Consider the following 72,089-nt stretch of genomic DNA (forward strand, 5'->3'; position numbering starts at 1 on the left):
TTTAATCAGTAATTCGAACGCCACTAAGTCTGGCACACCTGCTATCGAAAATTACCTGGAGTGATGACCAAAATCTCGCATGTCGATTAATACCCGCAGAAAAACAAGAGTTTAAATGCATTAACGTTCTTTTGGGATGTTACAGACTGGAAACTGTAACATGTCAACTAAAATGGTGTGCAGACTTACACTACTGCTCTTCTTCCTTTTCCCTTATCTCGGCATTTCTAACTAGGGCTCAGGATTAACCCATTGCAGCTTATACGTGTTATGGGTATTTTATGCTGTACTACATTGTTGTCAGTTAATTTTTCTCCAAATTTCCCTGGAAAGAACTACTCTCCTAACTCATACATATTTTTAAAGCATAATATCTAGGAACCCATAATGGAGAGAAATAATCGTAGATGCAAGTGTGCAGAAAAATGCTCTACAAATTTTATTGACGATGCGTTTACCGAAATTTCCTCTGGAAAGTAGACATAAAGGAAAAAGATTTTGTCGTGATTTCGGGTGGTTTTTCGAATGTGCACATCTTCACGTCCACTCTAATGTCGAGACCTTAGACTTTACAGCTCAACATACTAAAAATCTGGAACTATCGGAACGAATGCGATCGTGGATTAGCAATTGCATTGAGCTACAGGGTGTTCTGAAATTCCTGTTCCAAACTTCTAATACATGTAGATGGGAGTGGGTACATAATATTTTGGACAAAAACCCACGGCCGAAAACTTACGGTTTGTGTCCAGCTTTTGAATTCACTCACTTTTACTTGAGGAATTGAATTATACTTTGTTGTTGTGGTCTTCAGTCCAGAGACTTCTTTGATGCAGCTATCCATGCTACTCTATTTTCTGTGCAAGCTTCTTCATCTCCCAGTACCTACTGCAACCCAAATAGCAAAACTCATTTACTACTTTAAGTGTCCATTTCCTAACCTAACTCCCTCAGCATCACCCGATTTAATTCGACTATATTCCATTATCCTCGTTTTGCTTTTGTTGATGTTTATCTTATATCCTCTTCTCAAGACACCGTCCGTACCGCTCAGCTGCCCTTCCAGTTAACTTTGAAACGTCCCCTTAGAACAATTTCTAAATTACTGTGCTTTTCAAACAGCTGAGCAAAACTGGACGTACTCAAAGATTCACTAAAGTGACACACAATATTTTTTTTAGCGCAACGCAATCTGACTTTCAAAAATCCCTACAAAAGGATGGCCCTGACTAACATTAACCTATACCTTTCACAAATCACTTACCTCACAAAAATCTTCGTTACTCAAGCTACAGCAATACAGCGAGAGTGACTACTGCCAGCTAAATAAAAGATTCAAACTAAGGAAGGCACTAACTACTGATAGGCATAGTTAGCAAATGAAAGATTTTAATAGAGAACAAACAATGTATTTACCTTAATAGTCATCAAAAGTCATAATATATGTAGCAGTTCATGACATCCAGTCTTACAAATTTCAAAACTCCGCCATTTCTCTCCCCACATCCACCACTGCTGGCGGCTCACCTCCAACTGCGCAACGCTATGCGCTGTTAACAGCCAACAGCCCAACACTACGATGGCCGACAACAATGCAAACTAGCCACAGACTGCACACAGCACAGCCAGTGATTTTCATACAGAGCGCTACGTGGCGTTACCAATATAAAAACCTAAACAGCCTACTTACAACTTGCTGACTCTGACAGAATTACTATGTGATCGAAAAACCTCAAAGTTTTTATTTCTTCTTCATGGATTTTAATTCCTGCTCCGAATGTTTCTTTTGTTTCCTTTACTGCTTGCTCAATATACAGATTGAATAACATCGGGGAGAGGCTACAACCCTGTCTCACTCCCTTTCCACCCACTGCTTCCCTTTCATACCCCTTAACTCTTATAACTGCCATCTGCTTTCTGTACAAATTGTAAATAGCCTTTCGCTCCCTGTATTTTACCCCGGCCACCTTCAGAATTTGAAAGAGAGTGTTCCAGTCAACACTGTCAAAAGCTTTCTCCAAGTCTACAAATGCTAGAAACGTAGGTTTACCTTTCCTTAATCTGTCTTTTAAGATAAGTCATCGGGTCAATATTGCTTCACGTACTTCAACATTTCTATGGAATCCAAACTGATCTTCCCTGAGGTCAGCTTCTACCAGTTTTTCCATTCGTCTGTAAAGAATTCACGTTAGTATTTTGCAGACGTGGCTTATTAAATTAAAAGTTCGGTATTTTTCACATATGTCAACCCCTGCTTTCTTTGGGATTGGAATTATTATATTATTCTTGAAGTCTGACGGTATTTCGCCTGTTCATACATCTGGCTCACCAGTTGGAGAGTTTTGTGAGGGCTGGCTCTCCCAAGGCTGTCAATAGTTCTAGTGGAATGCTTAGAACTGGGTTCCCATCTGAGCTCTTGATATTCATACAAGTGGTTCTCTTTTCTCCAAAAGTCTCTTAATTTTCCTGTAGGCAGTATCTATCTTACCCCTAGTGAGATAAGCCTCTACATCCTTACATTTGTCCTCTAGCCATCTCTGCTTAGCCATTTTGCAGTTGCTGTTGGTCTCAGATTTGATATGTTTGTATTCCTTTTTGCCTGTTTCATTTACTGCATTTTTATATTTTCATCAATTAAATTCAATATTGCTTCTGTTATCCAAAAATTTCTACTAGCCCTTGTCTTTTTACCTACTTGATCCTCTGCTGCCTTCACTATTTCATCTCTCAAAGCTACCCATTCCTCTTCTACTGTGTTTCTTTCCCCCTGTTCTTGTCAATCGTTACCTAATGCTCTCTCTGAAACTCTCTAAAACCTCTGGTTCTTTCGGTTTATCCAGGTCCCATCTCCTTAAAGGACCACCTTTTTGCTGTTTCTTTAGTTTTAATCTACAGTTCATAACCAATAGATTGTGGTCAGAGTTTTCATCTGCCCCTGGAAATGTCTTACAATTTAAAACCTGGTTCCTAAATCTCTGTCTTGCCATTATATAATCTATCTGAAACCTTGCTGTATCTCCAGGCCTCTTCCATGTATGCAACCTACTTTCATGATTCTTGAACCAAGTGATAGCTATGATTCAGATGCAAAATTCTGCCAGGCGGCTTCCTCTTTCATTCCTTACCCCCATTCCATATTCACCTACTACTTATCCTTCTCTTCCTTTTCCTACTATCGAATTCCAGTCACCGATGACTATTAAATTTTCGTCTCCCTTCACTATCTGAATAATTTCTTTTATCTCATCTTACATTTCATCAATATCTTCGTCGTCTGCGGAGCGTATTGGCATATAAACTTGTAGTACTGTGGTAGGCATGGGCTTCGTGTCTAACTTTGCCACAATAATGCGCTCACTATGCTGTTTGTAGTAGCTTACCCGCACTCCTATTATTTTATTCATTATTAAACCTGGTCCTGCAGTACCCCTATTTGATTTTGTATTTATAACCGTGTATTCACCTGACCAGAAATCTTGTTCCTCCTGCCACCGAACTTCACTAATTCCCACTATATCTAACTTTAACCTATCCACTTCCCTGTTAAAATTTTCTAAACTACCTGCCCGACTGAGGCGTAACACAATACAATTATTGGGTAACAGAAAGAAAACATAACAAAACATTCACTGATGACTATAACACATTAGTTTCTATCATCACACTACACCCTTGATTACACGTCGGTGATTTTATACAAGCATCGGAATCATGCTGGCTTTCATATACATTGCAGCAATACCCTCATACTGAAACTTTTTGATCTCTATTTACATCTCCTCTCAAAATATGGAAAGCAAAGAGCTGGCAGTAGAAGCGATTTGCTTCACAGTATCGAAGATGAAGAGGAGGTCACAGCTCTTAAGGTATGTGCTTTAGAGTATACGTTTGCTAAGGCGTTTATTGCTTCGAATGATTGTCGCTGGAATATCCCTGAATATCGAACGTTCCTCCTGAGTCACCCTGTGCATTTGCGTCTGTCAGGTATGTCGTAGCTCAAAGATACAACCGAAACAGCAAACTGGCGGAGGCATTTCAGACTCTAGGATGCAGTTGGTACATTAAGCGGGTTTTACACGGGCACGTATCGGTCGCGCCTGTTGACTTACACATGTAAAGATGCGCATTTGGAAGCCCAAAATGGCATGTCGTAGCAACTGAAAACTGAAACCGTGTGTAGCTAGTACCTTGCCTCGATTTGACTTTATCCATTCACCTACCTTCGTACAAAATTTGAACCCATTTATGCAAGTTAAAAGTACAGAAGCTGCACGTTTCAAAAAATTCCCAGATAAACGTGTTTTCTGCATGTTATTGCACACAAAATGCTATCGGTGCAACTACAAATGGCGCCATTAGCAGTGCATTAGTTTCATTCCAATTAAAATCTTTTGCAAAACTAATTAATCGCATTGCACAACTTGCCTGGGCGCCAGCTCTGGGTCGTCGTTCGAACCTCGCTTAATACAGTATACTGTAACGTAGCTGCAGTAAGACAGATGTCGAATGGCTACACAAATGGCCGCCGGTTCGAAGTAAACCAAAGGCAGTTAACCCTATGCAGCCAGCTCAGACAGGAACCGAGCACCAAAACTTTCCTCCCTCCCTCCCTCCCCCCACCCAGACACACACTGTTACAGTGCTCCTGCGTTGTAACGATAAGTAGCCCGGGATGGGAGAAACAGTCTCGTAGCGAACATTCAGTGTTTACTGTCAGTCATAATAAAAAAGTTAAGTGAACTGTCGATTTGAAAACAACTACGGCGATGGTACTAGTCCCATGTTACCCAGTATACGTATTGGGAAAAATGTTACACCAATTCTATCCAGTTAATGAATTTTTCGCCCCTGTATTTTGGACGGTGCGTCTTTTTCAGTAAGCCAAAATTAAACTTCCTGGGAGATTAAAACTGTGTGCCGAGATTCGATCTCGGTCCGGCACACAGTTTCAGTCTGCCAGGAAGTTCCATATCAGCGCTGACTCCGCGGCAGAGTGAAAATCTCATTCTGGAAGCCAAAATTAGACGCACCTGTGCAACTGTGTTTTGTTAGTTTGCTGAGGATGACATACAGATTCGCAGTGTGTCTCAAACTAACCGGTGCTCTTTCACCCTGCACTCAACACAGAGCATTTTCTTAGAGTAGGGTTGCCCAATCTGTGTCCTGTGGAACATTGGTGCTCCGCGAGGACAGAATATGTGCTCCATGAAAAAATGTTTATAACATGGAGTTTTTTTCGTCAACATCTTGACGATATTAATTTTTATTTCATTTTATTATGGTTCCTGTGTTATTAATCATGAGCTACATTGAAGTAATCACCGAATAAAACAAATCCTTCTCTTTTTTTAAAGTTTCATTAACGTTCAAAACAAACCAGGCGTTCCGTAAAATTACCAAGATTCTCGAAGTGTTCCGTCAGGGGAAACGTTTGGAAAGCTGTGTGTTAGATGCGTACTCGATATTACGTTGCAATTTCTGTTCCACGCAGTGTGCGTCTTTATACTGTATTCAGAGTAGATACCACTGAGACAAAGTACCTCACGTTTCCGTACACTTGCTGAGAGCTTACTGCCAGGGCTTCAGACAGCAAGTAAACCATTTTATACACATGACTGAGTGAAACACTCCTTTAAATAAAAATGACTTGGACGGAGCATGTGCACAATGCTCTTAGGTGAAATATGCCTTTAACGACATTTTTTAAGAATTATCTGATATATTATTACTTGTATCTACATCTACATCTATACTCCGCGAGCCACCTTACGGTGTGTGGCGGAGGGTACTTATTGTACCACTATCTGATCCCCCCTTCCCTGTTCCATTCACGAATTGTGCGTGGGAAGAACGACTGCTTGTAAGTCTCCGTATTTGCTCTAATTTCTCGGATCTTTTCGTTGTGATCATTACGCGAGATATATGTGGGCGGTAGTAATATGTTGCCCATCTCTTCCCGGAATGTGCTCTCTCGTAATTTCGATAATAAACCTCTCCGTATTGCGTAACGCCTTTCTTGAAGTGTCCGCCACTGGAGCTTGTTCAGCATCTCCGTAACGCTCTCGCGCTGACTAAATGTCCCCATGACGAATCGCGCTGCTTTTCGCTGGATCATGTCTATCTCTTCTATTAATCCAACCTGGTAAGGGTCCCATACTGATGAGCAATACTCAAGAATCGGACGAACAAGCGTTTTGTAAGCTACTTCTTTCGTCGATGAGTCACATTTTCTTAGAATTCTTCCTATGAATCTCAACCTGGCGCCTGCTTTTCCCACTATTTGTTTTATGTGATCATTCCACTTCATATCGCTCCGGATAGTAACTCCTAAGTATTTTACGGTCGTTACCGCTTCCAATGATTTACCACCTATGGCATAATCGTACTGGAATGGATTTCTGCCCCTATGTATGCGCATTATATTACATTTATCTACGTTTAGGGAAAGCTGCCAGCTGTCGCACCATGCATTAATCCTCTGCAGGTCTTCCTGGAGTACGTACGAGTCTTCTGATGTTGCTACTTTCTTGTAGACAACCGTGTCATCTGCAAATAGCCTCACGGAGCTACCGATGTTGTCAACTAAGTCATTTATGTATATTGTAAACAATAAAGGTCCTATCACGCTTCCTTGCGGTACTCCCGAAATTACCTCTACATCTGCAGATTTTGAACCGTTAAGAATGACATGTTGTGTTCTTTCTTCTAGGAAATCCTGAATCCAATCACAAACCTGGTCCGATATTCCGTAAGCTCGTATTTTTTTCACTAAACGTAAGTGCGGAACCGTATCAAATGCCTTCCTGAAGTCCAGGAATACGGCATCAATCTGCTCGCCAGTGTCTACGGCACTGTGAATTTCTTGGGCAAATAGGGCGAGCTGAGTTTCACATGATCTCTGTTTACGGAATCCATGTTGGTTATGATGAAGGAGATTTGTATTATCTAAGAAGGTCATAATACGAGAACACAAAACATGTTCCATTATTCTACAACAGATTGACGTAAGCGAAATAGGCCTATAATTATTCGCATCTGATTTATGACCCTTCTTGAAAATGGGAACGACCTGCGCTTTCTTCCAGTCGCTAGGTACTTTACGTTCTTCCAGCGATCTACGATAAATTGCTGATAGAAAGGGGGCAAGTTCTTTAGCATAATCACTGTAGAATCTTAAGGGTATCTCGTCTGGTCCGGATGCTTTTCCGCTACTAAGTGATAGCAGTTGTTTTTCAATTCCGATATCGTTTATTTCAATATTTTCCATTTTGGCGTCCGTGCGACGGCTGAAGTCAGGGACCGTGTTACGATTTTCCGCAGTGAAACAGTTTCGGAACACTGAATTCAGTATTTCTGCCTTTCTTCGGTCGTCCTCTGTTTCGGTGCCATCGTGGTCAACGAGTGACTGAATAGGGGATTTAGATCCGCTTACCGATTTTACATATGACCAAAACTTTTTAGGGTTCTTGTTTAGATTGTTTGCCAATGTTTTATGTTCGAATTCGTTGAATGCTTCTCTCATTGCTCTCTTTACGCTCTTTTTCGCTTCGTTCAGCTTTTCCTTATCAGCTATGATTCGACTACTCTTAAACCTATGATGAAGCTTTCTTTGTTTCCGTAGTACCTTTCGTACATGATTGTTATACCACGGTGGATCTTTCCCCTCGCTTTGGACCTTAGTCGGTACGAACTTATCTAAGGCGTACTGGACGATGTTTCTGAATTTTTTCCATTTTTGTTCCACATCCTCTTCCTCAGAAATGAACGTTTGATGGTGGTCACTCAGATATTCTGCGATTTGTGCCCTATCACTCTTGTTAAGCAAATATATTTTCCTTCCTTTCTTGGCATTTCTTATTACACTTGTAGTCATTGATGCAACCACTGACTTATGATCACTGATACCCTCTTCTACATTCACGGAGTCGAAAAGTTCCGGTCTATTTGTTGCTATGAGGTCTAAAACGTTAGCTTCACGAGTTGGTTCTCTAACTATCTGCTCGAAGTAATTCTCGGACAAGGCAGTCAGGATAATGTCACAAGAGTCTCTGTCCCTGGCTCCAGTTCTGATTGTGTGACTATCCCATTCTATACCTGGTAGATTGAAGTCTCCCCCTATTACAATAGTATGATCACGAAACTTCTTCACGACGTTCTGCAGGTTCTCTCTGAGGCGCTCAACTGCTACGGTTGCTGATGCAGGTGGTCTATAGAAGCATCCGACTATCATATCTGACCCACCTTTGATACTTAGCTTAACCCAGATTATTTCACATTAGCATTCGCTAATAACTTCACTGGATATTATTGAATTCTTTACTGCTATAAATACTCCTCCACCATTGGCGTTTATCCTATCCTTGCGGTATATATTCCATTCTGTGTCTAGGATTTCGTTACTGTTCACTTCCGGTTTTAACCAACTTTCCGTTCCTAATACTATATGCGCACTATTTCCTTCAATAAGAGATACTAATTCAGGAACCTTGCCCTGGATACTCCTGCAGTTTACCAATATTACGTTAACTTTTCCTGTTTTTGGTCTCTGAGGGCGGACGTTCTTTATCAACGATGATAATGTCCTCTCTGGTAAGCCGTCAGGTATTTTATCGTTTCGCCCAAGGGGGGGGGGGTCCCTCTAACCTAAAAAACCCCCGTGTGCACGCCACACGTACTCTGCTACCCTAGTAGCTGCTTCCGGTGTGTAGTGCACGCCTGACCTGTCTAGGGGGGCCCTACAGTTCTCCACCCAATAACGGAGGTCGATGAATTTGCAACCATTATAGTCGCAGAGTCGTCTGAGCCTCTGGTTTAGACCCTCCACACGGCTCCAAACCAGAGTTCATATTACAACATTTATTAACAGTGACAATGGACGACACCGATAACAAACTCTTACTCTCACGAACGTTAGATAAATAATTAATAAACATCAAAAACAGCTCACAGTAAAAATTACACAATCTCTCATGAAAAATCTAAAGTTCCCTGATGTGGATGTCTCATTCAACAGTGAATCTAGCTTGTCAGTAGGCTGTTTAGGTTCTTATATTGGTAACGCCGCCGTCACGTAGCACTCTGTATGAAAATCACTGGCTGTGCTGTGTGCAGTCTGTGGCTGGTTGGCATTGTTGTAATATTCGCTATTGTAGTGTTGGGCAGCTGGATGTGAACAGCGCGTAGCGTTGCGCAGTTGGAGGTGAGCCGCCAGCAGTGGTGGATGTGATGAAGTGAGAGAAACAGTACATTTGTAAGAATGGAGGTCATGAACTGCTATATATATTATGACTATTAAGGTAAATACATGTTTGTTCCTTATCAAAATCTTTCATTTGCTAACTATGCCTATTAGTAGTTAGTGCCTTCAGTAGTTTGAATCTTTCATTTAGCTGGCAGTAGTGGCGCTCGCTGTATTGCAGTAGTTCGAGTAACGAAGATTTTGTGAGGTAAGTGATTTGTGAAAGGTATAGGTTAATGTAAGTCAGGGCCATTCTTTATAGGGATTATTGAAAGTCAGATTGCGTTGCGCTAAAAAAATATTGTGTGTCAGTTTAAGCACAGTCATGTATAATTTTTCTATGGGGATGTTTCATATGTCGACCCTTAGCCGAGGATACCTCACTGGAATCTTCTGATTTTTTCTTGTAGTTTGTGCAATTAGTGCAGCCTTTGTTTATTGCTAGCGCGTAATTGTAGAGAGAATTTCCTTTGTAATTGTAGTTTTTCATTCTTGTACAGTAAAACAGTTGTGGCATGCATGTAGATTTGCACCAAGTATTTCGCAGCTGCACTTGCAATTAACGAAATATTATTTTCAATGCTATGTCAATGTGTTTTCTTATTTTGCTCTTCAAATTGTGCTTTTCTGTGTTGTCGTGTGAAATATTGTGACAATAATGGCGTGTGAAAAACGTTACACTAGGCTCCAAAGTAAACTGAGAAATGACAGTGAAGACGAAAGCAGTGTGTTAGCGCCACCGAGTAATGAATTAACTAACATTCAAAGTAGTAATTTGGTAACTGTGCATAGGGAAATGGAGCGGGCTGGAAATAATGGTGTAGGCAGTGAAACAATTAGTGAACAGGGAAGCATTATCGATCGATCGGTCGGCAACAGCTCGCGTCAGGAATCCGAAATGACAGGACACAATCTTGCAAATACTGTAGATTCAGGTTTTGCGTCCTCACCGTTTTCTCAAATAAGTCAAGACACATTTTCTGCTTGTCAAAATGTGAATGTTGCTGGTGCAAATGCACTGCCGAAAAGCGTAGAGGAACAGATTCCAGGCACTAATGCATTGTTATTACAGTTAATGCAACAAATGGAACAAAATCAGAGACAAACATAGCAAAAGCTTCAAAAGTTACGCACAATGGAACAAAATCTTCAAACAATGGAACAACACCAGAGATAAACACAGCAACAGTTAGACACAATGGAACAAAAGCTTCAAAAGTTAGACTCAGTGGAACATGCGCTCGCCATCCAGAGTAGCTTAACTTGGGTCGGCGGACGAGAATCGGTGTATTCAAGAGGTACGGCCGTGTGGGCGTCTCTCCAGACATACAGAATTCACAGCTGTCTGCCGAAACCGTGCAATATTTTATGCAAGGATGGCCGCCCTGCACTGTGCAGGATGCGGCAGTGAAGTAACGTGTGTAAGTGGTGGTGAAGTGTTGGTCTGTCTCTACTGTACTCCACTCCGTTCCACCCTCGATTGGATTCAGGAGTTGATACTGACGCTAAACTGGAGGCACACACTTTTTGGAAAATGCCCATAATGCAGAAATATCTCGTGTTGGCACTTAAATGAGAAATGGAAACTGGGTGTCCTATTTTCTGTGTCAATTTTCTAGAAGTCTGCGCCACAAATCTGAATGAAGTTGTGAATTTGACAATTGCACTCAACTTCTGTAGTATCGGTACAACCATATTCGTTGTAGGTCTGTTGCCGAGAACACAGGTGTTGCTTCCTTTCACGGCAGCAGCAGGCAGTGTGTGTGTCGGGCGGTCTGGCTGTGTACTCGGCCTGCCGTGTGCTGGACACAGCGTTAGCTCAGGGGGACTTTGTACCGACATACTTCGAGTAATGGAAACATGTCCGTATTTCACATACTTGTAACTGTGTAGTTTGTTATTGTTATGACACTGCGTATGGCTGAAGTTTGCAGCAGAAATTTTATAATGCGACGTAACGTTTTGTCTCATAAGTGACACAACTGTTATCGAAATGGTGTTTAGTGTTAGTTCACCGTATACGGCCATTACGTAGATGTAACCTGCTGAGATACGACGGCGAAATTACTGGTAGATCGGGAGAAAATATCTTTGTAATATCGTGACATTAACTGCCAGCCGGACGCTGGTGTCTGCAATCACGGCTCAATTTTAAACTGTTGAGTAGAACTGGAGCTCGAATCGCCAAACAGTGTTGCAGATTTTATATGCTAAGTGATAATCCCGATTTAGTTTCGGCCTCCCTGTCGGTGTGGTCGGTCTTCTCTCTCTCTCTCTCTCTCTCTCTGCTCGCATCGCCCCTACCGCCAGTTCCCGCCCTGCCCGCTGCTTCTGCGCATGCGCGGCCCTCGGCCGCATTCGCTACCCACATTCCGCGTCGCGCCCCCACCTACGACTTTCCCCGCGGCGTAAATGGCGCCCCCTGAAGCTACTTGTACGTGGATAAAAGTGCCGTAAGCATTTTTGCCTAAACCACCAGACCGAATGTTTACCCAGGTTTTCGTCACGTAGAGAGTAACGCAGCATGTTACAGGTGTGGATCGCTTCCCACAAAGAACTCTTTCTTTGCCTCGAGTTCCATTGTTGACATTCGGATCTCTGTCATTTCTGTACTGTTCTCTCGTTTTCCGGCGTGCGCCGAGGCGCACTTGTATGGAAATCAGTGCCTTAAACTCATCGCTGTGATCCTACAGCGTACTGTACGATACTCTTCAACTTCTTCCATTGATACCCACGCTATTAGTACTGCAGAGGAAATTTTGGTGCTGACTGCTCAGGTAGTCTGAAGCCTGTTTCTTGTCGCTCTTGCTAGGCAGAACGACCTTCCCACCTTTCTTTGTATTCCTATTTACAGTCGTCTTCAGTGATGCTGTAACGGCCTTGTCATTGCCGATTCCCAATTCTACCCCAAGAGATTCGAAAAGTTCGAGTCTCTTTGTTACCGACAGGTCTGAGATGTTATGTTCACCAGTGGGTTCTCAGATTAATGGCTTGGGGTAGTTTTTGCGTAAAGTACTTGGATCAGTTTATTACAATTTTCTGGCCCTACCACCAGTTTTAGCCACCTGTCTCCCTGTATAGATGGCAGCATAAAGTTTCCACCTAAAATGGCCAGCAATTTCACGCTAAACATTCTCCAGGTTTCCCTCAAACTTTTCTACCATTGTTGCTGCTGGGATCTCCACTGATCTCTCTAATGCAATCCTACTTCTCACTGCTTTAAACACCAGCGGTCGACCTCTCTTTACGACCTACGTTGCGACCGGAATTTAGATTCTAGTTGCTACTGACTTCGCGTTTCAGTCAGCTTTCTGTCCCTGCTACTGTGTGGACGTTGTTACTGCTTATAAGCGAGATTAGTTCTAAGAACTTTCCGTAGACGCTCCTGCAGTTAACTAATACCATGTTGAGACAGTGAGAACAATTCAAGGCCAAGTTCTCCAGATTACAGCGTGCTGCATGCGTGACGGCGCTGGATCGGTTGTAATAAACACGTGACGAGTTGAGCGGATTCTGGGAGCAATGTCCGCCCAACGTCGGTCTGTCGCCAAAGGACGAAAAACCAGACAGAGCTCGTAACAGGCGAGTAGTCCAAAGATATTTCTCGCACCGTCCCTGAGGACTAACCTGGCACAGCATTTCACTTACCAAATATTCTAGAGTCCTCCGTTCCGAATCATTGATACATGGGAAGCATGTCAACAGAAACGGCGGAATTTCAGCTCCGTTCTCGATTGGTTCCTCAGTTACAGTAAGCCTAGCGTGAGAATGAACCTTGTCCACTACAGTTGTGAAGGAGCTTTTTGGAAGGAGGAGGACAATGCAGTTTCATAATCTCAATACAGTTCAACAGAACTGTATAAAAATTAAATTTTGAATGGAAGTACGTGAAGGATGCGCTCAGTACTTCTGCTAATCGTAAGTGGAACTGATACTTTGAGATGAAACTTATGAAAGCTGTTTACTCTTGTGGGCGTAAAGTTTTTCAGTCGATTTCAAACTTTTTGATGAGACTACAACACATTCGCGACTGCAACAGGAAAAGGCTGAAACACCTGTGGTACTCAGAGTATCCTCCGCCACACACCAGAATGCATCTGTGAAGATATCATATCATTTCAGACGTTTCTGATCGGTAAATTGTTTCAGAAAGGTGTTATTTGTCAATTTTTAAGCAGTTTGACACAAACTCAGATGCGTTAAATTCTATGGTTATTTGCACTACAAATACAAAAGCAGTTCTGGTACAGTCATTGTTTCCATGTCTAAAGATAAGGATTAACAGTATCCAGGGCCAACATTTTAATCTGAGTCATTAGTTTTGTAGACAAGTTGCGTATATAAATTACATTCAAAACGGCCTGCTCTCTCGTAGGCAAATTGTTTGATGAACTGGCTACAGGGGATTTCGCATCGTGTAGCGTGTAAAAAATGGTTAAAATGGCTCTGAGACTTACGGGACTTAACAGCTATGGTCATCAGTCCCCTAGAACTTAGAACTACTTAAACCTAACTAACCTAAGGACAGCACACAACACCCAGCCATCACGAGGCAGAGAAAATCCCTGACCCCGCCGGGGATCGAACCCGGGAACCCAGGCGTGGGAAGCGAGAACGCTACCGCACGACCACGAGATGCGGGCTGTAGCGTGTCCTTCACATACATTTTTATACAGTTCTGCTGCACTGTATTGAGATTTACGTATTTCGGTATCAAACTTCAACAATTACTCAGATACCAGACACACTTTAAAAGACGAGTTTAAATAAATACGAACACGTTTCAAAAGATATCACTTTACTTTTATCACAACATATATGCTGTGAATGCCGTTGTGTTTGGTGATGGGAAGAACGCAGACGGAGTTCTGGGCTGTTTCCCCTCTGCTGAAGCGTGCCGTACCGTTGCAGTGTGCCGGAATAGCAGAGAACAACAGACGAAGCCCGTTGAAGGAGCGTTCCCAATTTTCGGCAGTCGCCGTTCTTCAGCGCGCTCTAGCGCCGTCACCGCTCGCTGTCAGAAAATCAGACCTGATTGGTGCGTTTTTTTAGAAGAGCTATGGCTACTGTAATTTTGTGCTGGGTTTTCAACTCCGAGAAACGCATAGTCTTCGTGAAACGAACGAAAATCTGAGAAGAGAGTGAAAATTTTGAGGCTGGATCTCTCGTTGTGAAGCCAGTGTGCTACAAGGCAGCAACAACGAAATTATTATTTAGTAGGCCAAATTAAAAGATCTTCCGCAGTTTCGTTATGGGACAACAACCAGTTGACTGGGCTACGTTCAGTTGCAGAGGTGAAAACAGACATACATACAACGCTGTATTATAAGAATCTGCCAAAGGAAAGAGGTCTAAAACTAAACTCTGGAATATTTGTAGTTATTTAGCTCCATTACTTTGTAGATTTTTTCATTTTCTTGTATGGCAGTTCGCTCAACACCGATTATGTTAATAATTTTTCCACTTCACCTCTAAGACATTTTTTGTACAATTAGATATCCGTTGCGTCATTTGAATTACATTTTCGAAATTACGGTTGAACCTTTCTTCACCTGATTGTTCTGTAGTCTTTTAGAGATTGTCGCCACCTGTAAGAACTGTTCTATAACTGGAGATGCGAGAAAAACAAAATATTTTTCCTAATATCAGCCTTTACTGAGCAGCTGTAAGTAAAATTATACAGGGCTGATAATATTTCGTAATGATTTTCTCATGTAGGGTGTGGATTGTCCAGCACTGCATTCAGACTCAGTTCTGGAGACATTGTGCTGGAACAGCTGGAGGCTGTCAACCACAGACGTATCAGTAAAAATACGAAACGCAGAAATTACCCGAAAACTAATAACATACCAGCAAACATTTCAAATATGGAACGATGGAAACAATCATCATGGCATGCTGGAGCACGTATTTTGGATAACAGCACAGCACTGTAGTTATCAACTCAACATGCAAAATCAAAACACATTCTCCGGTTGGCAGATGGTGAGTCGTTTTAAGTATTTTATTATGTAAACGTGTCGCACCAGTGAGTGTGCTAACATGTGTGGTTGTGAGAAATTTATGAAAGGGTGTATTGTTGATGTGGCTTAATGAAGCATACTTATACTTGGAATCTTTCTTCTCATTTGTCAGTCGTTAACTTCAGTTTCTCTTTTTTCATTCTTTAACTTTGTGAATGTGTTTGCTTACTTGCGTTGCACATCACGAGTTGTGTGCTGCAGAAACACAAATATGAAACGTGATATGATACCGAATGCATTGCATATCGGTCACAGGTAGGGCAAGTGAAATTTGGTTTCTGACAGTACTGTCATTATGTTAATAGTGAATAGGCTGCAGAACAAACGACCTTTCCGTTTGCAGAGGTAGGCCAACATACACTCCTGGAAATTGAAATAAGAACACCGTGAATTCATTGTCCCAGGAAGGGGAAACTTTATTGACACATTCCTGGGGTCAGATACATCACATGATCACACTGACAGAACCACAGGTACATAGACACAGGCAACAGAGCATGCACAATGTCGGCACTAGTACAGTGTATATCCACCTTTCGCAGCAATGCAGGCTGCTGTTCTCCCATGGAGACGATCGTAGAGATGCTGGATGTAGTCCTGTGGAACGGCTTGCCATGCCATTTCCACCTGGCGCCTCAGTTGGACCAGCGTTCGTGCTGGACGTGCAGACCGCGTGAGACGACGCTTCATCCAGTCCCAAACATGCTCAATGGGGGACAGATCCGGAGATCTTGCTGGCCAGGGTAGTTGACTTACACCTTCTAGAGCACGTTGGGTGGCACGGGATACATGCGGACGTGCATTGTCCTGTTGGAACAGCAAGTTCCCTTGCCGGTCTAGGAATGGTAGAAAGATGGGTTCGATGACGGTTTGGATGTACCGTGCACTATTCAGTGTCCCCTCGACGATCACCAGTGGTGTACGGCCAGTGTAGGAGATCGCTCCCCACACCATGATGCCGGGTGTTGGCCCTGTGTGCCTCGGTCGTATGCAGTCCTGATTGTGGCGCTCACCTGCACGGCGCCAAACATGCATACGACCATCATTGGCACCAAGGCAGAAGCGACTCTCATCGCTGAAGACGACACGTCTCCATTCGTCCCTCCATTCACGCCTGTCGCGACACCACTGGAGGCTGGCTGCACGATGTTGGGGCGTGAGCGGAAGACGGCCTAACGGTGTGCGGGACCGTAGCCCAGCTTCATGGAGACGGTTGCGAATGGTCCTCGCCGATACCCCAGGAGCAACAGTGTCCCTAATTTGCTGGGAAGTGGCGGTGCGGTCCCCTACGGCACTGCGTAGGATCCTACGGTCTTGGCGTGCATCCGTGCGTCGCTGCGGTCCGGTCCCAGGTCGACGGGCACGTGCACCTTCCGCCGACCACTGGCGACAACATCGATGTACTGTGGAGACCTCACGCCCCACGTGTTGAGCAATTCGGCGGTACGTCCACCCGGCCTCCCGCATGCCCGCTATACGCCCTCGCTCAAAGTCCGTCAACTGCACATACGGTTCACGTCCACGCTGTCGCGGCATGCTACCAGTGTTAAAGACTGCGATGGAGCTCCGTATTCCACGGCAAACTGGCTGACACTGACGGCGGCGGTGCACAAATGCTGCGCAGCTAGCGCCATTCGACGGCCAACACCGCGGTTCCTGGTGTGTCCGCTGTGCCGTGCGTGTGATCATTGCTTGTACAGCCCTCTCGCAGTGTCCGGAGCAAGTATGGTGGGTCTGACACACCGGTGTCAATGTGTTCTTTTTTCCATTTCCAGGAGTGTATTTAATTATCATCAAAGTTCATTCCCACTGTCAGCTAGAGTAATTGTCAGGATATATCTGTGGAAGTACATCACTTCAGAGGTTTCAAATCGGTAAATGATTTGCGATAGGTGTTACCTAGTGTGTTTTGAAATGGTTTTAACACAAAGTTGGATGCGTAAAATTTTGTGTTCATTTGCTCTGTAATTACCATAAAACTGCTGGTTCATTGATTTTTGCACGGCTAAAGATAAACATTAACAACATTCAGTGGCAACATTTTAACCCAAGTCATTTGTTTTGCAATCACATAGCGCTTGTAAGTTTCATTAAAAACACCATGCTCTCTCGCAGGCGAATTGTTTGATGTGCTGGTCAGCCTGGATTTCGCATCATGTAGCGTGTGCTTCACATACTTCCGCTCAAAATTTAATTTTAAAACAGTTCTGCTGCCCTGCTCTGAGATTAACCTATTTACATATCAAAATTTTACCAATTTCTCAGATACCAACCAGACATTTACATACACGAGTTTAAACAGGAACACGTTTCAGACTATTTGGCGTCCGGTTATTGAGCGATATGAGCAGTGAATACCGGCGTGTTTGACGATGCGAAGAAAGAGGACGGAGTTCTGGGCTGTTTCCTGTCTGCTGTAGCGTGCTGTACCGTTCCAGTGAGCCGCAGTAGCAGGCAACACCAGGTGAAGGGCATCGGGCGCGTCCCGAACTTTCGGCGAGATGCATAACATGGCTCTCTGTTACCTCCTTAAAGAGCGTTTAATATCATGGCGGTGTGTAAGAGTGTGTCTGATATGGAAGTCATAGTTGCACACAGAGCAACGAAACGTCAGCTTACATGTGCCACATGTGGGGAAGACGTGGCAAAAAGAAGCACTCGAGTTAACTTCGATATTTCCCCATGACGTTTCTGTTTTCAGTACAACTGCTGTTTCTAAGCAACTCATTTAAAATGAAAGAGGCAGCTATGGAAAGTTTTAAAAAGAAAATATCGGCTCGAGCGGGTCTGTATGGGTAGGTGCCATGCATCCAGTTGCCGAGGATTTGCCAGGATTACAATGGGCGGTTGAACTTGCTAATAACCTGGACTGCGAGAGTAACACATTGAACTAAGGAGCATTCAGAAGTATTTCTTTTTTAAAAAATTCTTTATGAACACAACAATATTAATCATACATACTTAGCCCACCTCCTAACATGATTAGTGGGCCATTAATTGTTACATAAAACTAAGTTATTGCAGCTTAATATTACAATTATGTTAGTGAGCTACTGTTTAAGTTCCTAAAGTATGATTAGATTCCTACAACAACAATGGGCAGTTTAGTTTTATCTACTTCTAACCTAGAAATGACTACTAACTGCAGCGTCACAGGTGTGCCAGTAAAATACAAACCTACTTAGGGTGGCCAGGCTCCTCGAGCTTACCCCGGGGAGCATGCCCCTGGCACTGGGCCGGCCATGGTTAGTATTCGCTGCAGTTCTTCTATGTTAGTCGCAATCGGTGTGATAGACCCCACCCCCCCCCCCTAATCCCGTACGTGGCGGTTTCCAACTGATGGAAGTCGGCCATTCCACGCACAGGCGGTATGGGAATGGGATCAGGTCTTAATCGGTTGGTTTATCAATTTGGTGTCTATTCTTGGTCCCTCAAGTATTCTATTAACACTTTTCGCGATACCTCATCTGCCAGAGCATTCAAAGTATGGAAAGTGTCTTCTTGTCTTAGGAGATTGTATGTCTCGTTATTTGGAAGTCTGTCTCGGAGTGTTGTCGCAACGTCGTTGAAGAGAGGGCACTCGAAAACCACATGATCAGGAGTTCCTTCCGCCGTGCCAGTCACACTCGGGGGTTGCCCTTTTCCCAAACCGACATAAGTATGTCGGAGGGTCCATGACCAGTGAGAAAGTGGATGAGTCCTCGTGTAGGTTCAAAATATTTCATGGCCCCACGTTCTTTAACGTCAGGTAAGAACTGGAATGTTCTTCTCCCCGTTTCATCTTCCTCCCAATCCCTCGGCCACAGTTCTTCACCTCTGTTTCTTATTTCCCTCTTATCCCCTACTCTCACACCCATAATGTCTATTACTTTCTCCCCTTTTTATAAGGTTTTGTGCATTATGTGATGTTAAGGTTTCATCTATATTCGTGCGTTGTCCTCTTCCTTCTGTCTAGGTAGGAGGATTGCCCGGCCTGTTGGCCACCGCGAGCTGCGAAGCCATAAGAAAATCTTCCACTTTATCACCGTTTGTGTCTCTGGTGCCGCTGTACCACAGAGGGGATTTTGCATTGATGTCAGCTGTTATGATTATCTTCCGTCCCCGTAACGCCGTGGTAACTCTTGCCACATGTTCTAGGTGTTGTTCAATCTCGTCTCCATATTGGAAATACATATTTATGAGAATAATTACTCCCATCGGGGACTGAAGTTCCACGACGTTGCAGTGACGAGTTGTAAATTGTGAGAGCGTGGTTACCCTCAAGAGTTTGTTTGTAACTACTATTGCTGCTCTAGGGTCCTCACCTCTGCTGACAATCTGCCAAGTTGTGGCAGCAAAAGCTATTTTCCCAGCTTGGGAGTACGGCTCCTGTAGGCAGAGCACGTCCAGTCTCCTCTCCTCCACCTCTTTGCGGAGCTCCTGCATAACAAGTCGGCTGTTGTGCGTATTTAATTGTCCAATTGTTATCTCAGTCGTCATGGGAAGTATGTGTGTAAGCGGTCCTCCGGCCAGGTCTTACTCCAGTCAAAAGCAATTCGTCCGTTTGCCAGTACGGCCTGTTCATAAATGTCTTGAAGGTCAAACTTCTCACCACGTCTCTCAAAAACTTTTTTTAGTAGGTCTCGCAGGGCTCCGAAATCAGTGGGGAGATTCACTGACTTCAGCTGAATTCTGTCCACAGGGTAATCGGCTCTTCCAGCCTGGCCAGTTGCATCGTGTACTCGATGTTGGGGTACACCCTTACCAGGTCCGCAGGTGGCAATCTGACCACTGGAGTGTTCTGCGTTGTGGACTTCAGACTTGTGCCTGTGATAGCATTGTCTTGGATGGGTTGGCTTTCTTTGAATTTTGTCATGGTTTTTGCAGTCATAGGATGCTCTTGTCGCTTCAGATGGACTGTTGCCTTCGTTTCCCAGCGTTGAGGGGCGGGATCTGTGCTCAGTACGGGGAAATCTGTTTGTATACTTATATCAATAATGTAAGGCTCTGTTTGGATGGCCTTATCTATTGTTACTGTCTTAATGGCACCCGAAAGCGCCATCAAGAAGTTCTTAAACCTGGTTGCCCTCATAGCGTCCCACCTCCTCTTGCTCGGGGATTTGCGCTTTGGCATCCTGTTTGGTGGGCTGTGATCAGCCATAATCGATTTTGGAGATAAATCGTTGTTCTAACATTCTATATGTTGGGCAATTACGTCCCGTGGCTCCGCATGACTTTTTCCCGCGGCTTTTGCAGGGGATGCAGATCGCTGCTGCTTTGCAGTCTTTGCGGTTGTGTCCATTTGTGCCACACTTCGTGCAAGCCGACTCCCTGGTACAAAGCCTTAGTATGTGGTCCAGGTCACCACAATTGTGGCAGCGAGGCACCACGATGTAGTCTTTAACGTTGATTGAATGGAATCCTACATATAGTCTGCCCATTGCTGTGATCGTCCTCCACATTGGTGCCGTGACCTCAGGAACGTGATGAACCACATCACGCCCCCGAGGCCCCGTCTTGAATCTCAATTTGAAACCATTTCGAAATTCCTCCTCACTTAGATCATCAAAATTTTGATCTTTTATTGTGTTTGTCAGTTCGTCATCAGTCATTATAGTAGGCACGTCATAAAGAATTATTAAAGGATTTCGTTTCTTCGGAGGTTCACACTTAACAAGTGAGTTTAGTTTTTGGTTGTTTAATAATTTGTCTTTGTCTTCCTCTGAAGCTACTTCCACAATCACCGAGTTTCTGCTAGGTTCAATTCTTTTTATCTTAATTTTATCTTTGGCTGGGTTTACTGTTTTTGTGAACAGCTCTTGAATTTTCTTTACACTGGTATCTTGCCCAGGCAGTGTCCTGAGAAAGACCGCAGTGTCTGTTCTTTTGGCAACTTTATCTATGGTTTCTTTAGTTGTGTGCAGCTTGGTTGGCGCTTGCGCAGCCACCGCCGCACAGGTCTTGACCGGTTGGTTCCTCAGTCTACTGTTTTCTTTTTCTAATTCTTCCACCTGGCCTTCAAGTTTCGCATGGGCGATAGCCCATGCTGTGAGTTCATTTTTTATGATTGATAAAGCCGCTTGGTTTATTTTTCCATTTTTGACATTCTGCTCTAGGAGCAGTGAAATTCTAGCGTGTCTCTGCGTTACAGATTCGCCTTCTGCCTGTCCCAGCTCGTCCTGGGGAGCGGGATCAGGCGCAATAGAAGCGCGTTAGGACGCACAAGAATCACTCGTTTCAGTTGCCGCCATGATGAGTAAACGAGTGATAAAAGATGGGAGCCCGTCTTTTGCCCCGGACCGGCTCCTCTGGCATGGGGGGGGGGGGGGGACATGAGGCAGCTCGCCCACCGGCCTTGCCCCAAGGCCAAAGGCACTCTTCGAACTGTAGGGTTCAGCACGCCATTGCCAGCGCACTGGTCCCCATCAGTGGCTCCGTCATCGTCGATTTCACCCGACGCTCCTCGGCAAGTGCACCCCGCACTCCGGAGAGGCGGATGCACCTCTCGCCCTTCCCGCTTACTAGCCGAAGCTTCCACCTCTCGGCCAAGGACTCACAGGAAGTATTTGAAATTATTACGTGCAATAAACATACGTAAAGTTGTACTTCAAACCGGAGAAACGTATGTTTCAAGTAGTATTAATAAGAGTATCGTGGAAGAATTAAATCAGCTGAGAAATGTTGGCATACTATTTACGCAGGAACTTGCGAAGTAGCAGAAAATATTGGAATATCACCTGAACTGAATGTAATAATTGATGACGGAGAGAAACGGCAAGGCAGAAGAAAACGCTTTGTTCATGAAGCAGCAGGGGACGATTTAAACCATAGCTCGAGGAACAGTTTTCTACTAAATGTTTGACACGTTATTACACAGCTGTTGGGAACTTCACTGTACTGTGTGCAGCCGCACACAACATGGACACATTCCGTTTCCTGTGGAACTACATAAGCGAACACGATTCTCCGGTCGAAGAGCTTGTGGGAAACGACGAAGCTTGCTATAGTGTAGACGTTAATAACGACGGTCTCGGAGAAGAAATTTCACTGTTGAAAATATTCGTGAAGGCAATGTTCTGTCTGAGCATTTCTTCTGCGCCTTGTCAGTACTCTTTGTGAGTGAAGTTTTGAGTGACGGCCTCACGGACTGTTCTGCCGTTTGCCTGCTGGCTCCTCACAAGCAGAGAGGCCGCTGACAGTTGTGGCAGGAGTCACGGACTGGCAGGGAGCGGCGAGCTGCGTCAGCTGCGGCCGCAGGGAATGAAGTGGGGTGACAGCAACTGAGTTGATAGGCATGCACTCTCCACTACACTTATTTACTCGATGTATGAGTGAAGGTAAGTGTAATTTTATTACCTGTAGCTCCACGACTTGCGTTACCGTCTCAGCTGTGCCGTTGTGACCGATGAGTGTGGAGACTCGTGTGCGTCACTGTGAAATTGCTTTCGTGTGCTGAAACTCGGGCCTCGGTGTTCTGTCTCGAATACAACTACAATTACTTTGCTCGTTGCAATCTTTTACGTCAAGTAGTGACAACAATAACAGATAGAGAGGATTTCCGTCACATTTTGTATGCGTGTAATGTTGTGGTCTGATTGTGTTTAGTTAAATGTAGACTGACAGTGTGGTTCCAGATGATAGTCGCATTATGTAGTGTGAATACTGCTACTAATATCTCATTGTTATTAAACACAACAGGTACGGTAGAGTAGAATGTTTGCTGAATATGGAGAAGTAAATTGAGTCTGATATCAGGAGCGAAAATTCTGGTGATAGAACTCATATAGCGTTAATCTCGGTATGTTAAAATTAGAATAGTCTGATGTAGCACCTTGCAGACTGGTGTGAAACGCTTTTCAGCGATCAGATTTTATGGAGCAGTTGTGTTTGTTCACAATGAACTGTTGACTTTTGCCATGTTTAGTCTGGAAGTTTTACTCGAGACATTTTTGTGAGAGAAGGATTGTCCGTTGTTACCTGAATTATTTTTCTGTTATCTGGCGTCGTCTGAGTTTTGCTACAGCGTTGCTTAGAGTATTTGTTATGGTGTAGGCTACTCGAGGAGGGCTGAAGTTAGTGAGTCACAATAGGATTGAGTTTTTTGGATCTTTATTTAAAAAATTATGAATATTGCTCTCCTACAGATTGTTTCAGTTCTTTTTTTGCACAGAGTTCATTGTACTTTCTGCCTCATGACAGCATCTCCACCAGCCGCCTGTGGTTGAACTGCCTGGCGAAGTCCAGCGCTGTCCGCCCCTGAGCATCTGTGACCACTCTGTCGGCCCCAGCGTCAAGCAGCGCATCCGCCACTTCTGCGTGGCCGTTGTGTGCCGCGTGATGAAGCGGCGTCCACCCAATGAAACTGTCCCTGGCGTCCACCGCCGCCCCCGCCCCCACCAGCAGCCTCGCCGCCTCGACGTCTCCTCTCCACGCTGCCCAGTGCAGGGCGGTGCAGCCCCACTCATCCCACGCCCGCACGTCGGCCCCAGCGGCGATCAGCGCCCTCAGCTCCTCCACTGCCCCCTGCTCAGCCGCCAGGACCAGCCTCCTGCCCCTCTCCTTAGCAGAGAGGCTCCTGCACAAAACACACAAACTGCCACTCTCTGCTACAAACACACAGCACACAAAATGAGGAAAACAGCCACACGAGGAAAAAACTGTTGTGAATAAGAATCTGTCCTGAAACAAACCTACCGTATTCCCCCTCCCACAGTACAAAACAGTGCGCAATTGTGTGTACATATTACAGTACATCTGTTCTATCCCCCTCATAAGAAAATCTTCATTCATCGTCCATTACAAATAGGATCATAAAAACTCTGAAGGAATTTCATTATCACATTTTGTCACACTCATTCCTGGAAGTCAGCTCCTTTGCTCTCGGGACGCTACACCTAACCAGTCGCTCACCTCCACTACAGGACAGGCTTCTTGCAGCTAAATGGTTCAAATGGCTCTGACCACTATGGGACTCCACTGCTGAGGTCATTAGTCCCCTAGAACTTAGAACTAGTTAAACCTAACTATCCTAAGGACATCACAAACATCCATGCCCGAGGCAGGATTCGAACCTGTGACCATAGCGGTCTTGCGGTTCCAGACTGCAGCGCCTTTAACCGCACGGCCACTTCGGCCAGCTAAACTTTTCACTCGAGGGAGACTTGAACCAAGGACCTCTCGTTCCGCAGCCGCTCACGCTAACTACGAGACCACAGCACTCCTTTCTTGCAGCTAATACTGGTCTCTGTCTGCAGCTTCACTGCCAGACGTCACGCACAAGAAGAGTCCCATCTCCCGGTTTTCAAAGAGACACTTTTCTAATATACAGCCAAAAGAATTTCACTGCACTTAGCGGCAGTTTTCTTGACACAGTCTCACCAAATACCGAAACTGACACACAGACAATTTATTCAAAACATGTCAGATATAACAAACACCAAATTGGCAACTCCACCTACATGAAAACCTGTCTGTGTGTCAGATTTTATGGCCTCATAGCATATGCACATGTATTTAACATGTGCTATCGTGCTCAAAATCATCTGAACGACCTCAGTTGTCGTCCATCTTAATGTTTTTGCGGCGTAAGGACTGTTCCACAAAGTTTCTGGCGTGCAGCCGCATAAATTCAGTGGTTTGGTCCTCGGGTTTAAAAGAACGGACCAAGTGCAGCAGCGTCAGTCACCTCGGCTAACTCTGGAGATGGCAGGACGGTGTTCGGCCGAAATATTATGAGAAAAGGCTGAATTTATGCGGCTGCACGCCAGAAACTTTACGGAACGATCTGAATTGTGTTTCACCTGATTTGTAATCAGTCCTCATAACATTGTTCCTCTGCTCTGTTTTCGGTACAGTCTTTGCCTATACAAAATGTTCACTGCATGAGGCCACAAGAGAAAACTGCTCTGTGTGATTATCGGTTTACATGCAAACTGACACTTCGATAATGCAAATACCAGGAAACGTGTTATTGAACATTACACAGCCATTACGCTTGCATATTCAAACTTATTGTAATAAATGAAAGCTCAGAAAGCAGCATCCTCCTTTAAATGACACGACGAAAGTTTTCTTACTGCACTACTATCCGGGAATGCAATCTAACAAGTAAAGAAGAAATATCTCAAGTATGGTTTCAGTCACAAGTAACAAAGAGAGTGCAAGTTGAAACTTGAAATGATCTGCCATAAAGTTTAGTGTTTCCCGGAGATTCGAACGCAACACTTGATCGGGTGGTTAACTAAGCACAATGAAACGTCAGAGATCGTCATTTTTAACCAACAATGAGATGACAAACTGAAACCAGGAGAGGAAAGTGTTTTGTGTTATGGGCATTCGAAACCAACACCTGTCGACACTGACTTCTAGTCACGCATAGACGTTGAGCAGCGAAATGTGGACATGTCATAATTTTAAATACAGCAATGAAAATTTTCTGCCAACTAGGAATGGAACCCTAGACACATCGTTGTTGACTACATACAAAGATACCTCGACTGTACTATTCTCTTTCACCAGTAGCTAGGAGTGCATGTTTGAAACTGACACGACAGGACGAAAAGCTGCCCGTCTGACTTGGGACTCGAAACCAGTACCACCATTATTGTTAACAAAGCCCAGAGAATCGGTAAAATCAGAATAATTTCTCACATGTATTTTGCTGTGCTCATGTTGCAACTTAAAGTGACATGCCAGGGTTCGAACCCAGAGATGTGTCTCTTGTGAATGTCTTTATGACTTTGCAGACAAGAAGAGACAATGAAGCGGTGGAAATGCATCATGTGAAAGTGATCAAACGTGACGAAAAAGGGAGATCTCAGTTCGAATTCCAGTCCAGCGTCAATATTTTCCACGTCTCAGGCTCGAATACAGTAGGAGTCAAGTGCCCTGTGGCCCTGCACGGAGATTGGCTCATTGATAGATATATATATCACGTAAGGAAGGTAGCTGGTGACAGAGTTTCGACCTGCCACGACCTCCCACTCTGTCGCGGCCGAGCCTATACCGACTCTGCTACAGGTTACCAGAGGTGGGATAGGTGCTGCTTATGTTTGTCAGCTGTGTGAAACGAAAAGGTCAGCATATGTAGCAAGAATCATTTCAACTTTTTCTTAACTAGCAACTATTACCAAGAATTAAAATTCATGCGAGTTGCGGTATTCGAATCCACTACATGCAGACTAGAAACTCGCGCCCTTAACCCCTTTTCCTTAATTTAATTTTTTAACCATCCCGAGGTCTGGCCACGACGCCTCCCCCATACCTGTCACAGAGTCGCTGCGCTATTTTCGCGCATAATTTTTTTATTTCTAATTTTTTTTATTTTTAGCACTTCGTCTGAAGGACCATGTTTGCACACAAAGTAACTCAGCTGAGAGCGACGCCTTCCAAGTTCCGTGTTCACGATGGTCTGCTTTCCGACTTATTTCTCAACATCTTGTAACTCGCCCAATGCTTCGGTTCCCGAGGCTCGTTTGCAAAGTTGGTCTTCTGCCATCCCTGAGCACTGCACGCGCTGGAAGCTCCGTGCTGCGATTCCTGATACAGCGGGTGACGATGAATGTAACGCAGAACAGCAGAAATCAGTGCAGTCGCTTCTGGTTAAAAGGAGTTTTAATATACAGAATGAAGTAAAATAAAGTGTACTAAAAAGTAGCATGTGTTCTGTCGTGAGGACCAGCTTTTCCTCCGAGTTTCCTTCAACACAAAATAAAGTGCTTCTGACCTACGTATTTTAAATTAGATTTCTGTTTACTTAAAAATAAATAAGTCAGTAAGAAACACCATTTAACACAAAAGAGCTTAAGGACGATTCATTATGATGTTCTTGCGTTTACGCCTTTTTCTATTCACTTTGCACTCTCTACCACGTAACTGTATGTACTGAAACATGTTGCGAAGTTCCTCTCGCAGTTTTCCGCCTCAGCGACGCACACGCCGCCCCGTGGTCCGCTTGTGGCCGGCGTGCGTGCGGCGACCCACCCAGCGCCCGACCGTCTGGTTTCCCTCTGCTGGCAGGTGGTACGTTGTGTGTCCTCTTAGCCAGTTTACAGCATTCCTTTATTCACACGGCACGTCGCTACGATTCAAAAAAATTGGAAGGTAAGGTATTGGGAGTAGAGTTCGTGTTATTGCGGCTAACAATTATGTGATAACTCACCAGATGTCCTTCACTTGAGCGCGTACGAACCTCGCCTGCTGTCAGGTCGTGATTCTCTCACGTGCTGCCGACCACCCAGGTGGACTGCCTCAAGTTTCGCTTTGGTTGCTACTTTCCTGTTCAGTGCCCTCTACCGAGTAGTTTTCACACTTGTAGGTAGGTGAGGGGTGCCGATGTTTGTCGAAATGACCCTCCAGCTGTAGTGCAGCTACTTTTGTACAGTCACGTTTCCGCTTTTGCTTCTCATTAATTTCAGATACATGTTCTTGACTTTTACCATATTCGACGGCCAACTCTGGTTTGAGTATAACTGAGTTCGAATCAGAATTGTTCAAAATGATAAAAGCCATTGGCGACGTGTCGTACATCTGTGGGTGGATTCGAGACAGTGGGAGTAATTTCGTCTGGTAAGTGCGGCGTGAGGGTCGTGTGTGTCTTCTTCCACATGTCGTGTGTGGAACACACGGATATAGTTTCTGACTTTCTCCCAAAGTCGATGAGGTTTCATCCCCCCCGTTTCCACCTGAGATGGTCAACGTGTCAAACTTTATCTTAAAAATATTACCACGAGTTAGAAAATAACTCGTAGCTGACGGAAATCTTGCTGCTGTTTCACGTGGTATGGGTAAAACTTGTATTGGGGAGTGGCGGAAATAACATTGATGGCAAAGTTTACATCAGAATTAAGGACCACGAAGCTGACAAATTGCAGGGATTCTGCTATGTGCGAAGCGTATTTACACTTAGGGACAAGGCGAGGTTGTTACAAAAAGTTATCTAGCACACGAAAACAGGACATTCCTCGGAAAACAAGGCTACTGGTACAAAAGATAGTCCTTAACTGGGGAAGAAACCTGTGAATGTATGTTTGTACAAAGTACTGTATGAAAATGAATCGTGGATTACTGGAAAAAACGAGAAGGAAATCGAAGCATCCTAAATTGGTGCTATTGGCGGATGTTGAAATTAGGTGAACTCATACCAGAGGAACCCTGAAACGTCCCTCCAGAATAGGTGAGGATAACAATATGTGGAAAACCGTGACATGTACAAGGGTCAGCGTAATAGGTTACATGTGAAGTCATCAGAGAACAAGTGCCATGGTGCTAGAGGTAGCTGTAGAGGGTAAAACCTGTAGGGCAGGACAGAGATAGGAGTGCACAGCACAAGTAATTGTGGACTCTGGGTGCCAACAGCACTCTAAACTTGTTGTTCACACAGACAGAAACATGGTCAACAGCAGGCAGAGTTTCTGCTTCGCATGTGTGTTGTTACTGGGACTGGCTGTTACTCCATACTGCGGCGGGTCGACCAAAGTCGTCCACACCCTGACGAGCTGACGCTCTGCCGACATTTGCTTCTCTTTGCTCCTTGACAAGCATATTTGTTGTTATTAGCGAAGATTTTATGGCTAATAATCGTTTTTCTTTTTGTCCTGTCTCAGTCCTGCCAACCACCCCAGATGGTCTCACGAACGTGTTTATCTGACCCCTGCTAGACCATTCCAATATGCCAAGAGTACTGGACGTTTATCTCTTTTGACAAAAGAGAGTCACACATTCAGTGCAGTCACAGTCGCTCCCTGCCACCAGATTTTCTGTGTACGACGTTGGCGTATGTGCCTGAATTATTGCTGACATTCGTTGGATGAGAATAAATCACTGAACTGTTGACAGTAACTCACTATTTTATCTACCAACCTATTCTTAATGACTCCCTCTCTCACGATACAACCTCCTATCATGTCGATACAGCCCCGTTATTCATGTGACTGCATTGTTCTGATTTTATTCCAGTTCGCTTTGCTGACCGTCATTATATCTAGACTCAGCATTTACACTTTTCTTTTTTGTATTTATATCTTATCTACCACATAAGACTCGTGTGTGTGTGTGTGTGTGTGTGTGTGTGTGTGTGTGTGTGTGTGTGTGTGTATGTGTGTGTGCGTGTGTAGTGAGGGAACTCACCGCAAGCGAGAGACAGTGGCGTCATCGGGTGCAGGAGTCGTGGGCAGTGCAGCAGCAGCAGCAGCAGCAGGAGTCTGGCAGGTTGTGCCAGCAGTGGTGGTGGTGGCGGTGGCGGTGGTCGTGGTGGAGGTGGTGGCGGCGGTGGCGACTGCGGCGGTGGTGGTAGAGGTGGTGGTGGGCCTCATCTGTGTAGCGGCTGGTGGGCTGCACACACAGAGAGAGAGGCACAGTGTGAGCAGGCGTGTCCTCGTGGTGTCCTGGGGACGGCCCACTGCAGTGCACACACACACTCGCACACACACGCGGAACACACGCCGACAACAAGAGTAGTGGTCCAGTAAATACAAATGAATTACCAGTGCGGTAATCACATTCAGTTGCACCACCTGAGTTCCCCACAGCAGTTGCTCACCATACCACACAACAGGTAGTTCAAAATCAAGCATGAACAAAACGTACATACAGTGCCTGACACTTACACGAAACTTAATTACAGAGCCTCTGTACAGGCCAGCTCTGGTACTATCGTTCTCAAAGGTATCCGAATGATCTGAACTGGATTGTGCCTCTTTGTACGTGACCCACATAACTTAACTGCCTCGCATTTCATGTGCACCCTTTTAGATATTGTCGTTTTACCATACCATTAAAGTCCTGAAGTGTGGCATCTGAGACCAGTACAGACCAAAGTATGTGCTTCAGGCAGAGGCATTTGTACGTCTGTCTGTCTTTATAGCTGTTATAATGGTAACAGACAGTCAAATGTTAAGGACAAGTGGCCCTTCCAAACTTTGAAAAATATCGTGATTAACACTTTGAGCTACTTCTAACTTTCGTTATTTAACAACCACTTTTGAAATATGTATGGCCTGTAGGACAGCAGCTCCAGAAAAAAATTTCAAGACATTTGGCTTACCATGTGCAGTCATTACTGAACTGTCCTCTGTGGGACTTGCTCATCAGTTCGCAGCTGGCTCTGTCCACACCGCTCCCTGTGTGAGAGACCCCCTGCTCTGTGTGGCGGAATTACTGCAAGTCTACACTCTCTGTTCTGTGATATTTGTATGATTACTTCAGCGCCTCAGCGTCTCTGGCTATCAAGAAGGTTAAGGAGGAAGGTGGTGGTGTATATTTGGTGTATAAGACAGAGCTGGAAGGATTGGAAGGTTCCAACTGTATTATATCATTCCCAGATAGAGAATCCGATTAATTGTAAGAGGTACGCACGAGCAGACCTAGGGTCACCTAGTTATGGTGGTGAACAAACTGAAAAGAACTGTTAGGAGCAATCAACGTGCAGATAAATGGGATTCTGAAGAGCTGACGAATGTAATGGGTTTTTCAAGTTCTGTGAGACTGTAGATAACGCGATAATGAATGTCTCAGCTGGAATTTCAGGTGAACAACAGCTGATGTCTCTGACAACGCCAAACACGAAAATTGAACGGACAAATGTTGGAGCAAGGAAGGCAACTCTGAAGAAATCTTAGCAAACGGAAAAAATACATAGAATGATTGATGAAAGACAGAAGTACTAAAATAGTCAGGGAAAGCCAGGAATAAAGTATTACAGGTCGCTAAAGAATGTAATTCTAAGTTCGACGGACGATGAAGTAGAATGACTGCAATAAGTTTCAGGTAAATAAATAAAAAGTGATCGTAGGATGCACCCATTCAGCACATAGAAAAGCCTAAAGATCCTTCTGTGAAATTAAATGCAGGGATGACAACACCAACACCCACCCTTCCAGATGTCAGACTCTCAGATCGGTGCCAAAAGCCATTATGTCGATGGAGTATGAACCAAAACAGGGCACGTGTAAACGGCAGTTAAAAGTATCACGAGAGCTGCTGATCACGGGAGGAGCGTATCAGTGAGTAACTGCATCCTAGATATCGTGTGGATGAGAAGGTATAACGTTCAAATACCACTGGTGACAACTGTGTTGGCGCGAAGCTGTTACATGAGACAACATTTTCCTGACATGTACAAAGACTTTTCGGAGTTTGTATCAATGTTCTTTTGACAGTCTGCTTCTTTTGCTCCGTTAGTTGAACATCATGTACCTATAATTGATCTTGTTATGTTGTGTATTATTGATTATTGTTATTGCTGTTATTTCCACATGTGCAATGCAATTGTATCTTTATTTTTCTGTTCTGGTTGTATATGCTGTGAAACTACTAAAGCACTCTACAGCTTTACTGCTTTCAGTGAAATGAACCAAAAGCGGACCACCAAGAGAACATTGCTGTGAACTCCAAACAGCTATTTTACATGTCATGTCCAGTATTAGAATCAGAATATAAGAGAGCTTTGGAAGGCTTAAGATCCAATAAGGCAGATCATATAGATAAAATTCCATCATAATTTCTAAAATCATTGGGAGAAATGGCAACAAAACGACTATTCACGTTGGTGCATAGAATGTATGTGTCTTAGGACTTCGGAAAAATACCATCAACCCAATACAAAGACTGTTAGAGCTGACAAGTGCGAGAATTACCGCAGAATCAGCTCAGCAGCTCATGCATCCAAGTTCCTGACAAGAATAATATACAGAAGAATGGAAAAGAAAATTGAGGATGTGCTAGACGACAATTAGTTTGGCTTTAGAAAAGGTAGAGGCACTAGAGAGGCAATTTTGACATTGTGGTTGATAATGGAAGCAAGACTAAAGAAAAATCAAGACACGTTTATAGGATTTGATGACTTGGACAAAGTGTTTGACAATGTAAAGTGGTGCAAGGTGTTCGAAATTCTGAGAAAAACAGGGCTAAGCTATAGCTGGAGATGTGTGGTATACAATATGTACAAGAGCCAAGAAGGAATAATAAGAGTGAACGACCAAGAACAAAGTGCTTGGATTAAAAAGAGTGTAAGGTGGGGATGTAGTCTTCCACCCTACTGTTCAATCTGTACAAAGAAGAAGGAATGAAATAAAGGAAAGGATCAGGAGTGGAATTAAAATTCAAGATGAAAGGATACCAAGGATATGAAATGCTGCTGACATTCCTATCCTGAGTGAAACTGAATTAGCATCAGATTTGATGGTCATGAAGCAGATGAAGTTAAAGAATTCTGCTACCTGGGCAGCAAAATAACCAAAGACGGATGGACGAAGGAGGACATCAAAAGCAGACTAGCCCTGACCAAGAGAATTCTACTGATATAAAACATAGGCCTTAATTTGCGGAAGAAATTTCTAAGAATGTACATATGGAGTACAGTACTGTTTGGTAGTGAAACATGGACTGTGGGAAAACTGGAATAGAGAATCTAAGCATTTGAGCTGTGGTGCTACTGGCTATTGTTGAAAATTATGTGGACTGACAAGGTAAGGAATGAAGTCATTCTGTGTAGAATCCGAGAGAAAAGGAATATATGGAAAACACTGACAACGTGAAGGGGCAGAATGATAGCACATCTGCTAAGAAATCGGCGAATGACTTCCATGGTAGCAGAGGGAGTTACAGAGGCTAAGGACTGCAGAGAAAGACAGAGATTGGGATACATACAGCGAACAATTGAGGACATGGATTGCAAGTGCTACTCTGTCATGAAGAGGTTGTTGGCACAAGAGAGGAATTAGTGATGGACCGCATCAAACCAGTTAGAAGACTGATGACCCAAAAAAAAAAAAAGCGCGTCGTCCCATATAGCACTTTCACACATAATACGGTAAAAATTTAGGGTCGTTGGGTTGTGAACCCATGATCTTTGATACAGGAATCTTAGGCTCTATCAACTTCCGCATGAAAGCACCATACTTTACATACTCACTGTTAGGCTTGTGAAGTGCTCTGTAGTCCTGGTGTTACTTTTAATTAAGGTTTATGTGCTCTCTGCTGGACAACAGCAGACAGCTCGAACTAAATCGCAGTTTTTGTTGATAAGCTATCGACCTGCAATTTTTGTTACTGATCTGAGTGTCTGACATCTGCAGGTTTGGGTGTAAGAGTTAGAAAAGAATTCCGCTACTAAGTGCAAGGGGGGGGGAGAAAGAGAGAAAGAGGGGGGGAGGGGAAGGGGGGGGAGAGAAAGGGATGGCTGACAAAAGTACACTGAGCACCTCCATGAGGTGGGGGACTATTGAATGACATGATGGAGGGAAAACTGAAAGTCGAGCTGGAAAACATAGCGGACTGGTCATTAGACATAGAGTTTAACAAAGCTCTGGACGATTTGTGCAAAAACAAAGCGAATGGTTAAATAACATTCCCTTGCAGTTTATATGATGCTTGCAGGAGGCTGCAATGAAACAACTATTCAAATTCCAGAATGGCAGAAGTGAAGCTGTGAGTACCGGGCGTGAGTCGTCCTTCGGTAGCTCAGATGGTAGAGCAATTGCCCGCGAAAGGCAAAGGTCCCGAGTTCGAGTCTCGGTTGGGCACACAGTTTTAATCTGCCAGGAAGTTTCATATCAGCGCACACTCCGCTGCAGAGTGGAAATCTCATTCTGGAAACATCCCCCAGGCTGTGGCTAAGCCATGTCTCAGCAGTATCCTTTCTTTCAGGGGTGCTAGTTCTGCAAGGTTCGCAGGAGAGCTTCTGTAAAGTTTGGAAGGTAGGAGACGAGATACTGGCAGAAGTGAAGCTGTGAGTACAGGGCGTGAGTCGTGCTTCGGTGGCTCAGATGGTAGAGCACTTTCCCGCGAAAGGCAAAGGTGCCGAGTTCGAGTCTCGGTCGGGCACACAGTTTTAATCTGCCAGGAAGTTTCAACTATTCAAATTCATCTGTAGAATCTATGGGACTATAGACATAGCAACAAATTTACAGAAAAATATCATCTACATACTCCACATGCGAGTAAGGACCATTAAATACGAACGATTTCGCACAATGAGCTTAATAGCTTATGAATCCTAATTGCTGACACGATTAATATGTACAAGAAAGTAAGTTTGGATTTAACAAAGGTAAAAGCCCCAGAGAGATAGATCTAATCATACATTTCAAAACGGAAGCAAAGTTTAAAGAAAGTCACGCAGCCTTCATTGCATTAGGCCACCTTTAAAAAGATTGACAATGTAAAGTAATGCGACATGTGTGAAATCTCGAAAAATACGAGTGAGATATAGAATACAAGCAGATTATATAAATTGCTATATGTACAATAATCAACACGGAACAGCAAACACTGAAGCAAGGAATACTGTCATTAAAAAGGTGCAAAACAAAGACCGAAAAAGTATCGCCAAGGGTTCAGTTTGAACATCAACGAATCGTTTGCGGAATTGAATAAACTTCCAGGAATTTAATTAAAATTGAGGGTGAATGTATTTCATTGATAAAATTCACTGGTGTTATTACCATGTTCACTGAAAGTGAGAAAGAAGTACCCAAGTGGTTGAATGTAATAAACAGCACAGCATTATGATTTAAACTAAAGAAAGACGGAAATATTGGGGAGTAACAGAAATAACATCAGTGTCAAACTTAACATCAAAATTAGGGACCACAAAGTAAATGAATTTGAGTGATTCTGCTACCTGGGAAGCCAATGTACACTGAGGGACAGAGCGAGATTGTTATATGAAGTAATGTAACAGAGGAAAACAGATCATTCCAGGCAAAACAACGCTACTGCAGCCAAAGATAGGCCTCAATTTTGTGATAGAATATCTGAAAATGTACATTTGGAGCACAGTATTGTATGAAAATGAATAATGGATTATGGGAGATAACAGGAAGAGAAGTGACTTGGAGCATTCAAATTGGGATGCAATTAAAGGATGTTGAGAATTAGGTGAATTGATAAGAAAGGAACTGTGGAAAGTGGGATATATCTGAAGACATCAGGGAATAACTGCCATGGTACTGGTGGAAGCAGCAGAGAGTAAAAACTGTAGACAAAGACCAAGATTGTACTACATCCAACAAATAACTGGAGACTTTGGATGAAAATGCTGCTCTGTGGTGAAGAGTCCGACCCTGCACCCCCTCTTCCCAGAAATAAACGATGGGATCTCAGCACTCTAAGTGTGTTGACAGACAGAAATATGATCTACAGTAGACAGTTTCTGCTTTGCATGTCTGTTGTTACTTTGACTACCTGTTATAGCAAAATAAAATGGTACAATCATGTTGGTCCAAACCCTGAGGAGCTTAGGCTTAAGAGACCACCTCTGCCAACTACTGCTTTTGTTTTGATTCTTGATCGGAGTAATTCTTGTTGTTAGCACAAGTTTAATAGAGGGGTCTAGGATCCTTTCTCCTCCTTTGTTTCTACCAACGACCCTAAATTCTCTCATAAATAAATCTGTCTTTACTTGTCCCCTGCTACAGTTTCCAATACACCATGATTTTTAGATGTTTATGTCTCTTTAAATACAGTGTTATGCATCAAGTGCTCTTATAATCCCTCTCTGTGACTGGATTTTCCGTGTGTGACGTCGCCTTACATGCCAGAGTTATTGTTGGATTGGTTTACTGGTTCTGATGGGAATATATCACTGAAATGTTCACAATAGATCACTGCTTTCCCTACCAAACCATTTTATTTGACCTTTCTTTCATAATACAACTTCCTCATTCTGTGGATACTGCCCATTATTCATCTGACCATATGTTATGATTTTCTTTCCATTTCATTTTGCTAACCCTCACTGAATGTAGACTGATCCTTTCCATTTCCTTTCTCTGTTTTTCTACCTTCTGTACAATGTAGTGCCAATGTGTGCGTGCGTGTGTGTGTAGTGAGGGAACTCACTGCATACGAGAGACAGTGGCTTCTCCAGGTGGAGGAGATGTGGGAAGTGCAGCTGCAGCAGGTGTCTGGCGGGGTGCGTTGGCAGTGGTGGTGGTGGCGGTGGCCGTGGTGGCGATAGTGGCGGTGGTGGCAATGGCGGTAGTGGCGGTGACGGCTGGTGTGCTGCACATAGAGCAGAGTGTGAGCTGGCTGGCGTATCCATGTGAGGATGTGGGGGTGGCTCACTACAGCCAGCCCTGCTGAGGGGCCGTGCACACACTGGCAACTGGCAGACGACAGGTGCCGAATGCTGCGATAGCGGTCCAGTTTATACAGATGAATTGCCGTTGAATTAATGACATTCAGATGCACGCCTGAGCTCCCTACAGCAGTTGATGACAACACCATACAACAGGTAGTTCAAAATCAAGTGCAGGATTAAGATACATACAGAATTAGTGGACAGGTCAGCTCATGTACTATCACCCTCCAAATTATCCAAACAGCCTGAATTCCACTCCACCTGATTTGTATGCACCTACTTAATGTTACTGTCTTGCCGTCCCTCTGCTCTCTTTTCTGGTATGGGCGTTTCACTGTTCAAAATGGTTACTGCAAGAGACCACTTGAGAAAACTGATCTGTAAGGCTGTCAGTCCACAATCAGACTAATATCTCAATAATGTCAATACCAGAAAAAGTGTTATTATTAGATGACAGTCTTTAGCACCTGCAAAACTCAAGTTTACTGCAATAAATGACATTTTAGAAACTAACTTTCACCTTGAAATTACGTGACGAAAACGTTTCTTCACACTGACATCCAGGACTCAAATCGAACAACCGTTGTCCCTGTTAACTAAATACCAAAGGTCTTAGATATCGTTTCAGTCACAGGTAAGCTAGCGTGCACGTATCTAAGCGCTGAAATCTTGAAGTTTCACTAAGTTTTGGGTTGGATGGCAATTTGAACCCAGCACTTAATAGGATTGTTAACTAGGCACAATAACACGTTATATATCCAAATTTTTCGTTGTTAGCGAGATGACAACCTGAAACGGTGAGGCAAGTAATTTTGTTCCTTTACTGGGATTTGAATCAAGTACGTATCATTGTTTTCTAGCCACAAACACACGTTAAGCATCTCCTCAGTTGACCTGTAGCGACATGTGCACATGTCTGAACTGGAAATAACGCGACGAAAAGTTCTGTGAGGGGCGGGAATGTGAGCCTGCTCGCAGCATCGTTGCTTACTGCAAACAAGGAGACGTTGATTGTCGAATTCTGTTTCGACAGTTGCTAGGAGTAACATTTTTAACCTGAAATGATGCCTTGAAAACTTTGGTAAGTGATCAAGTCGAAACGAACACCAACCGTCTTTGATGACAAGACATACGCAGACGATAAAATCACAATTACTTTTCTCTTTTGGTTTGATGTGCACGTACTAGCAGTTTAAATAACTCGATCAAAATCTTTGCAGCCAGCCACGATTACGAAAGATGCTAATTACTAAGGGCATACTGCTTGGAAGGATTTCTTACTACAGAACACTTTCGTCACACCATATGCATGATGTTACATTCTGAGGACACAGATTAACCTTTGATTGTACATTTTTCCTCAGGGCCACAAAATTTACTTTTATGAAGTTAAAGCCCAGTGGTTGAAATGTCCATCTGACCATCCTGATTTGCGTTCTGCTTTATTTCCTTAAATCGATGAACGCAAATGCTGAGACCTTTCCTTTGAAAGGGAACTGTAGATTTCCTTCCCCGCATTTGGGAGCTGTAGATTCTGCTTTGACTCTAATGGTCTTGCAGTCGATGGGACGTTTGACCCTAAGTTAATCTCTTTTTTCTTCCTCAACATTTCCTATTGAATTCAAGTATTGCACGAAGGTTAAACGGTCGTATTTCAATACATTTGCCAGTAATCGATTGGACCGTACTGGTAAACTGTCACATCAGAGGAATACTATTCGAAATGAGAAAACTGTTTTCTGATGTGAATTCTTCGCTGCACTTACCACATACACTCACAAAATGTTTAATGCACCGTTTTTGAATGTTGAAACCATCATCCTTGTAACCTTCAAATGTACAACATTCAATACATCACTGCAAAAACCACATACACTCACAAAATGTTTAATGCACCGTTTTTGAATGTTGAAACAATCATCCTTGTAACCTTCAAATGTACAACATTCAAAACATCACTGCAAAAACAGTTTATAAATTCAAATAAGGAATGACGACTGATAAATGTACTTATAGCAGCCTGTATCACACACATCAAACAAAATCTCTACGACCTTATACATGACTCTACTTGTTTCAGTTAATAATGCCCTTTCAGGCTATATGCATCAATGTTGACTGCAACACGAGGAAAAAGTATGCACTTCCTTACGCAGTTGAGTGACACTTTTTTTTAGGCCTCCTTCCACTCCCCTACAGCCTTTGGTAAATTTTTCCACACGGAATTTATCCAGGGGGATCCCCTGTGCTGCATTTACTGAAGACATGCGTCGTCTTTGCCAAGATCAATGGTGTGAATAATAACAGGATAACAACGAATGACCTCCTCAAAAAACTATTTTATTGGATAAACAAAGCTGCTTTGTAGCTTAATATCACCTCATGGTAAAAAAAATACATTACTTTTGAAATTGCAGTAAAAGAACGATACTTCCAGCATAAAAATGGGCCCAGTGTCTGAACATAATAATGACTGTCTATAAATAACTGTCTAAGAATGACAGCAAAGGACTTGGAAGAGCAGTTGAACGGAATGGACAGTGTCTTGAAAGGAGGGTATGAGATGAACACGAACAAAAGCAAAACGAGGATAATGGAATGTAGTCGAGTTAAGTCGGGTGATGCTGAGGGAATTAGAATAGGAAATGAGACACTTAAAGTAGTAAAGGAGTTCTGCTATTTGGGTAGCAAAATAACTGATGATGGTCGAAGTTGAGAGGATATAAAATGTAGACTGGCAATGGCAAGGAAAGCGTTTCTGAAGAAGAAAAATTTGTTAACATCGAGTATAGATTTAAGTGTCAGGAAGTCGTTTCTGAAAGTATTTGTATGGAGTGTAGCCATGTATGGAAGTGAAACGTGGACGATAAATAGTTTAGACAAGAAGAGAATAGAAGCTTCCGAAATGTGGTGCTACAGAAGAATGCTGAAGATTAGATGGGTAGATCATGTAACTGATGAGGAGGTATTGAATAGAATTGGAGAGAAAAGGAGCTTGAGGCACAACTTGACTAGAAGAAGGGAACGGTTGGTAGGACATGTTCTGAGACATCGAGGGATCACCAATTTAGTATTGGAGGGCAGCGTGGAGGGTAAAAATTGTAGAGGGAGACCAAGAGATGAATACACTAAGCAGATTCAGAAGGATGTAGGCTGCAGTAGATACTGGGAGATGATGAAGCTTGCACAGGATAGAGTAGCATGGAGAGCTGCGTCAAACCAGTCTCAGGACTGAAGACCACAACAAACAACATGAATGACATCCTCATAAACCAAATACATCTCTTCTTTTAGTAAAGATATAAACCTCTAGCGCAAAAATTAAGCAGTACAAAATAATTAACTGGTCTTGACACAATGACACACTACTGCAGCAATAAATGCGACAACACTATCCGGAGAACTTTCTGGAAATTTGATTGATACCTGTCGCCGAGTTTATTTTGTATGATCCAGTATTAGTGTAACCATAGACTCGTACAAAATCACAGCTGCTCAGCTAGGGGCCAACACTTCCTGCAGAAATTTCTGCATCATTCCATAATGTCAATAGTGTAGCTGACTGTTATGTGATTTCATTTCAGCGATTACAAAATCAAGTCGGAAGTACGCATTTCACTAGTGGACCAATCGCCATGTAACGTCACAGCGTACGTATTTCAGCTTGAGATGTTGGAGAGTGTTGGTGATGAGCAGGGAGTTCAACTCAGGTATCCCTTTCCGCTGTTTTTGACCCTTTCTGGACTATACAGTTCCGTCCTTTTGTTGTTTCCCCAGCTATACAAATTCTTCAGCGTTTCCATGAAAGACGCAGGTGTGGTTTTAAATAGTGGGTGGGTGCAAAAATTTTCATCAGGTGACTTCAAGTCGTAGCATTTGCACTGCAAATCATCGGTGAAAGGCAATAATAATTTTTTTACATTTCTACATTCATTGTCAACAATAACGATTCGTACCGGTTTTGACTCTCAATCAGGCACAGAAGATTTTATCATATCATTTGCGGTTTATAAATTGCACTTCTAATTACTGGTGAAAAACTATTTCACAGTGAACGTCAATTCATGTGTAGTCATCAGCGGTGACAGTAAGTACGTTGTTAGAATCCCAGTCAGCACAGAACTTTTCCTCGCATAACTTCTAGTTCAGAGACGAGCATATCTCGCTAGTGGTGCAACAAACCAACTGGACAGGCACGGCACTCTTCTGGTTGTGAAGGACATTTTAACTTAATTAACAGGACACATCGATCATCAGACAATGTACACAAAGATTACTGTTACTAAAAAGATTACTGTTAATAAAAACTTTATAGACCTCCTGTCATTTCCCATAGTGTACAGGAGCAGTTTGGAGTAATGTAGAAAAATATATTTAGGTGCGATGTGTTAAATTTTTTTTTCAAGAACGTAATTAATGACTGTAACATGATCGATGTTTCAAACATGAATTTTCATGTTGATGTCTATTGAACAAAAGATAAACACACTGAATGGTTTACAGTACAGGCTATAAGTTCATTGGAGTTGGTTGAGGGAATGCAAGTAGCGTCATCTCAAACACAAGGTTACCAGTGTGTCAAATACCACACAAAATATTACCTAAGTACTAGAATCTATCTGAAAAATAAATGACGGTTTATCAGTGTTAATGGCTACTAGACTTGTATGGACACATGTAACTGTAAGATGGTGCAGAAAAAAGGGATTGTTGGTCTCAGAAACTCTTTCATGTTCAGACTATGAAAGGTGGAATAGCAACAGTAATAGGTGGGGTAGATAATATCATAGGTAGTGCCACAGTGGAATGCAAGTCTATGGTGTTCACTGGGTGGCTACAGAAATCCATAGAGCAACTGAAACAGGCAGAGAGGCGTGGGGTACCGATTCATCAAAGACTCAGTAAAGCATGGCACAGAAGGGAATGTATCCAAGTACTGTGTGAGCTTCATATAGCGGCTGAATAGAGAGGAGAAGGAAATGAGGTGGGAAGTCTCAGTTTTATGGAACGAACTGGAACCACCACGAGGACTGGTTTGTGTTCCTGTGAGGTGGTCCCAGGCTGCAAGAGATGTGAGCAGCCATACACTGGAGCACCGATGCTTACTTCACCAGGTTTTCTGATCATCTTCCATACAAGACCTGACAGCGAACCATTATTCTGTCATATAATGTTCCTTTAGAGAAATTCAAAATCTTCCATGTACTGCCTGGATTTGGAGAGAACAAAGAATTATGTTGGGGAGGTTACTGGCATATGGCTTGCATGAAGAAAGAAAGTGACAGAGAACGAAGCTGTAGTACTGAGGTGTGAACAGCGATTACTCTGATATTCTCCTTTACTACACGAAGAAAATTCCGCAGATCAACATCAGCTGTCGAAAACTGTAAATATGTTGCCGCCCTCCTCGAACCGTTGTGCAGTACACTTCCTTGCTCGAGGTGTCGGCCAGAAGTGACGTACTTGGTCGTCGTCTTCATGCAGCGTGACACTATTCAGAGGTGTCTCATTGGCATCAGCCACAGAGGCACTGAACAACTCTAAACGCTGCTCTATGCGAACAGGCTCACAGCAACCCATAAGAGCTGACGGCTGCAAACTACACACATCACTGTGTTTGAGGCCGGGTTGGGCAGTACAGCTTTGTGTGCACAGCGGAATGCGTGATGCTGCATTCACACAGTGAATGTATCCTATTCTCCTGACACTTGATGCCAAAACCTAAAGAACAACTTTTCCTACACGTGTAGTTCGACAGATAAATGTCTACAAATTGGTTGCTTACAATTGGTTGCTTACTGATACTTCTCGAGTGACGGTTCATAAAAAGTGGTCCATCACCAGCCAGTGGCAGTATCGTCACATCTTTGCTGTGTTAGACTGATGCCATTGGTGAATACCTGCATATCTTTAATAATACCTTTTTAAATAGTTACGGTTTTCTTTCAGCACATTTTATTTGCGCGATAAGCTCCAGAAGGGGGGGAGGCTTCATTTCCATAATTATTTCTACACGGCGATTTTACTTGAACCGGCAATCGTTCGAAGTGGACATCTACCCAGATGTCAAGAAGGTTGTGAAGAACTGTGAGCAGTACATTATTCAACTAGATATTCTCTTCACTTCTGTTCTTCAAGAAAACAACATTATTTTATTGCAGGAATCTATATTATTCGTCATTTAACCCATAGTTGTGCATGTAGCCTTGCAGGAGTTGTTTCACACAGGGAATCCACCATCTATTACAACCTAGAGGGTATTTCTGCGAAACATTGGGAACCAGGCCTACTCAGCCTGCAACTCATTCCCAACACTTCTCAAATAGTCCAACAGGACGACATCCGACAACCACACACAGCACGATATGTCAGAGCCAGCCACAGAGAATATACTTTCCCTTCAACTAACAGCCGGCCGCGGTGGCCGAGCGGTTCTAGGCGCTACAGTCCGGAACCGCGCGACTGCTACAGTCGCAGGTTCGAATCCTGCCTCGGGCATGGATTTGTGTGATGTCTTTAGGTTTAAGTAGTTTTAAGTTCTAGGGGACTGATGACCTCAGATGTTACATCCCATAGTGCTCAGAGCCATTTGAACCATTTGTTTTCAACTAACACGTATACTATCATTTTGTAGCAGAAGTCACTGAACCTCCGCATTGCAGATGGTACTGATAATAGTAGATAACCACTCGATGATACAGTTTCTGGACAACGAGGTCTAATTTTCGCTGAAGAATTTCTCAGTTTGTCCTTACACTGACTGTGGAGACTGTGTGCATTAGATCCCGAGACTGGACATTTGAATAAAATGGGATATCACTATCTGCTTATTGGATTTACGTTGTTTCATTAGTAACAGTCGCTGAAGAATCGATTTTAAAACAGCAATTCGAAATAGTTTTGTAGAAGTCGAGAATTAACATGAGCCAGGTACCGACAATGTTTTTGCTGATCTTCTGTGGGAGCAATGAATGTGAAAGTTTGGCTCGATACTCTTATGTGTTGTACAAGTGAACGAGGGAAACTGTCCACAAATCTTAAAACAGACATTTGAATTTCCATCAATAGAAGAATGACTTAAAAAGAGAGAAAGTAATGAACATTTAAGGTAGTTGTCCAGCGGAAATATTAACTTCATTTCCTCAAAAAGGCCAAGCCACATTTTAAGAAACTCAGTCTGGATTTATAAAAAAGTGTGGGGTTGGTGGTGGTTACATGGAGCACACACACACACACACACACAGAGACACACACACACACACACACACACACACACACACACACACACACACCACGCTGCCATCACACTGCTCCAGCGACAGCCGAGTACCTCCAGACTGGAGAACAGCAGCCGCCACGTACGCAAACAGGGGTCGCCAGAAGCGGCCACGCCCTTAACACAGCCGAAAGTGTTCATCCGTGACTGTTTAAACGTCGACGGACGCGGAAAACTAGACAGAGGAGGTGCGACAAATGCAGGAAGACTGCCGTCGAAGCCTCACAAAGGCACCACATCATCAGGGTACAAGAAGCTATGAGGCTGTCAATCTGCTGATTTGTTCAGGTAGATGAACAAATGTCAACTTGACAGGGGATGACGATAAATACCTTACGTCGGTAGCTCTGCCAACTTGACTACACGATCACTGGAAAGACAAGTGTGTGAATTTTACCCACGCAACTGCTTGTCTTTGTGCCTTAGGTTTAAATCGTCGACCTGGTAACCACCTCCTATAGCTGCAGACAAAACAGAATCTCAGGAGGAATGTTAGTTCTCTTATCTGTTGAGACATAAAGGGCTCCTGGAAACCATAACTGGCGAATCTGTCAATGGGGAAAGAACCAGAGGAACACAGCGGTTGGAATGAGAGAGACATGGAGACTGGAGATCCACTGTCAAACAATCTCTGGACTGCACATTACACACACACACACACATATATATATATATATATATATATATATATATATATTAAATGGACGCTGCTTTCTTGTTCTCCATATGGGTAATTAACATAACAGCAAAAAAATTATAAACATAGGAAACTGTTTCTGTCTCAGTGCCAGATCACATGTTCTTCAAGACACTCATAAGGAACTCGCAAACTTGCGACCAATGATAATTTTCTGACTCAATATCTCATAGTTTCCAGTGACGGGCTATGCCTGTTCAGCAACACTACTGCTGTAACGAAGGACCCAGTTGATCGACTGGACGTTAGAACGTGTGGTTTAGTTTACTGGAGGTACCATTAGCTCTATTAGCACAGGACGTTGGCGTTTAATGCCATGTTGTACTAATTTCCAATTAAGATAATTGTGTCACATAGACATTACACACAAACGAAAGTAGTTCTGAGAGATGACTAGCAGGTATTGTACCAGTTTATAACTTTGCTGTCCATCTCGTGTGACTTCCTTCACAGAGTCAAAGTCATGTTACCTGAGGGGTTTGTTTATGTTCGACATTTTCTTTTTTTTCTACACTTGCACAGTTAATGCTTCGATCTAGGATTGTGATTACACCAAGACAACCCACACATGTATCTGGAACACTGGAATGTTTGCAAGTGGGTAAACTGACAGAGTGATTGTGAGCTGTCTTATCGATTTGGTGTCACTTTTCGACTGTTCTACAGTGTGAGTCATTCTACAGTCCAGACTTATTTCGACAATGTGTGTAAGGCACAGTATCTAAATCAAGCTTGTTTTTCTCGGGAATCCTTAAAACAATTATGCAATTGAAAAAGTTCTGTGTTTGCAGCATTTGTAAGACGCTGAGACTATCACTGATTAATATCACCCCAGCCCGTATAAATCATCAACTGTAAAACGATAAAGGTATGTAATTTTATATAAAAATTTCTCGCGCATGCCTTACAATCAATTCCAGAAAATTTTTGAGGCCGTGCTGAAAAGCAACACCTCCGAATTTTTTCATCTGTTTTCAACATCGGCTGAGGTATGACACGACAAAGATGTCCCTCGGTCGACTTTCCCACCTCGCTGAGCAACGTGACAACTTTCGAACTTTTAACACTGCAGCGCCTCAGCAATCGTGAATAATTTAATGATTATAAAGAATGCGCCTCGAAGGCAAATAGAATCCGGTTTCTGTTTGCAATCGAGGCGGATTCTTTATATTCACTGAATGTTACAGGCCTCTAGCGGTAGAGGGCTCTGACTTGCAGCGTGTGACACGGCGCAGTGCTACCTAGCTATGTTAGTGCGTGAGAGACGGTGTGCTGTGGTTCAGTGTCTGACTGCAGAAGAGTCTGCCCACACGCGGAGCGAGCTCTCCTTCAGGGTGGCGACGCCAGGCCTCACACGGGCGCTGCGACATTTGCGACCAGCCGACGCCACGAGTTTACTCTGTACAGTCCCGACTTGGCGCCATCCGATTTTCAGCTGTTGGCGAAATTTAAAGAAACGGCGTTTGGTGTTGAGGTTGGGTTGTGTTGGGCCCTCAACTGCTCGGTCATCAGCGCCCTTGCAAAGTCCCAACATTTCACACAGTCCAATTCCTTTACTCAGCCACTGTCACGACTGATGTTGATTATGAAGTGACGAGGACAACACGAATACAAAGTCCCCAGGCAGAGGAAATTCCCAACCCGGTCGGGAATCGAGCCCGGGTCCCCGTAATCCAGAGGCAGCAACGCTAGCCACTAGACCACAAGGTGCGGACTCTGGTAGTGGTGAAGCAGTGCGTGGAGAGGTGAGGTTGTGGGTTCGTCAAGAAACTCAAACATTCTACAGTGACGGCATCGAGAAACTGGTCTCTTGTTGGGAGAAATGTATTCGTCACAAGGGCGGCCGTGTTGACCAATAGATACGTAGACATGTATGTAGATATGTAGAATGTTAATAAAGTTTTGATTTACTTAAAGCGCTTTAATAGTTTTCAGATAAATAAAAATTCAGATGCATTACCTTTCGCTAGCACTAATATTCGCAATTTCAAATTTTACTTTCCCATTCGTTTTCATGCGTTTTATTAATGTATTAATAAATACAATGTCTGGAGTATTATCCCGGTCTATTTGCAGTGTAAGCAACATACAAAATGAACAAAACTAAAAAGATTGGACGTAGAGACTCGACAACAGGACCTTCGGATTATCTCTCTGGCCTCTTTCTGCTGCGCCAATTGCTTTCTGGGAATTTTACTGACATAAATGACTCACTCCTCGTCTGACCTTCACCATAAAACCTAACATTTGCTAAACGCTTGCCATTCTGCAGCCCCCATTTACGTCACTTTCACTTGCGGCCGAGCCCCGCACAGACTATACATGTGGAGGGAGTCGGTGTCGACGGGCAGGTGAGCCGCCCTCGTGAGCGTTGGGTAGAGACCTGTATGAGAGTGGTTTTTTTTTCCTTTATTGTTATTTTGACACCTGATACGGTAGGCCAGCAGCGGCATATTACGCCGCTCTTCGGCCACATATATGACTAATGATACAAAAGGAGACAATTGCAGAACAGACATGGTGGATATAAAAAACGAAGGCATACAAAATTAAAACACATGGAGCCGTACACGGCCACAGTGTCCAAAATAAAAATGTTCAGAAACGTGGACACACACAGAGAAGACAGAGATGACACACACAAACTATGGAGCACAAACGATGAAACACTGGAACACGAACACGGCGGCACACATAAACACTAGGCGACAATCTCCGGCCAGCGAAAGTTCTCTATACGTGTACGGGTCTGGGGAGCTGCCAGAAAGGTGGAAAGGTGGGGAGGAGGGAGAGGGGATGGTGTAGATGCCAGTGGCAGAGGCGATGGGAGGGGGAGGAAAGAAGGTAGGGGGGAGGGGAGGCCCGGGGGAGAGGAGGGTGGGAGGAAGGGAGAGAGTGTGCCCTTTGGGAAAAAGCACAGGGTGGGGGGGGGGGTTGGGCTCTGAGCACTATGGGACATCTGAGATCATCAGCCCCTAGAACTTAGAACTACTTAAACCTAACTAACCTAAGGACATCACACACATCCATGCCTGAGGTAGGATTCGAACCTGCGACCATAACAGTAAGGGGTTCCGGACTGAAGCGCCTAGAACCGCTCGGCCACCCCGGCGGGCGGGGGTGGGGGGAGGATGGGGATTTTCAAAGTTGGTAGGAGGCGTAGATGGAGGGGAGGAAGGCCTCATCTGGGATGGGGAGTCGGTGGAAGCCACCTTGGGTATGCGAGAGAGCGCCACCAACCTTTTATGTGCGGATTGCCGACAATCGGCGGCTGCTATTGGTCGGCTGAGGCGAGTGGAGGGAGGCAGCCATTTTGAGCCTAAGCAATACGTGAGCGTAAGTGGCAAATCTGAATTAACTAGCCGATATTTACAGGTGTTGGAAATATATATATTGTTTGTGTATTAAATTAAGATCTTAACGTGGCATTTTCCACTGTTCTATAGTGAAAATGCCGCAATCCTGTGCTGTAAATTGTTATACGAAACCAGTCCGAGGTAGCAAGCTTTTCCGAATTCCACATGGCGCGAAAGCAATGCGAAAAGACGCAAACTGTGGCTACACCGTATTGAAAGAAAACATACATTTCCATAAGAAACAGCTAAATTGTGTGAGATAAGGAAACTTATCTTTGCAGCAGATGATTATATGAATTACAAAGCACAATGGAAGAGTGCAAGTACACCTCAGCCGCCGGCATGGTAACTCAGTGTGTTCGGTCAGAGGGTTAGCTCCCCTCTGTAATAAGAAAAAACTGAGTTAATGGGTCAACGACGAACATAAACGGGTGTTTTAGGACGTCCGCCCCGAACAGATGCACCGAACGAAGACGAACAAAAGAAAAAAGAGATTTAATAAGAAAAAGTCGGTATAGCATTTCATTTATGATATGTGAGTCCTGGGTTCAGTTTCACCTGAAAACCAAAAAAAAATTTTTTCACTTTATACATTTTTGTAGTAATATTTATGTAGAAATAGCTCTAAATGCATTAACAAAGTTATTGATAGTATTAATAAAGCTACATCCACATCATTTTTACAATAATGCCTACGATCACCATTGAATAAGAGGCAGAACCTGAAAATCAAATCTTCAAATACGGATGTACTTCATGTATATGAAATTTGAAAAGGTTTATTTTGTTAGTTATTCATAGTGCCATCTTTACTTCTTTACAGGTATTAGTTTTGAACTTTATTTAACAGTGTAATTTGGATTGTCATTTTCAGCTTCAATTCATATCGGATCAGTTTGAAGCAAATCGTAAGGATGGTGTTAAAAAACTGAAATCTAATGTAGTACCCACTATATTTAGCTATCGTCCTCAAATTAAGGGACGAAAGCCACCAAAGGACAGGGGTGTGCAAAGGGAACCAGAGTGCACTTACACTACACAGACAGAGCCAGGTACTGTTTAAATATATATATGTAACTAAAGACAGACTTATCTATCTTATTCACTACTAACTTTTTATGAAACTTAAATTTGTCGCATTGTAGTTCGACAAAACATTTTTTTGTTATTATTATTAATACTATTTCTTTTCAGGTAATGAGCAAGTTTGCATACTTCCTCAAGAAGTTTTCCCGGATGTTCACAGTTCTGACGTCGGATTGCCTCCTGAGAATGACACTGAAACGGAACTGGAAAGATTGAAAAGGAAAATCCACTTATTGCAGAAGCAACTACACAGTGCGAATGGTAAAATTGGTACAATGGCTGCATGTGTGAAACCTTTTTTAAACGACGATCAGATCTCGGCACTGCAGAAAAAAAACTATGCGAGGGGCAAAGTGCTCACCAGAAACTATTAAGAAGGCTTTGAAAATTCGATTAGCTTGTGGAAGCGTTGAACACAATCCGGTAAGAGAACTGGGACAACCATTACCAAGCGAACGAACTCTATAAAGGAAACCTGAGTCTCTGGCAATCAGCCCAGGTATTTTGGAGGATATCGTATCCGCTCTGAAAGTGAAGGTAGACACCACGAATCCTTTTGAAAGACATGTTGCAATAATGATGGATGAGGTAAGTCTCACGCCAGGCCTAAATTACGACATTTCACCGAAATTCGTAATTGGCTATCCAACACTTCCAGCAGCTAATGGTTCGTATGAAAAACATGCTTGTCACGCCTTGGTATTTATGCTTGGTGGTCTAAGTATGCGACGGAAACAAATAATTGGTTACCATTTCACCAGGATCTCAATTTCAGGTAAAGAACTTAAGTCTTTCCTGTGGCAATTAATTGTGAAGTGTGAAGCGATTGGTCTGATGGTAGAAGTTATTGTATCAGATATGGGTAGACAAAATCAGGCACTGTGGGGTGAATGTGGTGTTATTGCTGGTCGTCATAATGAAACAAAGAATTTCTGCCAACATCCATTTACTCCAGAGTGGAATCTGTACTTCATGCCTGACGTAGCTCATATCTTGAAGAATGTAAGGAACACCTAACTAATTCCGACCACTTTATCCTACCACGGCAAGCAATTGCAGACAATAATTTGACGGGACCGGTAGTCTCGATTGAGCCTATCAAGAAACTGTACAAATTTGACAAGGAAAAGAAATTAAATATTGCTTGGGATTTAAAAGATAATGGCCAGGCCATTATGATAAAATTAAGGTTGGTGCTGCTTACGCACTTTTAAATCACAGCCTTGAAGCAGTGTTACATTATGCAATAGAGGAACATGTACTTGAAGATTCTGCCACGTCAACAGCGTTTTTCATAGCCACAATTTTCCGTTGGTTTAAATTAATGACCTGAAGGAGCAGGAAAACTGCCATGAGTAGAACCGTTGAGGACATACACAATGATGTTGTACAGTTCCTTAGGAGTGTCATCTCGCTGTTTGAAAATTTGAAAATTGGAAACAGGGGTATCTGGAAACCTGTACAATCTGGAGTTATTCTAGCAACATGCACAGCTATTAATGTCCAGGATTATCTTCTGAACGAAGCAGGTTTCCAGTGTGTTCTGTTGTGCAGGCTATCACAGGATTCTCTGGAAAACCTTTTCAGTATGGTTCGAGCCAGTAATCCTGTTCCAGATTGTCTCAGTTTCAAGATGATACTGCGGCTTATTGCTGTGTCACAGTATTTTCGTCCCAGTCGCCGTGGAAGTTATCAGACAGAAGATGGTGAATTTCTTGTCGACTACTTGGAACACAGACGGACGTACGACGAAGCAGAAGGCACAGACGATGCAGACTTGCTTGCAAGTGCGAATTCAGACGTAAGCGATGTTGAAGAAATGCCACCTGAGGAAGCACAGTCTCTACTTTATTTAGCAGGCAGAACAACAAAGCAAGTGCAGAAAAAGTATTTGCTTTGCGAAGCGTGCCGAGAATCACTTTCAGCAAAGGAGAAATCTGGATGTGAAGCAGTACGAAGACTCACTGAACTAAAAAATTATACAGCTCAAGACAGCTTGGAATGCATTTCCCAAGAAATATTTGGCATTATTGAGATGACAGATGAAGTCTTTCGTGTGGATGAAAAACTGTTCCTGGAAGCTAAGTTGTCCCTCCAAGCACTGGAGGCAGTTGCACAGAAGTCATTCGAGGAACTCATTCAGTATATTCCTTCTTCTCACAGTGTCGTGGACAGAGTTGTACATGAATTTTTGAAGACTCGAATTTACGTTCTTCTGAGGAAATATAACTGCCAGATGCAGAAGGAAGCCACAGAAAAGTGCAGTAGTAGAAGTATTGGTATGAGAAATGTAGCAAAGGTATTTTAAGAAGAAGAAATTTATTGTCTTTTACATGTTTTAGCTAAATTGATGCACCGGGAATTTGTAATTTTGTGTTTCTTTTTATTTTTAATTACAAATAACTACCATCATTTGTAACAAACAAGCATTAAAAATATGCAAATCGAAGTATGCATTTGTAATTTAATATGTACTGTAAGTCATGTGTGTACCTCAGAGACGTTGACTGGACTCTATCGTTTGAGCATGTAATACTTTTCACAAAGGTCAGCGTGAGAAAAAAATTACTGCTAGCTATATTTATAAGCGTTTATATCTGACAGGGGAACCTCCCCATCGCACCCCCCTCAGATTTAGTTATAATTTGGCACATTGGATAGGCCTTGAAAAACTGAACACAGATCAATCGAGAAAACAGGAAGAAGTTTTGTGGAACTATGAAAAAAATAAGCAAAATATACAAACTGAGTAGTTGATGGGCAAGGATGGCAACATCAAGGATAATGCGAGCCCAGGAGCACCGTGGCCCTGTGGTTAGGGTGAGGAGCAGCGGAACGAGAGGTTCTTAGTTCAAGTCTTCCCTCGAATGAAAAGTTTACTTTCTTTATTTTCGCAAAGTTATGATCTGTCCGTTCGTTCATTGACGTCTCTGTTCACTGTAATAAGTTTAGTTTCTGTGTTTCGCGACCGCACCGCAAAACCGTGCGATCAGTAGACGAAAGGACGTGCCTCTCCAATGGGAACCGAGAATATTTGATCGCAAGGTCATAGGTCAACCGATTCCTCCACAGGAAAACACATCTGATATATTCTATACGACACTGGTGACGGCATGTACGTCACATGACAGGAATATGTTGTCGACCCACCTAACTTGCACACTTGGCGAATGGGTAAAAAGATTCTTCTACGTTGCCCGATTTAGGTTTTCATGTGGATGTGATAATCACTTCCAAAAAAGTGATGAAAACATAAGAGTTTGTCACATAAACTGCAACAAATGAATGCAACAGTTTCACAGTCGCACAGTTTTCCCTGTGCTCTGTCAAAACATATGTTTTTAACGTTTTCAAATTTTTCCGTGTGTAGACTGTCAAATCCTGCATATGTCCAAGCAAATATGAACATGTCCTGGAATTTTGGAGAGCGAAGTTGATTATGTGTGAGTGCCTGAACTCTGATAATTGTCTGAAAATAAAAAATTAAAGTTTTCACTCGAGGGAAGACTTGAACCAAGGACCTCTCGTTCCGCATCTGCTCACGCTAACCACGGGACCACTGCGCTCCTGAGCTCACACTATCCTTGATGTTGCCTACCTTGCGCATGGACTACTCAGTTTGTATATTTTGCTTATTTTTTCATAGTTCCACAAACTTCTTCCGGTTTTCTCGATTGATGCGTGTTCAGTTTTTCAAGGCCTATACACTGTGCCAACTTATAACTAAATCTGAGGGGGGTGCGATGGGGAGGTTCCCTTGTCAGTGAGAGAGCAGCAAATTTTCACTAATTTTCCCAGTAGACGCCGAGTTATCAAGGATGTAACGATTAATAACGATAGTTATTTGTTCACTTGACGCACTGTCGTATTCAGGCGAATTTTACAGTTCCGTCCACAGGGCTGCCCTTGCGCAGTAGGCCTAAAATGGCGGCGGCCGGCAGGTTGGCCGTACTCTCCCGTGTAGAGGGCTCCAGCGTGGCGCTGGCAGGCGCGAATGACGGACATTTGCCACGCCGGGCATTTGCCACGCCGGACATTCGCCACACTCGCCCCTTCGCCAGGTAGCGATCCCTCAGGTAAGGGACGCCCTTCCTCGTACTTCTTCTGTCCGCTTTCAAACCGCCGCCTCAACATCTTACTGGATACGACCAGCACGTAAGGGACCTTCTTCTTCGACATCTCGGCCAAATACAGACCTCCTTTTCCGAAATCGAAATATTTATAACTTTTGGGAAACGAAAGCAATACCGACGATTATGCCAGTATGTAATTAGTTCTGCCAAGAATAAATATAGATCCCTCTGTCTGTACGGTAGCTTCCTTTCACGCTTACTGATCGCGATGGAAACAGTCCATCGGCAGGGGAGCAACAAGAAAGGAACGATGTAAAGAGAATGCGAATTTATGCTAATCATTTCTTTTTTATCACTGCATTTGTGCCTACTTTAATTACTACAACTGCATGCCCAAAAGACAATAAGTAAAGAAGAAATGGGTATGTGAATGTGGGAAAAGAAGAACGACATACTCCATATTAATTTACTCTCTAAAACGCGATATCCCTTGCGGTGAAACATTAGATAATAAAGTGTAGGGGGACAAAGTTCAAAACATGACTGAAAATACGTTCACTAAATAGAGATAAGAACATCTATGATTGACATGTCATCTAAAGCCGACGTACATTTTTAAAATGTTAGAAATAGGGAAATGAGCCGGCCGGTGTGGCCGAGCGGTTCTAGGCGCGTCAGTCTGGAACCACGAGACCGCTACGGTCGCAGGTTCGAATCCTGCCTCGGGCATGGATGTGTGTGACGTCCTCAGGTTGGTTAGGTTTAAGTAGTTCTAAGTTCTACGGGACTGATGACCTCAGATGTTAAGTCCCATAGTGCTCAGAGCCATTTGAACCATTTTTGAAGGAAATGAAGTAATACAGAACGCTATGCTTGTAACGTACATTGTTGTTCTACATTCTTTAGCTCTGGTATTTACAGGGTCACAGAGAAAGCATCCTAGGTTTTCGCGGGAAAAGCTGTAATGGTAATGATCTCCACTACAACAGAAACAAGAAGCACAACTTAAGGAAAAATAATGTAATGTGCGTTCCAGCTCACAAGTGACATTGAAGCAGGTAGTTCCTGTGACTTAGTATGGACAGAGGTTATATTGGACAACCGGAATAAATTAATAACTGGCTCCTTTTACTGACCGCCGGTCTCAGATGAAACAGTTGCTGAAGAGTTGAAAGAAAACTTGAGTCTCACCACAAACAGGTACGTTACTCATACAATTATAGTTGGCAGTGACTTCAATCTACCTTCCGTATGTTCACAAAAATACATTTCCAGACCACATTGTAGATATAAAACAACTTCCGTAAATGTTCTAAATGCTTTTTTAAAATTATTTTGAACAATTAGTTCACGAGGCCATTCAAATTGTAAATGGTTACGAAAACACACTTGTCCTCTTAGCCACAAATAATCCTGAGCATCACGACGGATACAGGAATTAGTGAACACACAGTCGTAGCGAGGCTCAATTCCGTAACAAAGAAATTCACCAAAACTAAACGCGAGATATATCTATTTATAAAAGCAACTAAACATTCGGTTGACTTCTTAGTGACAGTCTCCAGTCCTTCCAAACTATGTAGTGAAGACCATATATGGCTGAAGTTGAAAAAAATAGTATCAACAACACTCGAGAGATTCATACCAAATAAATTAATAAGATACGGAATTGATCCCTCATGGTACACAAAACACGACAGAATGCTGCTCCAGGAGCACCGAAAAAGGCAAGTATAATTTAGACGAACGGAAAATCTACAAGATTGGCGAAGTTTTTCTGAGGCTCGAAATTCGGTGTCCATTTCAATGCGAGAGGCATTTAATAGTTTGCACAACGAAACTCTCTCTAGAAATGTGGCGGAAATTGCCGATAGATTTTGGTTCTATGTTAAGTAAACCAGTGGAAAGGGTCAGTAAGCGATGGGGAGGAGGAGGAGAGGGAGACAAGAGACCAAAACCTTCGGAGCAGGTAAACTCGTGGCAAATGTCCGCCGTGGCAAACGTCCGCACACTGGCAGGCGCACCGCCGCGCGGGATTAGCCGAGCGGTCTAAGACGCTGCAGTCGTGGACTGTGCGGCTGGTCCCGGCGGATGTTCGAAGTCTCCCTCGGGCGTGTGTGTGTGTGTTTGTCCTTAGGATAATTTAGGTGAAGTAGAGTGTAAGCTTATGGACTGACGACCTTAGCCGTTAAGTCCCGTAAGAACTGACACACATTTGGACATTTCTGCAGACGCGCAACCGGCTGGCAGGCGGCAGCAGCGCCGCTACTCACCCTGCAGGCGGAGCGGAGCGGAGCGACGCGAGGCGAGGCAGCGCCCGTGGCGGCAGCCGCTCTTATACACCTGCCGCGTGACGTCACGCCGGCCGGCTTATCTGCCGCGTGAGCACGCTTGCGCAATCCGCCCTTCGGTTCCCAGATGCACGTTCCATTCCCACAGGGTGTGATATGTCGCAATACACTCGATAACTGGATTAAACTCGACACCCTCGAGATTGAAAATTTTGTTTCTGTTTCAGTTTGAACGACATCAAACAGAACCTTTCGGCACTCGATGTAGAAAATGTTTCAAATGGCTCTTAGCAGTATGGGACTTAACTTCTGAGGTCATCAGTCCACTAGAACTTAGGACTACTTAAACCTAACCAACCTAAGACATCACACACATCCATGCCCGAGGCAGGATTCGAACCTGCGACCGGAGGAGTCGCGCAGTTCCTGACTGTAGCGTCTAGAACCGCTCAGCCATTCCGGCCGGAGACTAGATGTAGAATGGCCGCTATTGTATCACAAATGAATGTCAGTCCGTTCTGCCTCATTCCAGTGAGTATCATGCCACGAAACGGACTCCCGAAATCTATTATAGTTTTTTTGACATAAGATTGAATACTTTCCCTGCTGATGGAATTTCTACAGCTGGAAGAAATCTGATTAAGGACAGTTCTTGTTGATCTACTGCGTGATAACGAGGATACACGATTAAAGTTTGTAGGTGATTTGGGGTGTACAGGGCGCCACATTCAGTTCACGGAGCTGCCATCTCTGCCGTCAGCAGTCGCTCTACTGTGGCTGGCCAGCAAGCTGAACCCAGCTCAGGCGGCAGGTGCGGCACGTGCCTCCACGGTGCTTCAGCTGTGAGCCAGACGCCGCCGCAGTAGCTGCCAGGTGGTAGCGTCCCAGCCTCACAGCAACCTTATGGTACCTGCTGGACGATACATTGTCAATCACTGACCCTTCCCCTCTTCCTGTTCCACTCGAGAATGCTTCAAGGGAGCAATCTACGTCTACATCTACGTCTACGTCCATACTCCGCAAGCCACCTGACGGTGTGTGGCGGAGGGTACCTTCAGTGCCTCTATCGGTTCTCCCTTCTATTCCAGTCTCGTATTGTTCGTGGAAAGAAGGATTGTCGGTATGCCTCTGTGTGGGCTCTAATCTCTCTGATTTTATCCTCATGGCCTCTTCGCGAGATACACGTAGGAGGGAGCAATATACTGCTTGACTCTTCGGTGAAGGCATGTTCTCGAAACTTCAATAAAAGCCCGTACCGAGCTACTGAGCGTCTCTCCTGCAGAGTCTTCCATTGGAGTTTATCTATCATCTCCGTAACGCTTTCGCGATTACTAAATGATCCTGTAACGAAGCGCGCTGCTCTCCGTTGGATCTTCTCTATCTCTGCTATCAACCCTATCTGGTACGGATCCCACACTGCTGAGCAGTATTCAAGCAGTGGGCGAACAAGCGTACTGTAACCTACTTCCTTTGTTTTCGGATTGCATTTCCTTAGGATTCTTCCAATGAATCTGTCTGGCATCTGCTTTACCGACGATCAACATTATATGATCATTCCATTTTAAATCACTCCTAATGCGTACTCCCAGATAATTTATGGTATTAACTGCTTCCAGTTGCTGACCTGCTATTTTGTAGCTAAATGATAAAGGATCTATCTTTCTGTATATTCGCAGCACATTACACTTGTCTACATTGAGATTCAATTGCCGTTCCCTGCACCATGCGTCAATTCGCTGCAGATCCTCCTGCATTTCGGTACAATTTTCCATTGTTACAACGTCTCGGTACACCACAGCATCATCTGCAAAAAGCCTCAGTGAACTTCCGATGTCATCCACCAGGTCATTTATGTATATTGTGAATAGCAACGGTCCTATGACACTCCCCTGCGGCACACCTGATATCACTCTTACTTCGGAAGACTTCTCTCCATTGAGAATAACATGCTGCGTCCTGTTATCTAGGAACTCCTCAATCCAATCACACAATTGGTCTGATAGTCCATATGCTCTTACTTTGTTCATTAAACGACTGTGGGGAACTGTATCGAACGCCTTGCGGAAGTCAAGAAGCACGGCATCTACCTGTGAATCCGTGTCTATGGCCCTCTGAGTCTCGTGGACGAATAGCGCGAGCTGGGTTTCACATGACCGTCTTTTTCGAAACCCATGCTGATTCCTACAGAGTAGATTTCTAGTCTCCAGAAAAGTCATTATACTCGAACACAATACGTGTTCCAAAATTCTGCAACTGATCGACGTTAGAGATATTGGTCTATAGTTCTGCACATCTGTTCGACGTCCCTTCTTGAAAACGGGGATGACCTGTGCCCTTTTCCAATCCTTTGGAACGCTACGCTCTTCTAGAGACCTACGGTACACCGCTGCAAGAAGGGGGGCAAGTTCCTTCGCGTACTCTGTGTAAAATTGAACTGGTATCCCATCAGGTCCAGAGGCCTTTCCTCTTTTGAGCGATTTTAATTGTTTCTCTATCCCTCTGTCGTCTATTTCGATATCTACCATTTTGTCATCTGTGCGACAATCTAGAGAAGGAACTACAGTGCAGTCTTCCTCTGTGAAACAACTTTGGAAAAAGACATTTAGTATTTCGGCCTTTAGTCTGTCATCCTCTGTTTCAGTACCATTTTGGTCACAGAGTGTCTGGACATTTTGTTTTGATCCACCTACCGCTTTGACATAAGACCAAAATTTCTTAGGATTTTCTGCCAAGTCAGTACATAGAACTTTACTTTCGAATTCATTGAACGCCTCTCGCATAGCCCTCCTCACACTACATTTCGCTTCGCGTAATTTTTGTTTGTCTGCAAGGCTTTGGCTATGTTTATGTTTGCTGTGAAGTTCCCTTTGCTTCCGCAGCAGTTTTCTAACTCGGTTGTTGTACCACGGTGGCTCTTTTCCATCTCTTACGATCTTGCTTGGCACATACTCATCTAACGCATAATGTACGACGGTTTTGAACTTTGTCCACTGATCCTCAACACTATCTGTACTTGAGACAAAACTTTTGTGTTGAGCCAACAGGTACTCTGAAATCTGCTTTTTGTCACTTTTTCTAAACAGAAAAATCTTCCTACCCTTTTTAATATTCCTATTTACGGCTGAAATCATCGATGCCGTAACCGCTTTATGACCGCTGATTCCCTGTTCTGCGTTAACTTTTTCAAATAGTTCGGGTCTGTTTGTCACCAGAAGATCTAATATGTTATCCCCACGAGTCGGTTCTCTGTTTAACTGCTCAAGGTAGTTTTCAGATAAAGCACTTAAAAAAATTTCACAGGATTCTTTGTCCCTGCCACCCGTTATGAACGTTTGAGTCTCCCAGTCTATATCTGGCAAATTAAAATCTCCACCCAGAACTATAACATGGTGGGGAAATCTACTCAAAATATTTTCCAAATTATCCTTCAGGTGCTCAGCCACAACAGCTGCTGAGCCAGGGGGCCTATGGAGACATCCAATTACCATGTCTGAGCCTGCTTTAACCGTAGCCTTCACCCAAATTATTTCACATTTCGGATCTCCGTCAATTTCCTTCGATACTATTGCACTTCTTATCGCTATAAACACGCCTCCCCCTTCATTGTTCAGCCTGTCTCTACGGTATACATTCCAATCTGAGTTTAGGATTTCATTACTGTTTACGACTGGTTTCAGCCAACTTTCTGTCCCTAGTACTATATGGGCATTGTGACCGTTTATTAATGAGAGCAGTTCTGGGACCTTTCTATAGACGCTCCTGCAGTTTACTATTAGCACATTAATATTGTTATTCCCTGTTGCATTTTGCCTACTCCTACCTTGCCGCGTCTCAGGAGGCGTCTTGTCGGGCCTAGGGAGGGGATTCTCTAACCTAAAAAACCCCCATGTGCACTCCACACGTACTCCGCTGGCTGTGAGTAGGCCTCCATGCGTGTTCGACTCTCTCCAATTCTGCCTTCACAGTCTTTTGCGAGATGCCTGTTAGTACATTATAGGGACTTCGACAGTAAACCACACAGTGCTGTGGAGTGCGTCTCTTGCAGCGTCTGCCAGCACACCTGCCTGAGCGTCTCCGTGATGCTTGCGTAACGGAACGTGCTGCTCTTCTTTGGATCTCCATTAATTCCTCTATCGAACCTACCTGCTACGGATCCCAGACTGACGAGCAATAGTCAAGTATTGGTCGAACGAGTGTTTTGTGAGCTACCTCCTTTGTGGGTGGACTACACTTCCAGACAGTCCTTCCAATTACCTTGTATGGCTTTTACCTGCCATTAGTTGCAGATCGCTCTGTACACACACATTTAGATATTTTATGGATGTAATTGCTTCCACTGGTTGTTCTGAAATCCTACAATCATCCAGTAGTCAGTCATTATGCCTATTTATGCGTAATAAATTACATCTGCTTATCTTGAGGGTCAATGGCCGCTCCCCGCAAGCAAGTGTCGATCCTCTGTCTCTTGAACAGAACACAACAGCAATTACAACCCAAAGTAGCAGAATATCTAGCAGGATTTAGATCAAACAGATCATGTCTGGAGCAAATTTTCAACCTCAAAACCATACTCAAAAAGCGAGGTCTCAGACAAAAAGTGTAGTAAGCACATTTGTACATTTAAAAAAGCATACAATTCAGGAGACACGCCCGCACTACTCCAGATTTTACAAGAGAGGCGATTAGATCCCAAAACATTAGAAATCATAAAACAAACACTAATTGGCACGAAATCTAAAGTAACGTATATGGGGGAGATCTCAGAACCCTTCGACATTCAGACAGGTCTGAGACAAGGTGATGGACTCTCTCCTATTCTGTTCAACGTAGTTCCGGACAAAGTTATGGAAGAATGCGAGAAAGAACTCAAGAAATGTGGGGTTTGGAAACCAATATGAGTCGGCATTGCCAAAGAATCTCTACATACCACATCTTGCATTTGCAGATGACCTGGCAATACTAACAGAGGATGAGCAGAGTGCAGTCAAACAGTCGGAAATACCCAAAGAATGTGCAGAAAAAGTAGGTTTACTAATTTCATTTGAGGAAACTGAATTCTTTTGTTCAAGAAGAGAAATCGCATGGTTGAAAACAAAATTTGGTAAAATTAACACGGCCCGACAATTTAAATAGCTTAGAGAATTCATCAGGCCAAGAGGTATTGAAAGAATCTCACATCAACATCTAAAAATCTAAAAAAATCTAAAAAATTAAAAAAAGGATTAGGGTTAAGCCAAACCTCTACAACTAAAAGTCAATGTCAAGAGGGGCAAAAATTCGACACTGCAGTACTGTCACACAACCAGCAATCGAAAGCATGGGAAACACTAACTCTTAACAGAAAACAACAACTTGAAGACATCAAAAGAGAAAAGAGAAAGATCATCAGGAAAATTCTAGCAGGATGACATAACAAAGACGGTTACATGCTACAACCGATTAATACAAAAGAAAAGTTTTCAAACCTCGAAAATGATATCAGCAAAAGGAGAGTGAAAGTTTTTGGTCATCTCAGCCGACTACCAGAAAATCGATTGACGAGGAGAATAATAGATTATGCAGCCACACTAAGGTATTCCACAGCTTGGCTGGACGAAATTTGAAAGGACCTAAATAATGCAAACATAAGACTAGCTGACTTCAAGAAAGAGACAATTTCAGACTCAAAGAAGACAAATAGGAAGTTATATCAGAAAAACCAAAAGAAAAATAGTACAGACCAAAGGGATCGGTTGTGCGTAAATAGGTCTTTTCGGAAAGAATGAATGCGTATTGGAAGAACAAGAAGAACTCAAAGAATAATTAATCGAGTTATTTGCTCAACGTTTTCCATTTCTGAAGAGAATTCTCCAACAATAACAACACTCTTGAACAGAACACAACAGCAATTATATATATATATACTGTCATAAAAAATCGGCGTATAATACTCCATAATGGCCTGGGTGGCCGAGCGGTCGCAGGTTCGAATCCTGCCTCGGGCACGGATGTGTGTGATGTCCTTAGGTTAGTTAGGTTTAAGTAGTTCTAAGTTCTAGGGGACTGATGACCTCAGCAGTTAAGTCCCACAGTGCTCAGAGCCATGTGAACCAATGCACAGTGTTACTCCCAAGCTCGTCCTGTTCTTCCGTCAGCTCCACAGCACTGTAGGCAACGGGGCTCAGGTTGGTGCAGCGTTCCCCGACTTTAGGAAGCCATCTGACACTGTCCCGCACTGCGGCCTAGTGGGAAAAATACCGGATTATCGAGTATCGGACTACATTTGCGAGTGAATTCAAGAGTTTCTCATAGGTAGAGCTCAAGCTGTCACTCTCAATGGAACAGAATCCTGAGATGCATAGGTAATGTAAGCAATACACTGAGGAAGAGTGTTAGTTTCGTTACTGTTTGTAGTGTATATGAATGATCTAGCAGAAAGCGTCGGAAGCTCTTTTACACTGTTCGCAGGTAGTGCAGTTGTCTGTAAGAAAGTAGCAACGCAGTGTCTATTTCCACAACGACCTGCAGAGCACTGATGAATGGTGCAGGTTGACCCTGAACGTAAATAAATGTACGACGTCGCGCGTACGTAGGAGAACAAGTGCACTAGTGTACAGCTACTGTGAGCAGCATGTAGGCGTAACCACGCAGAACGGCCTTGAGTGGAACGATCTCGCGAAACAAATAGCAGGAAAAGCAGACGCCAAGCCGCGCGGGATTAGCCGAGAGGTCTAGGGGGTTGCCGTCAAGGACCGTGCCGATGGCCCCGGCGGAGGTTCGAGTCCTCCCTCGGGCATGGGTGTGTGTATTTGTCCTTAGGATAATTTAGGTTAAGTAGAGTGTAAGCTTAGGGACTGATGACTTTAGCAGTTAAGTCACATAAGATTTCACACACATTTGAACATTTTTTGAACAGCAGACGGCAGATTGAGAGGAAGAATCTTAAGGAAGTGTAACTCATACACGAAGAACCAGGCTTATAAGGCGCTTGTTTGGCCCATTTTTGAGTGTTGTTAGTCTGCTACGCTTACGAGGTAGGTCTGAGAGACGAGAGAGAGAGTATGCAACGAACAGCGGTGTGTTTCGTCTCCTGATCGTTTAGTCGGCGCAAGAGAGCTACAGATATCATCAACAGACTCCAGGGGCAGACGCTGCAGGAGAGGTGTTGTCTATCTCGCAGAGGTTTACTACTGACATGTCGAGAGAGTAGTTTCTGCGAAGAGTCGGACAACGCCTCACTGCCTGTCACGTACATCTCGCGATATCAGCGCGCGCGAAAATTCTGGAAATCAGAGCCAGTGCGTGTCTTAGCCACGACCGCTCTTCCCATGCGGCATCCGCGACTGCAAGAGGGGAGGGGCGGGTCAGTTCGTGCGCCCAGAAGTACTCTCCAGCGCACGGAGTCACGTGGCTTGCCAACTAGTGACGTACACGTAGTTTTATAATGTATCTCTGCACATACTATAGCTTCTCATGCAAACGTGCAATTCAGCAACAGGCCAACATGACACTCTTTATCTAATTACTAGATATTATTACTGCATCGACACCTATTTAAAGAGAGGTTTCTGCTTGCAAATGAAGCAAAAAAATACCGTCAGATTTGTTCCAGGTTTCCTCGCAGTCATCCTGAATTTGCCCTTCCCTGTAGGTCACTTCATCATCTGAGAACGCAGTCGGTGTTCTCCGCTAGAGTGTTTAGTGTGTCGAGGATATCAGCGACCTATTGTGCCTTCTCGGGGAGGACACGTGGACACTGTAGTTTCTATAGAGTTTTCGCCTTCAGCACATCGTGCTGTGTTCAGCAAGTCGAAAATTCTCTGTGCCAGGCCCGTGCCTGAGAAGATACACCGTATTACTTTCTGATAATAAACAACCTACAATGAGCTACCCTAGCTAATACATTTCTGTAGTGTAACAAGGTGTACACGTTGACCTGCGTGTGTTATTGGCCACCCGTCGTGTGTGGTACAAGGGGACGATGTCTCACGTGAATGTTACTCTGTTGACGTTTGCCATGTCTCAGAGGGGGATTTAGTCCCGCCGGAGGGTCTCCACGTCAGACTGCAGACTCCCCTGCAGAGCCTCCCCCACTGCTCCCAGTACCCCTCCCCCATATCCCACCCCCTCCCGCCCCCCAAAGCCAGGCTGCTCCACAGGCAGTCCTCCTGCACACACACACCCCTCAGCTGCTCCGTCTCCCAAACCGCCCGAAATGGAGCCGTTTCTCTCCAGTTGGTCCCTCACAATTTCCGAACGGCGCAGAATCGCAAATTACCGGCCCCATTGCGCAAGTGTCGACATCCGATAACGGCGACTCGCTTATCAGCTTATCACAGGTCTGGAGTGTTGACTGCCAGGTGCCCACTCACGTTTCCAGATAAGTGCCGGCCGCTCAGCTTGAGATCAAGGTCTCTGCGACCTGCAAAGAATGCGCCTCTCTTTACGTATAAACAACGTAGAACGTTTTCTCACTAAGTTCGAAATTTTATATTTACCAATTTATTGTCGCATGTCATCCCACCCACCTATCGCAGCCCTAGAGCACCTCTCGTTTCTAGGAATGCGAAATGTCGGAAGGCTTCCACTGGCCGTTCCCACGTTGGAGGTGCGAGACTCAATACGCGACGGCCGGACTGGCCGAGCGGTTCTAGGCGCTACGGTCTGGAACAGCGAGGCCGCTACGGTCGCATGGGCATGGATGTGTATGATGTCCTTAGGTTAGTTAGGTTTAAGTAGTTCTAAGTTCTAGGGGACTGGTGACCTCAGAAGTTAAGTCCCATGGTGCTCACAGTCATTTGAACCATTTTCTCTAATAACTTTAAATTCGCTCCTCGAAGTGATCGAGAGGCAAAATTCGGAATGAAAAATGCTTGAAAATGCTATGCTTTCCCGTGTCTATCCGCTATGTAGGTCACAGCATACAGCTACATCTACACAGATACTCCGCAAGCCAACGTACGGTGCGTGGCGGAGGGTACTATGTACCACTACTTGTCGTTTCCTTTCCAGTTCCACTCGCACAGAGAGCGAGGGAAACACGACTGCCTGTATGCCTCCGTGTGAGCCCTGACTTCTCGTAATTTATCTTTGTGGTCCTTACGTGCAGTGTGTACTGGTGGCTCTAGAATCGATAGGCAGTCAGCTTCAAATACCGGTTCTCCAAATAGTATTTCTCGAAATAACGTCGCTTTCCCACCTCGGATTCCCATTTGTGTCCCCAGACCATCTCCGTAACACGTGTAGTTCGAACCTAGCGGTAACAAACCTAGCAGCCCGCCTCTGAATTGCTTCGTTGTCTTCTTTCAGTCCGACCTGGTACGGATCCCAAACCTTCCAGCAGTACTCAAGTGAAGGTCGCACCACCATCCTGTTTGCGACATTGACTGTAGGCAGTGAAGTTTACATGTCTCAAAATCCAGTCTCGAAAACACAGACAGAGGGTTTTTGTCTTCTTTTCTGACGTCTTCACAGTAACTGTACAGGCCGCGAGTCTGGGTTTCGATGCTTTCGACACGGCACGCAGAATGAAACAGCCGTGCGAGGCAGGACACATTTGTATATATCATGCAACAACTGTCAAATACAATCGTACCTCAGCAGGCTGTACAATTATTACAAATTACAGTATTTCGGGAAATTTCATACGACAAATTTATGGTGACTTCTATTAGTACGTGAACAGTCAAAAGGGCTTCTCCGTTCCACACTCGAGGTATATATACAGGGTGGTCCATTGATCGTGACAGGGCCAAATATCTCACGAAATAAGCGTCAAATGAAAAAACTGCAAAGAACGAAACTTGTCTAGCTTGAAGGGGGAAACCAGATGGCGCTATGGTTCGCCCTCTATATGGCGCTGCCATAGGTCAAACGGATATCAACTGCGTTTTTTTAAATAGGAACCCCCATTTTTTATTACATATTCGTGTAGTACGTAAAGAAATAAGAATGTTTTAGTTGGAGCACTTTTTTCGCTTTGTGATACATGGCGCTGTAATAGTCACAAACATATGGCTCACAGTTTCGGACGAACAGTTGGTAAGAGGTTGGTTTTTTAAATTAAAATACAGAATCTAGGTACGTTTGAACATTTTATTTCGGTTGTTCCAATGTGATACATGTACCTTTGTGAACTTATGATTTCTGAGAACCCATGCTGTTACAGCGTGATTACCTGTAAATACCACATTAATGCAATAAATGCTGAAAATGATGTCCGTTAACCTCAATGCCTTTGGCAACGCGTGTAACGACATTCCTCTCAACAGCGAGTAGTTCGCCTTCCGTAATGTTCGCACATGCATCGACAATGCGCTGACGCATGTTGTCAGGCGTCGTCAGTGGATCAGGATAGCAAATACCCTTCAACTTTCCCCACCGAAAGAAATCCGGCGACGTCAGATCCGGTGAACGTGCGGGCCGTGGTATGCTGCTTCGACGATCAACCCACCTGTCATGAAATATGCTATTCAATGCCGCTTCAACCGCACGCGAGCCATGTGCCGGACATCCATCATGTTGGAAGTACATCGCCATTCTGTCATGCAGTGAAACATCTTGTAGTGGAGGAGGAGGAGGAAACTAGTATTTAACGTCCCGTCGACAACGAGGTCATTAGAGACGGAGCGCAAGCTCGGGGGAGGGAAGGATGGGGAAGGAAATCGGCCGTGCCCTTTCAAAGGAACCATCCCGGCATTTGCCTGAAGCGATTTAGGGAAATCACGGAAAACCGAAATCAGGATGGCCGGAGACCGGATTGAACCGTCGTCCTCCCGAACATCTTGTAGTAACATAGGTAGAACATTACGTAGGAAATCAGCATATCCTGCACCATTTAGATTGCCATCGTTTAAATGGGGGCCAATTATCCTTCCTCCCCTAGTGCCGCAACATACATTAACCCAACAAGGTCACTGAAGTTCCACTTCTCGCAGCCATCGTGGATTTTCCGTTGCCCAGTAGTGCATATTATGCCGGTTTACGTTACCGCTGTTGGTGAATGACGCTTCGTCGCTAAATAGAACGCGTTCAAAAAATCTGTCATCGTCCCGTAATTTCTCTTGTGCCCAGTGGCAGAACTGTACACGACGTTCAAAGTCGTCGCCATGCAATTCCTGGTGCATAGAAATATGGTAGGGGTGCAATCGATGTTGATGTAGCATTCTCAACACCGACGTTCTTGAGATTCCCGATTCTCGCGCAGTTTGTCTGCTACTGATGTGCCGATTAGCCGCGACAGCTGCTAAAACACCTACTTGGGAATCATCATTTGTTGCAGGTCGTGGTTGGCGTTTCACATGTGGCTGAACACTTCCTGTTTCCTTAAATAACGTAACTATCCGGCGAACGGTCCGGACACTTGGTTGATGTCGTCCAGGATACCGAGCAGCATACACAGCTCACGCCCGTTGGGCATTTTGATCACAATAGCCACAGATCAACACGATATCGACCTTTTCTGCTTTTGGTAAACGGTCCATTTCAGCACGGGTAATGTATCACGAAGCAAATACCGTCCGCACTGGCGGAATGTTACGTGATACCACGTACTTATACGTTTGGGACTATTACAGCGCCATGTATCATAAAGCGAAAAAAGTGGTTCAACTAAAACATTCGTATTTCTTTACGTACTACACGAATATGTAATAAAAATTGGGGTTCCTATTTAAAAAATGCAGTTGATATCCGATTGATCAATGGCAGCGACATCTAGCGGGCCAACGATAGCACCATCTGGTTTCCCCCTTCAAGCTAGACGAGTTTCGTTCTTTGTAGTTTTTTCGTTTGATGCTTATTTCGTGAGATATTTGGCCCGCTCACTATCAATGGACCACTCTTATATACCCGTCCCAGTGTGTGCGTACCGCGTGCAACGGAGAAGGGCGTTCGGCGCGTGGGAACTGTGAGCGGTCCAGCTGAGAGCTGGCGGGTGGCGGCTGTGGGCCAGGAGAGCAGGGGGCAGCCTCCCCCTCCCCCTCCGCCGTCCCCGTGTCGCTCAGCTGCGCCCTGTGTGCCAGGCTGCCTGCGGCTCGGCAGCCGCTGCCCAGGCTGCAAAGTAAGCGCAGCGACCAACTATACGGCGAGTGCCATTTGGAAACACTCGAGTGAAGGCAATGCTAATACGGAAAAAGTGTAAAATTCTCCAAAAAATCTATTCAGCTGCAGGAAGTACAACTACTACTTTGACAGGCCATGTAAAATCTGTAGACGCTGCTGGATATGAAGAACCATTAAGCTCAAGCATGTAGTCACGCTTCCCCGTGCTCCAGCTCAGCTACGCTACAGCAAACTAAAGAACTGATAATTTGATTACATTTTTCGGTAAGAAACGAACAGCAGTATACGATGAACGTAAATCAAAAGATGTTGACTACCTTATTGCTGAACTGGCTGCCCTTAATTCTGCGAAAAATGACGGCTTGTAACGCTCAATACAATTAACGACGCCATGCTATCACTTTAGAACAAGCCATTCGTTTCTGTTTTGCGTTATACCTTATATAAATAGGTTAGTATAAAACTATTTTTTTATTTAAATAAATAACCAGAGTATTTCATATAGTCGGCTTCGTTAATCATAAGTCAGAATTACGTAAACTACTTTCCATCAGAATTATTAAGCTACCTTCGACCCCGACTTTGGTTCCGATAAAACCACCTGCGCCATTTATCGGCAGTGAGCTGCCGGCTGCTGGTTACATAAGCGGCAAACGGCCAGTGGCTGTGAGGTGCGGTCGCTTCTCAGGGAGCGGTCCCCGGTTTGAATCCCACTGTGGCCACTTGTTACCTCGTTATTCTTTTTCCCGTTTCTTCCAGTTATACGTAGGAGGCATATTAACTTCAAAGAGCTAGTACTGACACTTCAACGACTTAATTCACGACGTTAAAAATTTTAGTTTTTCGTTTGATTTTGATTTCTTTAAAATCGCGCCTCATACTCATTCAACGTCATTTGCTACACAAAAAAATATACAATCAAACACGCTTACACAGCTACAGAGTTTACAGCGCACAGAAGCTTCGGCAAACTTTTCCTCGTACTGCTGTCCTTGTGGCGCGAGCAAAGGTCCCGTAAGATAAAATTCCACCTTCCTGGTACTCGACATACATGATCGATGGCCCGATAAAGTTAGCGAGCACTTGTTTTGATTGCGACAGAGAGCTGATACAAGTCACGTACAAACACTCCAGAGATGTGACGTGTAGTAGGTAAATGCGTGGGAAGTCCTGCGAAGAGCGTCGTATTTTTTGTACTTTAAACGAACCAAGTGCTGAACACAGGCAAAAACGCAACACTTGGTCGAGCTACACTCATGACACTGGAATAGAAATATTTCGAGCTTGTATGAGTTACGCGATTTTTTCTGTTTATTATGACCTGCACCAGAGTTGATGAAAAGGAAACGAGAAATGGCAGAAAATGTTTTGGCGAACTCGCAGCAGTTCCATTTGTTGTCGAGCAATTTGTGAATAACTGCAAAGAATCATATCGTCCAAGTGAAGTTCAGAGAAAACTGTGGGTTCATTCAGTACCGGCCGAACTGGCCTGCCACGTGTGCCCTAAAGGTGTTTGCTTTCCGTGACGCCAAATCCTTTTACACATGGGAAGTTATTGCGTATGCTGTCTGGACAGTACATTAAGCCAGGCACACCCCCATAAACTGTACGTGCGTAGTTGGATAACGTAATACGAAAAAGAGATATTTCGCTTGTGAAAACTTTTACTCTAGTGCTGATTGTTTGCTGAAGAAGAAACTGACATTCGAAGGATCTGTGAATAAGAACAAGCAAAGGTGTCCGGTTCTCTGCTTTTGGATTTCGAAATGTTTTTGTTGTTGCATCCTATTTACCAAAGAATGGGAAGTGGGTTTTGCTGCTGTCAACAATGTAGAGTGATGTATTTTGGATCGAGAAACACGCAGAAGTCGGACTTAATAAACTTTTTTAATACCGCCAAAGGTGCCGTGGACACAGTTGTCCAGTAAGCCAGTAATTATTCCATTTCCAGAAGAACCAGAAGATGGCCCTCATTTTTTTTCCAGATATTGAACACAGCAGGAATCAGTGGCCAGATCATATACAGTTTTCCACGTCCAGGTGTCACTAAAAATTCTGAAAACCTCTCAGTTTGCGATTACTGGAGCTCGATCTACCCTCAAGAGCCTAAATCACATGCCTACGTAGGAGTGTAAAGGAATCCTTAAGGTTTTTCAGATACAAAAGCAATGTTATGTCCGTTGAAGAAACACGACGAAAAGTCAAGGCCCGCTGCTACCTTTGTGGAAGGATGAAGATTAGGGTAACGACCGTTACAGGTATTGAATGCTGGCGCAAATAAGGAGCACATTCGTTTGAAAGATTCACTTGCTGGCGAGAAGCTGGTAGCCAGTTGGTATATGGATAGAAGTTGTTGAAGGTTTTATTCGTACGTGTGCTTATTATGTGAAATTTTACTGAAATCAATCCTATGGATTATTTCACCGAAAATGGGGGTGGACTTGATATCATGGTGTGGTGTGGAAATGTGCGTCGAATTCAACTGAATCGATGAACGAATAAGAATTGTGGAGTACTGCAAAAGTGTACTTCAATCTGAGACGCGAAATTTAGTCTATTTATTATGTCTTTAATTCGTAAATATGTTGTTCGACGTAGTTTTACAATATTGCTGTGACATACTTGCGCACGTTTAGTTTATGATGCCAAATACGCACCGCATATACTCTCTGCCAACGCGCAGAATGTTACACTTTTAATTTTGTTATATTTTGCTGATTACTATGTGGCTGTATTCGTTAAGCTGTTTTAATTCGCGGTGTTGCTTGGATTACCTCGTTCTCTTCCTGAAACACAAGGTTCGACACCACAGTGCTGTTGAGACGTGTGACGCGACATTCCTTCGGAGATGCGCGCGACTGCAGACGAACGGCCACAGCGGAGGCGTAATGAGATACACGGAGTGTACTCGCAGCTGCCGGTACGGAACAGTCGTCAGCTGTGTAGTATTCTGACGACAGTGAAAATCTGTTGCACCGGGACTCGAAACCGGGTCCCCAGCTTTACACCAGCGCCGCCGCTTTGGCCGCCCGTGCGCTGCGCACGGCCACACCCGAACTTCCGTATCACACGTCGTCGTTCCTGCGCCACAACCTGTGCTGGTAGACACGTTGCGTAAGTTTCCCATACAGCAGGGGAGAGGGACGTTTTAATGCAAAGTCGCTGCCTGGTGTTGGCGTGTGAATGCGACCCTGCAGCGGCTGTGTTTTCGAGAAGAACGGTGCAACGTTCTTTTGCACGTACGTGCATCTCCGAAGGAACATTCGCACTTCCTAACTGCACAGGCGGTGCAGTATCGTATATACCTGTAATCGTTGTAATATTTTACGGCACGAAGAGAATGAAAATGATGTAGTCAGAATTTCAGTGTTATTTAAGTATCAAAAGATGTAAATCAGACTGGCGAGACTGCGAAACTCGTTACGTGATGTACAAGTTGAACTTTTCACGGAGGATCGAAGCGGGACTATAAAAGGGCGGCAGCCGTCCTGCTGAAGGGCAGTGTTAGACAGTGCAGGGCAGCGCTGGTCAGAAACAATTTCAGCCTCGAGAAGTAATTACTTCGTAGGATGTAATTATCGCCGACTTGGCGCAGGGATATCTCTGGTTAAAAGACGTACACTGTTTAAAATAAACTTCGTTGTATTTTTAATACGTTCTTTACACAGCACAAATAAATAAAACTTTAACTGCACATTCAGTGAAAACGGCAGAAATCAAATCAGTAACCGTAAATTAGCAACAAAAGCAGCAATCAGCAAGCGAGAAACAAAAGAGAGCTAACAATGTCGTGTAGTAGACTACTCAGACCGAAACAATCTACAGCACAACATTCTTTTATTCCTTTACTTGCTACTCTTAGAGATCACTTTGTGTTTAAATAATATTGAACCTAAATGTTTATTTCAATTACTAAAAAAACAATAAAGGCAGATTAAAAAATGTCACCTACAACTGACGGAAATTGAGAGGAGCTACACATTTTGCGGATTTCGAGCCGGGTGTGCATTCGAAATGATCACTGGCCGTTTTCTCCTTAACTGCGTACATATGGTGTCTGTTCTTATGGACGATATGTCCTGGCAAGCGGGAGACTTGGGTTCGAATCTCGGTCAGGCACAAATTTACAATATTCCACGTTGATGTTCATCAATGCCCACTCGCAGACAATATCTGCAATTTCTTTGTGACATTCTAAATGTAGTCGTCGTGTTATTGAACTAAGATCCAGTGGCAAAAGGCCACATACTGGACGCAGTTATTGAAAGTTAAAAAAAAAAAAAAGTCAGCAAAAGGTAACGGTAGAGATAGCCTTATTACTATTTGGTCAAAACTCATTATAAACAAATTAATAAATATATATCCACTTCAAGTTAAAGAATAGATCGTGAAGGAAATCCAGACAGCGAAATCTTTCAGCTTCAATGCGGGTTCTTGCCAAGACGTTGGCGTTGTTGATCAGTCTGTAACCTGCGTGCGCTGTGTTAATAATTCAGTCGCGCAAGAACGGCCGGTCAGTGTGGTTCCTGTTCGGAAATCGATAGCAGAAGCTCATCAAGTTCTTGTAACTTACGAATTAGCCCAGTTAGGCTTACATTTGCCAAATCTAATTAGCGTATCTTTTGAGGGCCCTGGAAACATGGCGGCAAGTATGCTGGTCTCCAGCGGCACTGAAGGGAGAAGTACCAGAATTAATTTTCGCGCCTTGTTGGGTGCATGTCTTAAATTTAGTGCTGGGAGGCGTGACTCCTAGCCGCGCAAAAGCAAAGAGTGTGTTTGGGTCCCTGGAGTCTACCAGTGTATTTATACACGAATTATTTAAGCGTACATCTGTATCGGTGGACAAAATTTTGCAATTAACAGCTGTTCAGCACAAACTGAGACGATTACAGAGCATCGGAAAACGGGATTGTGGGCTCAATACAGAGCCTTGACCACTATAATGG

General features: G+C 43.9%; 1 protein-coding gene across 1 annotated transcript; it reads right to left on the reverse strand.

Moving 5' to 3' along the window:
- Nucleotides 1-23,352: 23,352 nt before the first annotated feature.
- On the reverse strand, nt 23,353-55,115 carry LOC126143444 (ankyrin repeat domain-containing protein 65-like). Its single transcript, XM_049915373.1, has 3 exons — nt 55,084-55,115; nt 29,368-29,571; nt 23,353-23,815 (listed from the first exon to the last, which is right to left on the reverse strand). The coding sequence occupies exons 2-3, from the start codon at nt 29,550-29,552 to the stop codon at nt 23,431-23,433; spliced, it is 570 nt and encodes a 189-aa protein (XP_049771330.1). The 5' UTR covers nt 29,553-29,571; nt 55,084-55,115; the 3' UTR covers nt 23,353-23,430.
- Between the last annotated feature and the right edge of the window lie 16,974 nt (nt 55,116-72,089).

This window comes from Schistocerca cancellata, unplaced genomic scaffold (genome assembly GCF_023864275.1).
Source record: "Schistocerca cancellata isolate TAMUIC-IGC-003103 unplaced genomic scaffold, iqSchCanc2.1 HiC_scaffold_799, whole genome shotgun sequence".
In the NCBI taxonomy this organism is placed as follows: Eukaryota; Metazoa; Arthropoda; class Insecta; order Orthoptera; family Acrididae; genus Schistocerca; species Schistocerca cancellata.

Excerpts from the sequence above, each read along its gene's own strand:
- LOC126143444 (XM_049915373.1), bottom strand. The coding sequence starts at position 29,552 with ATGAGGCCCACCACCACCTCTACCACCACCGCCGCAGTCGCCACCGCC. Across the intron at positions 23,816-29,367 it reads GCCACTGTCTCTCGCTTGCG|GAGCCTCTCTGCTAAGGAGA; the intron begins GTGAGTTCCCTC and ends TGTTTTGTGCAG.